Source organism: Ambystoma mexicanum, chromosome 3q (genome assembly GCF_040938575.1).
Source record: "Ambystoma mexicanum isolate Mex_15411 chromosome 3q, UKY_AmexF1_1, whole genome shotgun sequence".
NCBI lineage: Eukaryota > Metazoa > Chordata > Amphibia > Caudata > Ambystomatidae > Ambystoma > Ambystoma mexicanum.
The window spans coordinates 106437932-106510020 of NC_090926.1; positions in this window are offsets into that span (position 1 = coordinate 106437932).

A 72089-nucleotide genomic window follows, 5' to 3' on the forward strand; every position below is an offset into this window, starting at 1 on the left:
AGTGTGCTGTTGGAACAGCAGGAAGAGAAGGAGCCCCCTTCACAGAGGTGGACTTCTTGGTCTTCCGTCTTCTTGCCTTTGGCCTCGCCTTTGACTCGGGTACCTGACTCACATCCAGACCCTGTGTCACCTGTGACCTAATAACTGCAGCAGCAGTCAAGGGGAGACCATCGGAGATCAACCCCAACTCAACTAGATCGTTACCTAACAGAATGTTAGCAGGGACATTGTCCTGAACCAGGACAGGAAGCTTTGCTGTCTTGTCTCCAATCATGAGTGTGACTAAGGCTACAGGTGATAATTTGGGAGGCCCACCAGCTAACCTGGCGGTTCTCACTGGAGCACCTACATGGTCCTCTGGCTGTAGCAGGGTCCTGTCCACCACTGTCATGCTTGCCCCAGTGTCTCTCAAACCAGTAGAAGGCTGGCCATTCAAGAGGACACTTCTCAAAAACCTACGGGTGTTCTGTGGGATAGTCGTCAGTACTTCTGCCTACTGGTTCCAGACCCCAAGGGACACTAAGGAAATCTCTACAGGAGCACCAAATGTGATCCTTGTAGAACAGGGGAGGACAGTGGCCTCCACCTCAGACATGGGGTAAGGGTAGGTCAGGCTGACAGCCTGGACTCCATGTGCCTTACCTTTACACTTGGGGTCACCCCTCTTGTGATCCAGAGCCCCACAGTCCCAACAAGTGCCAGGAATGTGGGGTACGGTACTGGAACCACTGGGAGCCTGCTTTCCGGCAGGTGGACCACTACTCTTATTCCCACCCACAGATGGCTTATCCTCACTAGATGTTTGGGTTTTAGGAGAGGAATGTTTTGGTTTACTCGACTGTGATTGCTTCTGGGACTCCTCAGTTTTCTGAGAGTTCCCCTTTTCTTTGTCCTTGTCCTTCCCACTGGAGTCCTTAGGCGACACCCAGTGGGAGACCCACTTGTCAGCCAACCTAGCCAGCTTAAAGGGATCCAAAATGTTCTGGACAGCAACATACTGATGCAGCTCTGGTGAACAGGCTTCCGAAAAATGCTCAAAAAACAAAAGGTGGGACAATTCAACAAACGTTTTCACTTTGTAACCATCAATCCACCCCATCATGTTCATGTGCGCAGCACTCACCCAGTCAACCCAAGACACATTCTTTCATTTCTTAAAATCCCTGAACGTTTTAAGGTATTGCGTAGGTGTCTTGCCTAACTTGGCAATCAAAGCAGACTTTATGCATTCATACTGACCTCTTTCTTCCACACTCAGTTTCAGAATACAGTCATATCCAGTCTGAGGCACTCTGCTTAACAAACACTTAGCCCAATCTCGCTTATCAACATCATGAATTGCACAAGCCATCTCAAAAGCTTCAATCCACTAGAGGATATCAGAACCCTCCACAAACACACCAACCAAATCTTTCATAAACTTGGTGGCTGGGGACCTGCCACTCTCAACTGGTTTAGCTGACGTCTCCACTCTAGCTTTCTCTAGCTGGATTCTTTGGTGCTCAGTGTCCCTATCTTTGAGTATCACTTGATGTGTCAACTCAGCTTCTGTTGCCAACTTTTTGTATTGATAAGCTAACTGTTCGTGTTGTAGCTCCAATTTTAAAAGTTCAATCTTCAGGGCTTCCCCCTGAAGAGCAGTGCTGCGGTTTGGAACAGAGGCAGCAGGAATGGTGGCATTCCCAGAATCGGATTCAGCAAAAACCCCAGGGGCAGAGTCCTCATAGGTTGCACCCCCCGTTCAAGAGTTTCACCATCAGTCTGGTAGTCCACCAGTGCAGCTATAAGCTCAGCCCTAGACATATCCATAAAGTCTAACTCCCTGGCTTCAAAAGCACTCTGGAGAGCCTCTAAGCTCAGCCTAGTAAATTTACCATTTGCAATAGACTCCATTGCTTGTAATGCAGTTATCTTGTGCACAACTAAACCTCAATTTAACAAAGTGCAGATATTTTGTAAGTGGCACGGTTATACACTGATTCTTAAAACCATAATCATCCCACCGCTGCCACCAGTGTAAAGACTGGAGGGGGGTGTCTGTACTCCTGCTCTCTATATGGCAGAGGAGAGGCACAGAGGACCCCAGCCAAAATTCTCTAGGGTAGCGCTGGTCGAGCAATTGAGGCCTAGCTTCTCAGGAGGTGATGCAGGCTGGTTCTTAAGTACAGTGTAGTCCCCAAACTCCCACAAAGGAATGTCCACACACTGTATTAGTTAAAACACAGTCTTTATATAATTAATATTCAAGGATATGTACACTTTCACAATAACTCACTTTGTGCTCAGAAAATCCACAATGGCAAATATATACAGTTCTAAAGTAGTACCACAATTATTATCAGATCTCATTAAAGTGCATCAACTATACTCTGCTCAAATGTCACACAGATCAAGGTTTAAAAGAAACCAACAATAGATATAGGAAGAAATCAGTTGGTTAGAACAATGGACAGAATATTGACCCCTACCAACTAGGCACAATTCTGTGTGGAGATCCCCCCACCTGGGCAACCTGTAAATTAAAGATATGTCACAAGCCCAGTCCATATAATGTTCTATAAATCTTATTTCCTTCTATAAGGTTTCTACCCTCCCCAATGTACCTGGTAGAGCAGAGTTCTTTGATGAGGCGTCGATAGATCCTTCTTGAGTGACTCCTTTTAAAGCAGGAGCCACGGATCGTCAAGAGGCGTAGAAGAAGGTGAACTTGGCATCGACGGCGTTGATGAAAAGTTTGATGGTGCTGTGACCATGGCGTCGATCCAGGTGGTGCTCGTCTGCCACATCCTGCAAGGATGAGGTGTGCGGGGCACCTCAGTGTTTGATAGTTCAGGACCGCAAAGAGTTTCTGAAGAACTGTGGCCCAGTCTTTGTGGTCTTCAGCTGGTGGGAACCCCACTGGCCGATGCTCCTCAGTGCGTCGACGGCCTGGCCTTCTCCTGCAGGATAAGGCGGGCAGCGGACGACCGTGCCCGTGAATCAAAAGTCTTAGGCAAAGGAGGGTGCGGCTCCGGTCATCGGCGGCACGGCATCAAGCGGTCCGCTTTTCTGCGCGCGGCACCTCAGTGTTTGATAGTTCAGGACCGCAAAGAGTTTCTGAAGAACTGTGGCCCGACAAGCGCGTTGAGTCATCGAAGTCTTTGTGGTCCTCGGGTGGCAGGAAACCCACTGAAGGATGCTCCTCGGCACGTTGACGGCCTGGCCTTTTCCGGCAAAGTCTTAAGCAAAGGAGCGTGCGGCTCTGGTCGTCGGCGGCACGGCGTCAAGCGGTCCGCTCTTCTGGGCAACCTGGCTTGGACGGGCCTCCAGCGGTTATGGCGATACTCCGAACCCTGGTCAACGGCAATGGACTTCGATGTCATCGATGTCCGGGTGCATCACTTCGTTCTCCTCGGTGGTCCCCGTCTCCGGTCGGCAGCCTTTCGAGGGTCTGACTTCCAGGGAGCTTTGGCGAAGGTTAGCGGTGCTTGATGTCCCTCGGAGCACAGGAAGAGGGTCCCTAACCAGGTCCTCTCTCGGATCACTCCTTGATGAACTCGACAGCTTTCGGATTGGGTCGAAACAAATGCAGCAGCAGTTCTTCTTTTTCCAGCTGGGCATCAAGGATAAGCAGTTCCAGTTCAAGTGTCAACTCAGCTTCTGAACAATTTCCAGTGGTGAGAGGTCCCCAGATATACTATTCTGTCTCTCATCCCCACTGCCGGGTCACACTCAACAGCCAATCATACAAAAGGGCATTCATGCAGTCAGTCAGCCAATCAGGCATACAGTGCATTCAGGCCATACTCCTCCTTCTCAGACATCCTTCTCAGACACTCACAACAAGGAATGTGTATAGGGACACGTACCCAGCCATTCAACACTACACACTGCATTCATACCAGTTTCTGGTAGGGCTGTCTCAGTCATTGTGTCATACACCAGAAACCAGATATCCACAACAAGAAGTGCATATTGGTCACACACTCCATTCACCCAGGTCCCACCCACAGGGTGTACCCACAACATACAGTCACTGGGAAGGCTTCAGCCAGTCTGGCCTGGACTTCACAACAACACCATATATGGAACTACCACCTAAGAGCCAGTCAGGTGGAACGGACAGAGTCGGGGCTTCCCAGGACTTTGGCAAAACAAGGTAACCGGCAATAGAAAGCAAGAGGCCACAGGGGCCATCTTGTTTCCTATCACGAATCAACTGATTCCAATGGCAGGGTCTGGATATACCAAAATGGAGGATACTCAGAGCACCTGTCAAATTCAGCATGGAGCTGCCACCAGCCCATAGCCTGCTCTGTGGGCCACACGCAGGTGCCCAAAAACATACACTAGGGGCACAGGGTTGCACCCCCACCCATGGATGCCATAAGGGTATCCCATGGGTCCGTACACCAAACCAAAAACAGGAAGAGCTGCACTGCCATGAGTCCCATATGGACTCCTGGGCAGAAAACAATACAGAACACAAATGAAAAAGGACTACAGGACAAGGACAGGGAGGCCCTGTCCCTCCAATGCATTTCCAGCATCACAGAGGGCATACACTCTGTTTCCCTTGTTAGAAAAAGGAGGAGCAAGACCACAGTATATTCCATGGCTGGTGATGTACAAGGATAATTTAAAGTGTAAGCTCCCGAGTTTCACTTCGGGCGCTGGGAAAAGGATATGCGAATTAGAAAAAATTACAGGAGGAAACATGTTGGCCATAGGGGACATAAAAGGTAACCTGGCAGCTATTCTTGGGGAAAGGGCTGATTACATATCGAGAAGAGCGGGATATTCAAGTGTGACAGCACAGAACACACCGCATGATGGAGCGCCATTTAATAATTGTTAGAGCAGATGTTTGGAGAGCACTCAGGGTACAGTATCCTGACACATCAGACATGGGTGCAATTATGACACGTAAGATGAAGACCATATTGCGTACATTCAAGATATTCAGTAGAAATGGCAACTTGAAACACGCGAGCCATGGGAAAAGACAGTGGCATTAGTTTACCACATTTTGTGTCAGGGATTGCCTGAGCCAGTACAAAAGCAGATGAAAAAACAAGTGGGGATGGAAACAGAGCCATGGCCTGAGATACAGCAGACAATAGTACACCATTGTTGGTTATTACAAGAGAAAAATAAGACGAAAGATGAGAATAGGAAAATCGAGGAAACCAAGTTAGTTCCGAAAAAATTGTCAAAATTTGCCATAGAAGGGGCGGTATTGACAAGCGGAGAGGATTGGGAATGCAGGAAGCAGTGGGTGCATCACAGGCGAGTAATTTGCGCTGATGGATCAAGGTGGACATGGGTTAGTGCCACAAATCCATGGTATAGGCTATAGTAGGAAGAGGATTTCAAAATAATCAAGGTGGATTTCAAGGTATGCAGAATGAGAATCAGAGTACCCAAGGAGGGTTTGTCAGACGGGCACCCCCAGTATGTTGGACTTGTGGGATGACAGGGCACATTGCGCGCATATGTGGGAGCCAAGGGAATGTACAGAAAGACCACTTTTCAAGAGGGGAACAGCTTATCCTCCACCAAATCACACACAAACTAGAGAAGGCTTTGCCCAGGATCACGCATTGTATCAGACACAAGCACCGCGAGTACAGCAGATATAGCAACAAGAACGAGTGCAAATGAATCCATCACAAGGGCAGTTACAACAAGCCCCTATGCAGACACAGCAGTATGCGAACACAGGACAAGTACTGACACCCAGAATAGGAGGTCTTACTGTGGTAGGAGGGAATCCTTTCACTGTGACGTGAATGAGCCTGTACCCACATTAGGACTGCTCACAGGGTGATTTGATGTGTTCAGTACTATCTGTGACACCAAACCCGAAAGGGGAACCGAGGGTCGATGTGACGATTGGAGGCATACTAGAGGGAAAACAGTTTGGCATGCTTAGCCCTTGACTTCAAACACCCATCGTTCACCCATAGAAAGCCGCCAGCTTTCTACTCTAGTAAGGCGGTGCATCAGCTACAATGAAGCTCGAGATCCTTGTACCTCCAATTGTCTCCAACTCCGCCATATCTACCTTTGCGGCTGATTTAACACGTGTAACCCTGGAGCAGCCAATTTAGAAATATGTGCATTATTTCGGTTCGACCCAACCATTCCAAAATGGCCGCTACTGTGCTCGGCATACGTTGCTAAGCAACGCTTTTTCCGCATTTGTAACACGCTTCTATTCGTCCACACTGCCCTCTTTAATCAATCAGGTGTGCCGGCAGCGGAAGCTGGCCCACACCAGAAGGCCCCACTAAAAGGCTAGAGCCTGTATTTGCCTGTCTGGGCCGCCAGAGCCATAGGGCTGGTCATGCTGCCAAAATTGACCTTGCTGCCCGAACAATACTGTTAGCAACTGTGGAGGTAAGGCGTGCCTGACTTATATTCTATGTATCTGGTTCTCCACATCACCCCTGTGCGGCCACCAACCTGTTCAGTAACTCTTAACCATTGCCAATTGTGCTTGCTATAACAGACACCAGTTATCCATGATACCTCCCCTCACCTGTATGCACCTGCGACGTCTGCCTTGCTAACTCAGATACGATGCTTGCCACATTCTTGATACCTGTGTACAGGACGAATCTCCCTGCCTGCACGGCATCATTAGCCTTTACAAAGGGGACTGTTGTGCAATTCATACTAACCATGCCACCGTTTACTATGTTCCTACCGTCAGACCTACCACTGTATACTGCATAGATGTTACCTTGCATGCCTACCCGCCACCTACTGCTAACCTGTTAAACTGTACTTGCTGGCGGATTATTCAAGTTGTATCAGATAACCGTGACCACGGTACCATCACTATTATCATTACCTTTCCCATGTTTGCCTATGTCAGACGACTAAAAATAGATGCCAGACCCCGTCAAGCATGTTACTCCATGATCTTCGATAAGCACCTTTCTTAATATCGCCAGAAGAGACCTATACCAAAATGTTTACACCACTTTCCTTGATAAACTTATTGCCAGGTATTATACTAGCTTTTATACATGCCAATAACCGCAACTTACTAACTGCCAGTTGTATGTGAGCCAGGATATTGAGTGCCCCCTCTTATCTGGCCTTCTTTCCAGCAATTGGGATTGACTTGATGTACATGTCAGTTTGTATGCAGGAATATGCTTCTTTCTTGATGCCTGTATGATTACTCTACATCTGACACTTACGTAATCACATCAGATTCCCCACATGAGGTACTCACCCATAGCCTAAGCTTATCAGTTTTGATAGCAAGTCATGCCTCTGTACAACACTAGACTTCCACGGAATTGGCCTTTTTGACCAAGTGCCACTTTGTCCATACTGACTACGCTGCTCACACTAGTCCTAGCCACCACCCTGGGCATTATGAAGCACACTACCCCCAATACAACCTCTAACCCGGCCATCCCACCCAACAAGAGCAATGTATCTATCTCCATTTCTGCTGCATTACCACGCCCTGACCCTATAGCACCCACATACCTCCTACCACAATGGCCATCACACCTCTCAAATACTTGCACACCATGCCTACTTCAACTATTGATACTAATGCTCTCTCACCTACGCAATGGATCCAACGCTATGCTTCTCTACCAACTCCGAATCAACCGTGCGACTCAGTAACTAGAAACATTAGACTAAGATCAAGATTAATTAGATCTCACATCCATACACCTATCTCCAAAACCTTAAGCAAGGCTAGAACTACTACTACTAAGGTCAAAACTAGGAAGTCCCACACAAACGCTGCTTATAACGGTAGCCCTTCCCTTATGAAAGACACTGCTGGCTACAGTAAGCCTAGCAATTTTATTACGCCCATCAAAGGAGCCCTTATTAACGCTAGGTCATTGATGGCACATGCCTTAGAAGTGGCTGACCTTATCACTGCCAATCAATTAGACTTCTTAGCCATAACAGAGACCTGGCTGCATGCTGTAGCAGGCCCGTCATTGGCATTAGCCATCCCAGTTAACTACACCATCACAAGACATGATGGAGAATTTACCAAAGGTGGTGTTGCTATCATCAGCAAAATTGACCTTGGAATTAGAGCCCTCCCCCACCACCTGTTCCCATCAGCTGAACTCATTTCCATGAAATGTCCTCTATCTGCCTCACATACCCTAAAGATCCATCTTGTCTACAGACCACCTGGACCTATATCCACATTCGAGGAAGATATGCAACAACTCCTTGCCACTGATACCAAACCTGGCTCACAAATGTTACTGCTTGGTTACCTTAACCTATGCTTGCTTGACCCTAAGGACAGCTCAGTCACTTCACTAGCCAATGCAGTTACGGAACTAGGCTTCTCCCACTGTATTATCAAACCCACGCACAACAAAGGCAGAATTCCTGATTGGATCGCTGACCTTAACTGCAAAACCAGCATCCTCGCCAATGCACCTTGTGCATGGACTGACCATCATTCGATCACATTCACCATTCAGACCTGCTCACAACTAAATTCAACTAGCCCCTTGGTTCCCCCTGTGTTAACAGGAAACAACAAGAGGATCACAACTGAAAACATACTACCCTTACTACAACCCATCCTTAACTACTTGAACACTAATACAGACCCTCCACCTTTGTGGACCTCTACAACCATACCCTCCACCAAGCCATAGCTATTATAGCCCCCTTGAAACTACGGAAAGGTAAGCCCCAAGCTCACCTCAACAACTGGTTCACCTCTAGCATTAAAATTGTATGCGATAACAAAAGAAAGTCTGAATCTGTCTGGAAAAACCACCCAAAAGCCCCTAACAGAGATACCGTCTTAAAAGCTGCTAAGGAATATAAGTTAGCCATCCTACAAACGAAAAGTGAAATCTACTATGAAAGAATCTCTAATGCTAAATCTGGTTCGAAAGAACTATTTAAGATCCTTAGAGAGCTTGAATTGCCCACTCCTCCCACTGAAACCTGCTACTTGATAAAATCTTGCAGTTACCAGCTAAAATCAAAAAGAGAAAACTTAACATCAGCTCTGACGCAAGACCTTTCAAAACTCAGCGCCTAGCGGAGAACCCATGCAGCCTCTTCAAATTCACTCCATTATCCACTACAGAAGTGGAAAACATAATCTCTAGCCTTAAACCATCCTGATGCCAGGGCGAAATATGCCCAGCGACCATCATTAAAGAGACAGCCAAAGAACTTGCACCGGCCATCACATCTTTCATAAACTCCTCTTTTGAATCAAGAACAGTTCCTACAAACTTGAAAGATGCCTAAAAAAAAAAAACACCTCGACCTAGACATTCCCACAAACTATAGGCCTATCACCACAGTACTTTTCCTATTGAAAATCCTTGTCAGGGCAGCCTATCTCCAAATACAGACTCACCTGGAAACAATCTCCTGGGCTTGCGACAATCTGGGTTTAGACCCAGACACGGTACTGAAACGGCACTTATAGATCTGAAAACGCAAATGGACGACCAAATGGATGAAGGTAACATAACTCTCCTCCTACTGCTAGATCTATCAGCTGTGTTTGACCATGTCAGTCACAAAGTCTTATGTAATTACCTCACTTCCTCAGCCTACTTCTCTGAAGAAGCTACAGCATGGATACAATCCTTTTTGGATAATAGAACGATGAGAGTGTTCTCTGCTACGTCTTCAGCTGACCCAGCACCGGGGACATGCAGAGTACCACAAGGTTCCTGTGTGTCACCAACGCTCTATAATATATTTACCAAGCCATTGTTTGATGATCTGGACCTCTTGGGTGTCACCTACACTAATTACACAGATGACACCCAACTCCTTATCCCAATTTCTGGCAATCACAACAGCGACTCTAAACTATTGAATAAAATGTACCTCATCGTTCAGGCATGGATGGCCACACATGGCCTCTGCCTCAATGATGAGAAGACCAAATTACTACTAACCGCTCCCAAGCCAAACTAAACAAACTTGACATCACCGTCAACTCCTTTTCCATTGACAGCATTAACATCTGGTCTCCAAAGACGTCAAGACACTAGGCGTCTATCTCGACTCCTCCTTAACTTTGATGAAAAAAGTTAACGCCAAATCCTCGGCGACAGCCTACATTTGTAAATTAATAAATGCCTGCAGATCCTTCCTCTCACCAACAAGATGCTCCACTTTAGCTAGGGAGCTGATCCTATCCAAATTGGATTACTATAACACGCTCTACTTAGTAACAAGCCAAAGAAACCTACTCAAACTACAAGTCTTGCAAAATAATGCTATCAGAGCATCCTTCAACATACCATGATCACACCACATTTCTGAAACCAGATGTAACGTCGGCTGGCTGCCTACAAAAAACAGATTCTCCCTCAAAACCTTGACCCTTACTCACAAGTGTTTAACAAACTCAGCACCTAAATACCTGGTCTGTAGATTCACCAAAAGTCAATCGGCTAGACCAACTAGATCAGCCCAAACACACTGGGCCTCATTACACGGTAGGCGGTAAGGGTTTACCGGTACCGGTAAGGGCACCGGTACCGGTAAACCCTTACCGCCTTACTACGAGGTCCCTTTGCGGGACCTACCTTAACGCCTGGTTTTTCCAGGCGTTAAGGACGGGACCCGCAAAGGGACCTTGGTGCTAATTACGGTACCGCAATTTGCGGTACCGTAATTAGCTCCTTCCCCATTCCCATTATGCCCTATAGGGGCAAAAATGGGAATGGGGAAGTGCGTTGGTGAATGGGGAATTACCGCCGCCGCTCACCTTGGAGTAGGGCGGTAATTCCGCCATCCACCAAGGCGGACACTGTAAAATACCGGCGGCAACCATGGCGCTAATAGCGCCATGGTTACCGCCTACCGTGTAATGAGGCCCACTGTCTCAAAGTCCCTAGGTGTTATGTCTGGAAGACAACGTTGGTCCCTTTGGCGACGATGGAGGCCGATCAATGGGGTTTTCTGTTTACCTCTCAACATGGCGTTTCGGTTTGGGAGTAGGTTTTCAGTCTCTACCTCTGGCGCTCGCCGGGCTCCGCCCTCTGTTCCAGGCAGGAACATTGAAGAGACAGAGACTCCTGCAGGACTATGCATCACTTCTCCCCAGAAACGACACATCGTAAATTCGTTTTCCAGGGAACCCTCTACCCCTCTGATTTAATGTGCTTTTGGCTAATCTATCTTTCCTTGCCTTTATCTAGGCTCTAGCAGTGCATCCGCATTGCTTACCCGTTGCTACAGTAGCTCCAGCTTTCTTTCCTGAGACACTAGGACGTTGCCAGGCAATGGTAGGGATGCCATTCTACTAGCAGCCTCATACACACCAAGCACGCTAATCTGTAATTGCATTCACTCCCTTCTGAACGCATTCTCTTATTTGATTTCTATAGATAGAACGCGGTGTGTTCCAGGAATCTATCGGACACGCTCCACCTCGAGCAAACGTAAAGGCCATTCGATGATTCGCAGTCACGGCGTCTTGGGACTTTGCTACGGTAGTTATCAGTTTCTCTTTCTCTTACGCCTGGTCGAGGCAGAACTATTTCTCTTGATCCCCTCTGTTTATTCTGTTCCTTTAGCCCACGGACGTTAGGAGTCACGTTCTTCTCGATAGCCTTCCCACGATAGGCATATCAGAAGCCGCTTCGAGGTATAAAACTTTGTATTTTCAATCCTCTTTCCACGTTTAGAATAGGGCGCAGCACAGGTTAATCTCTCTTGCCTTCTATGCAATTCTTCAACTTTAGCCTTCGATTCTGCTGCTCATTCAATAACAAATCTCACGGCCTTGGTCTAGGTATTTTGGGGAACACTAAATATTAATTCTTCAGACACTGGAATCCTTCATCATAATAAAACCCTTTCATTATATTCAATAGGTACATCCCAATAGCAGAAACTCCAGCGCGTCTTTCCATGCCACAACCCCAACCTGAACTTCTGAGCTGAAGACAGACGACATCCAGGGTTTTTCCCCCGGAGGGGATCCCTGTGGGTACTGAATTACCCTTCGCTGTCATACAGCGCAGGGGGGTCAAGGGCCTAGGAGGATACTCCTCAAATGCAGCTTATTGTCATCATCTTATCCAGGTTAGTGCAAGCATCGTGTGTTCACTCTGTTGAATGAATCTATCATTACACTAGGTATAACCTCTAGAAATCTGGAGGTGGTAGCTTTCCTGTATTAGCTTCCACACTCTGGAACTCTTTACCCACAGTCCTAAGAACAGTGCCCTCTTTCTCCCAATTCAGGACAAGTGCCAAAAACTGGCTGGCCTCCCTAGAGTCTAATTAACTCACAATATTTTATATGTCCTTACTCTTCTGCTTGCATACAACATTATGTATTATATACTGTTTATGTAACCTGGCAATTATGCAGATATTATTTTATTGTTTATGTGTTTTCTTTTTTTTTAGAATTATAATTTTTTGGGAATTTACAATATTTACAATCAAAGCACAAACCTTCAATCACAAGTTATACACAACTTAACAGAAACCATACATATATACATTAAATAGAAACCCCCAACCCACCCACCCCAGGATTCACATCACACGGATTTAATAAGTACAATTCAAGGAAATTCCCCGAGATATTTTTCAAATAAAGACACATTTTTATCTCTCCGAAATATAACTCTTTCCATTTCTGCCAAATTATGCATTTCCTTAATCCATACATCTACGGTAACAGGATTCGCAATCTTCCAACCTCTAAGTATCAACTTTTTTCCAACCATTGCTCCCCTAAAAATCAATTTTTTCATACATGTAGATATATCCTCCAATAACATATCACTTCCCAATATTAAGGTTTTAAAATCAAAATGAACTAGTTTCTTGAGGACATGTTCGCAAACTACCGTATTCAAACCAAAAACCTCTCACTCTGGCGCAGTTCCATAGCATATGTTCCAATGTGCCAGTATCATGTACGAAAGCCCAGCAATCTGAGTTGTCTGCCATACCTCTTTTTTCTAACTTTTCTGGTGTCCAGTAGACCCTGTTCATGATCTTAATTTGTCATGACTTCTCATTCAAGCACAAAGAACATAGTTTAATGTACGTAACCAATGAACCACATCAATGTCACACTCAATCCTCCTACTCCATTCGTCTCTCAATAGAGCGTTACTTTTATACTCCCCCACAATCAAGCCATATACTCGATTTACCAGTCCACACTCACCCACTTTTGATTTACGCCATAGCAATTCCACATCAAGTTTCTTTTCTAAGTCGATCTCACCAACTGCTTTCTTGATTTTACGGTAATCAGCCAAGCGGAAATTTGGAATATTAAATCTTGATTGAAAATCTCTGACACTCATCCGTATTCCATTTTCACAAAGGTCCCCTAAACCAATGCACACCTGCTAGGAACCACTCAGGTCAAAACAAAGTCTTTCCCTCTAACTTAATACTTGGATTCAACCATATAGAGGCATTAGGATCTCTTAATGTGTCAATTCCCAAATAGTTATTCAAACCTTTCCAGGAATAATATAGACTTCTTGTCAAGAGATCAGTCACCCCTATTACCTTGGTAAAGTCGTCAACAGAGCTCTAGGCAGTAGGGGACCAGCATGACTAGATTCAGCACAACCCCATTCATTTGGATTTGGTTTTGTAAACTCAGTCAAGGTTTGTGTCATAAGGGCCAAATGATACGCTTTATAATTGGGCACCCCCAAACCACCCTTCTCCAAGGGCAGCTGCAGTTTACTTAATTTTAAACGTGGTGGTTTCTGATCCCATAAACAATGTTGAGTAATTCTATCCAGTTCCGACCAGTATTTTCTTTTAATGTCTAGTGGGATCATAACTAGGACATAATTTATCCTTGGTGTAGACACCATTTTCAGTGCATTAACCTTCCCCCACAAGGACAAGTTTAGCATCTTCCACCTCTCTATGTCCATTTTGTATGTGCTGCAGACCACATTCATATTCACTGTAATGAAGTCAGTGATATTTGGTAAAATCCAAACTCCTAGGTATAACAATTTTTCTGCACATCACTTGAAGCCCCATTGCGTTACATAAGTCCTATCACATATCGGTACCAAGGGTAAGACCTCGGATTTAGCCCAATTTATCTTATAACCAGAGTATGACTTAAAGGATGTCAGAATATTCATCAGCAAGGGTAATGACTGCCTCAGATTCTTAAGAACTAATAACAAATCATTGCTGTACAACTATATTTTCTGCTGCAAGCCCCAACAGCTGACATCCTGTAGACCTTCCCCAGCCCTCAATGCAATAGCTAATGGTTCTATTCCAATTACAAACAACAATGGGGACAAAGGGCATCCCTGCCTTGTTCCCCTTTCAAGTTCAAATGATTCTGATCTCAGCCAATTGGTGTTTATATCAGCCGTCGGTTTGGAATAGAGCAATTTAACCCAAGATGGTCTCAAGAACCATGAACATAAATTCCCAATTTACTCTGTCAAAAGCCTTTTCTGCGTCTAATGAAAGAATTGCAGAATGCTCGGTTGAATCAGTCGCCATAGATATGGTACGTAGCAGCTTCCTGATATTACTGGAAGTTCTCCTTTCTTTGACAAAACCAGACTGATCATGATGTATCAATTTCGGCAACAGATCTTCCATTCTCATCTCTAGTGTTTTAGTAAAATTGTATTGTCCACATTTATTAGGTTAATTGGTGTGTAGCTTGAAGCCATAGTCTCATCCTTGCCTTTTTTTTAAACGCAGAGATCATAGCATGCCTAGTGATCAGTGGGAGCAAACCCCTAGAATTGGAAGATATAAATATATTCAACAAAAGAGTCAATGCCGGATTTGGTAACCATTTGTAGAATTCTACCGGCAGCCCATCTGGTCCAGGTGATTTACCAGTATTAAGTTTACCAATTGCTTCCTTCACCTCATGCAATGTTATATCCTTCTCCAGCTTATTTGATTCTTCCTGAGAAATCTTTGAAAGCTGTAATCAATCCAAAAAACCACAATCAGATGCATTTATGTGAGATTCATTTTTATATAGATCTATGTAAAAGGACTTGAAAACTTTATTAATTTCTGTATGCTTGAAAGTAATTTGACCATCCAACCCCTTGATAGAAGTGATTGTGCGTTCAGACTCTCTTATCCGTAGTGTAAAAGCCAGCCACTAATCACATTTTTCTCCTTTTTTCAAAATATGCGCATTTCTGATGAAAATAATTCTTATTCACTCAATCTGAAATCAGATTTCTCAATTCCATTTTCCATTTCTTTAGTTCATGGATTAAAACCGTATTAGCTGGATTAATCACAAAATTCCTAGATATATCTTTATTTTCAATTCCAACTCCAAATGTCTCTTTCCGATTTTTTTCTTCAAACCGCTTGCCAAACTGATAAGCATACCCCTTACTGTACACTTGAAAGCTTCCCAAACCACTTCTGGTCTAACTTCTCCTGTGCAGTTTTCTTTCACAAAGTAGTCAATTTATGTGGAACGTTTATCCATCTCCTTCTTATTGTCCAACACCCAGGTGTTTAATCTCCAAGTGTATTGTTTTTTTAAATGAAAATCCAATTTCATATCCATCGCAACATGGGCATGATCAGTCAATACAATGTTTCCGGTTTTGGTTGTCAAGTAGTTCTCAGATACTCTCCCAGATGTCAGAAGCATATGTAGCCTAGAATGGGTCGCATGTGCACCAGAATAGAATGTAGATTCCCTAGATGTAGGATTTTCCATCCTCCAACTATCTTTTAGATTATGTTCTTCTAGTAAATCCTTCAGTGCTCTATAGTGCATGTCACTATACCTGATATGACCGGAACTAATCCTATCCATAAATCCAAATCTGTATTGAAATCACCGTCCAGAATTATATTTCGTGACCCCATATTTTGGAAAACTTGGGCAACTCTCCTGAAAAAAGTACCGTCATCAACTGTAGGCGCATATATATTACAAAAAACTATTTCTGTGCCTTGAATATTAGCTAGAATTGCCACAACCCTACCGTCACCATCTTTAACCTCATTCAAAACTTTGATTGGGGCATTCTTTCTAATCAAAATTGACACTCCTCTAGATCTCGAGTTAAATGTAGCTCCAAACACTCTTCCAACCTTTCTTCAGATCATCCATTTATTTCTCTACAAGATGTGTTTCTTGAATAAGACACACATCACCTTTTAGATCATCCAAGTAGGGCATGACCTTCTTCCTCTATTGCACATTGTTCAAACCATTAACATTCCATGTCACCACTCTCAAATTATCACCCATGTTCAATCTCACCAGGCAGTTAGTACAAGAACCCTGTTCCTTTATAAAGTAAATAGATGTGAACCCCACCCCAAAACAGATGCAAAACACAAAAAAACAGCATTTGGCATTAACTCGAATACCAAATTCCAAAAGCCCAACATCCTGAGCACCTCTCCCCAATTAACTGAACTCTAAACATTTTAAACCCATAGAAGGTAAATTAAACCCATCATCCCCCAACCCTTTACTTGATAGCCAATGCTGTTCGCACCAAACTCTAACAATACAAATAAGATTCATGAAGTAAAAACACACCCTACAAGTGAATCAATAATAATTGAGATATTAACTCAGGTCTTAGCCTACTTAACATAAGCACCCACTCTATCAACTCTAAATTGCTAACACTCATACCTAAGTTAAATCATAAGTAGCCCTTTTTCTTCTATAACAAACCCTTGGTCTTGACTTTGTTACCTAACTCTGTACTAAAAGACTTGATACCCATATTACATTGTTAGTTCTATAGTTATGAAACATTGAACATTAAGTAGGCCATCCCACAAACCCCAATTCCATGTATGGTTAACATCCATCACTTAAGATATGCTTCGAATTGATCAGATTTTGTGATGTCAACAGAAACCTGTGAGTCGATGCAGATTATTATCGAATGACCTTGGGAACACGGTGGAACACAATAGAGAATATGAGATCAACAACTTGTTATTTGCTTTATGATCAGAACACTTATACTCATCTCATAGTTCTGGAAGGTCATATATTTCAAGATATTTTGAAAACCAAGAAAAGCAACAGTCCGCTAATACAACCGCATTGAGTCAAAGGAGAAATTAACAAAAGCAAGCATCCAATTACATTCACAACCCAGCTTAGATATTAACCTTTGGATAAGATGAATCCCCCTTAATTTGAGATTTCGGTGAACACTTTCTGTCTAGAATTATGACATAAGCAATCAACTTGTCAGAATAAATGAGTAAAACAAATATGAAACAACTTTAAATATGTTAATTCTAAAACCCCAACTGAAGCATTCCCCCCCCCCACCCCGATGCACATTCCATGCAGTGTCCACGTTCCTCCAATCCGGGTACTGACAGTAGAGTCCATGTGAAAATTGTCTGCTTTATTTGCAAGAGGGCACACTCTCATGAGCCAGACCTAAATACTCTCATCCCCCAAAATTCCTTGTTAAGCGGTACATTGGAGGAGAGAGGTGAAATAACATGCTCACAGACAAGGCGGAGAGGAGGATGTTTTTTAATATTATGTATGCTATGTTGTGATACTGGGTCCTAAATAGAGCCGTATCTGCCTTGTGCATGGCTTCTTGACTCCCTAGTGGTTTTAAGTGAGAAGAGCATGTTCGTAGTTGTTAGAAATAGGCCTGAGAATCTTTGAAAGGGAGAAGTTAAGATATATTCAACACCGTGTACAAGACTTAGTGACAATCAAGGTCTTCGTGCATGAGGGTATTCATGTGGGGGAAGTAGGTAGAGTGTCTGGCGAAGTCCATGGAGGTAAACTCCGATGATATTATTGCCTATAGGCACGTTAATTGGGGTCGAAATAGACAAGGCAATCCTTGGCCCTCCAGATGCCCGGACCACCCCCACCAGAATCTCCAGACAGCAAAGACAATGATGCAGGACCATGGGAGTCATAACCCAAAACATCTGCAGAGCCCACTCGCATACCCCTAAGGATATGTATGTAAGTGTTCACCTGGGCCCCCACAGCTGGATCGATAGATGGGTTCCAAAGTTTGTCTGTCAGCACTGCAACAAAGTTATCCTTCCAACATTACCCTTCCACGTGTGGCACCCTCAGGAATGCCGTATTCTCATGGCATCCTGTTCATTTTGCTTGGTATGATAGTCTTTCAGATAAATTACATCCCCCGTAAGTACAAAGGACAATGCAGATTGCCACAATTTGGGACCTGCAACAAGCTGAAGGCAACCAGTGCAGGTCTTGCAATACTGGTAGACAGCCCAGGGTCTAGGAAAGCACGCATGGCCAAAGTAATAGCTTATAACACATATTTAGCTGCATGACCCTGCATTGTAATATCGCCTGTTGAAAATGGTCTAAAGTAAGGCATTGGAAGATTGTGCAGAAATCCTATTGAGATGACACCAGCAGAATCACATACCATGGTTGCGCAAATGTGGAGATAGGGCTGGTGTGCATGAAATTATGGCTCAGTTGTTAAGAGAAACCCAACCTAATAGATGTGCAATTCATTTAAATTGTTGCGGATCTCTAATGACGTAACCGGACCAGTCAAAAGACATATGGACGCGAAGAGATAGAACAAAATAGTCACAATTTTGTTATAGATTGAGGCAAACTGCATGTATCTGACTTGCCTGAAGGTATCCTGCACAGCGTATTTGTATGCCAAAGTGTGCATGGGAGGCAGCCATCAGATGCACACGAGAACCGTATCCACTCGCTCTGACCTCATCTAGGCATATCTCATCCGCAGCACAGCCTAACGAGCAGGGATGCAGCCTGTATGATCCTGCGGCACCACCTGAGCACATCAGTCCGCCATGCCGGTCATAGTAACGCACAACATTTCCCCTGCCGAATAAGTCTGCCGCAACGAGATGCGATGATACGTTCTGGATACATGTCAGCTGACTCCACGCACGCTCTTCCCAGCGTGTAGGGCACATTACTCTAAAATCACTGTGGGGCCGTGTTGTACACGTTTGAAAGTACGGTGAGCATTTTTTAAAGACAAAGGGCCTCATTACACGGATGGCGGTGGACCACTCGCATACCCCTAAGGATATGTATGTAAGTGTTCACCTGGGCCCCCACAGCTGGATCGATAGAGGGGTTCCAAAGTTTGTCTGTCAGCACTGCAACAAAGTTATCCTTCCAACATTACCTTTCCACGTGTGGCACCCTCAGGAATGCCGTATTCTCATGGCATCCTGTTCATTTTGCTTGGTATGATAGTCTTTCAGATAAATTCCATCCCCCGTAAGTACAAAGGACAATGCAGATTGCCACAATTTGGGACCTGCAACAAGCTGAAGGCAACCAGCGCAGGTCTTGCAATACTGGTAGACAGCCCAGGGTCTAGGAAAGCACGCATGGCCAAAGTAATAGCTTATAACACATATTTAGCTGCATGACCCTGCATTGTAATATCACCTGTTGAAACCGGTCTAAAGTAAGGCATTGGAAGATTGTGCAGAAATCCTATTGAGATGACACCAGCAGAATCACATACCATGGTTGCGCAAATGTGGAGATAGGGCTGGTGTGCATGAAATTATGGTTCAGTTGTTAAGAGAAACCCAACCTAATAGATGTGCAATTCATTTAAATTGTTGCGGATCTCTAATGACGTAACCGGACCAGTCAAAAGAGATATGGACGCGAAGAGATAGAACAAAATAGTCGCAATTTTGTTATAGATTGAGGCAAACTGCATGTATCTGACTTGCCTGAAGGTATCCTGCACAGCGTATTTGTATGCCAAAGTGTGCATGGGAGGCAGCCATCAGATGCACACGAGAACCGTATCCACTCGCTCTGACCTCATCTAGGCATATCTCATCCGCAGCACAGCCTAACGAGCAGGGATGCAGCCTGTATGATCCTGCGGCACCACCTGAGCACATCAGTCCGCCATGCCGGTCATAGTAACGCACAACATTTCCCCTGCCGAATAAGTCTGCCGCAACGAGATGCGATGATACGTTCTGGATACATGTCAGCTGACTCCACGCACGCTCTTCCCAGCGTGTAGGGCACATTACTCTAAAATCACTGTGGGGCCGTGTTGTACACGTTTGAAAGTACGGTGAGCATTTTTTAAAGACAAAGGGCCTCATTACACGGATGGCGGTGGACCAAGGTGCTATTAGCACCTTGGTCCATGCCGGTAAAATACCGGCACCGCCTTGGTGGAAAGGGGAATTACCGCCCTATTCCAAGATCGGTGGGGCGGTAATTCCCCCTTCCCCCATTGCCCTTACCCATTCCCATTTTTGCCCCATAGGGCTCTATGGGAATGGGGAAGGCGCTAATTATGGTACCGTAATTAGCTCCCTGGTTCCTTTGCGGGTTGGTTTTTAACGCCTGCAAAAAGCAGGCGTTAAATTCCCCAACCCGCAAAGGGACCTTGTAGTAAGGCGGTAAGGGTTTACCGATACCGGTAAAATACCAGTACCGGTAAACCCTTACCGCCTACCGTGTAATGAGGCCCAAAGAACGTTAAACTGCAGAATTAATCAGCGCCATTTTCTGATCCTTGTTTATGAAATGATAACTTGTATAAAATATACATATTGCCTTAAAAACATGTTATCGGGATGGCACTGGCATATTCTCATTACTCCATTGCAGTAGAGGAATTTCTTGAGGCATTCAACCAACTTATTGCTCGATTGGGATCCGAAGTTGTTTTCTCACCCTCAGGGAACAACAATGTTAGTAGATTCCCCAGAGACCTTGCCAGATCTTTAGATCCCTTGAAAGACTTCCTAGTCTCCAAAACCTCCTTAGGGTAATCCGGGTAAACAAAAATCCTGTTGCCTTTGAAATGATTAATTTCTTTACTCCTTGCCACCTTCAATATATCCTCTTTACTTCTGGTGTTCATAAAAGAAATCATGATCTGTCTCGGTCTAGGGCCCAAATTCTTGCCCACTCTATATGCATTGTCAATGTCTATAGAGGTGATATGATCACATTTGTAGGTGGTCTTCAGTATTTCCAACACCATGCGAGCAAATCCTCATCCTTTGTTTCTTCTACTCCAACAATTCGCAAGTTCTTTCTTCTGAGTTTGAGGTCAATCTCCACAGTCTTCATCCTCCCTTTATGAAAATCATCCTTTAAGTTTTTCTACGCTCTGAAACTGCCTGAGATTTCAGAAGACATAGAAGCAGTACCACTTCCCAAGACAGAAACACGGCTGTCTATCTGTGTGACTTTCAGAGAAAGGTCTTCCATGGATAATTTAACATCGCCCACATCCTGTGCCACCTTCCCCAGGTCCTGTGCCACCTTTAAAAGAAGAGAGTAAATATCCTGAGGGCTTGCTACCTCAGCCATCTCTGTAGTTGAGTTCATTATCTTTTATCATTCATAAGAAAGGAGAAGGTCAGGAGCTGTAGGTTTATACTGCTGCTCTGCTGCCTGCATTCCGGAATCTTTTATACATGTGTTTATGAAACCTGTAACTGTATCCTTGTACAAATGTAACTGAAACAATGTGCCCAGATACCCAGGGGTTTTGCGCGTTGTACAAATACACAATGCAATACAATACTGCTTCAATATTTACGACTATATTCATGCCTGGGATCCAAACGATGGCCAACGCCAAGTGGCTGCAGATTACAAGATGGGAGCTTCTGCAGACAATCAATACCACCATAAAGGGATTCAATGCTATCAAGGAAGAGCTGAGGGCTTTATGACTAACGAACCTGCAAAACAGATATGTCCTTGACATGATCACAGCGATGAAGGAGGAGTTTGTGCCAAAATCGGGCCTTCGTGTTGCACATTCACACCTTCTCATGACGAGAATGGGACCTTGACAGAGGCCAAAACGTTGTTAACAAATCTGCATAACAAGATGAAAGACGAGACAGAGGACATCATGGATGACAATTGGTTTCTATAGTGTCATGTTTCCGCAGTGGTTGGCAGATATATCCAAGATTCTTGGAGCAATATTGGTGATGGTGATGTTTGGATTCTGTGTGATTAAGATAGTGATCGCCCAATGCAAGAAGACAGCTAAGAAGGTGGTAGGAATGAAGTTCATGATCGATGTTGAATAAGGGTTTGGACACAAGGAATTGATGGATGAAGATGTGAGAAAATACATAGAGGCCATTATCGTAGCACCCAAAGGAACAAAGTTCCTGTACCCAAACAATCATAAGAAGTATGTGGGACGATGGGTCTATTCTAATCCAAATGGACAGTGCAACTAAATGACCTGGAGTGTAGATGAGCATGGTAAATCAGCTGGCACCCTGTTGGGGGTGATAAAGATCTGGACTCCGAAAAAGCACTTCTTCAAGAGGAATTATCAAGATGTGGAAACAATTGAAGAGGTGGTCGAGGACTCGACCAGAGGGGGGAATGTGGAGGAGCAGCTGCACGCCTCTGCAGGAAATCCCGCCCCCCTACCTCCTATATGTTGGAAGTCTGAGACTATGCCATGTTTGACACCAGCAGTTGTGGAAATACCACAGCAAATATTTGAATAAAGGTATCCACTGAGAGAACCCTATCAAATGTATCTCGAAGAGACAATCTGAGGGAGGAACTCCCTGAAGGAATATGAAAAGGAGCAAAAGAAAGGAGCTAGTGATGTCACATGAGAGAAGCTTGATGTCCTGATAATACTGGCTGAAAAGAATGTTTGGATCTTCTAGAAACTGATGACAGAGTTAAGAATCGAGCAAACTTTCGCATGCAGAAAGAAGATTGCACATGTGCAAAGTGCTGCAGAAAATCAACCGTTCAATAATTGTACAAACGCTGAAACTCAAGTAGACTAAGTCATCATAGAAGCTAGCTATACGTAGTGAATAGACTGCAGGCGAAGCCACCATTGTATAGGAGCTGAACATCGGTGTCATGAATTTAGTAAGCCAGGACCCACGTGCGAAGGATGAATCATCCCTAATTAAGGGGCAAAGAAAGAACACCAAGAGTGCCAAGTGGCATTCATGTAAGACATTTAAATGCTGCAGAATGGACCAAATCATGGTATCCTGTCACGTGAGCCAAGGATGGAAATAGAGTTGAGCTTGGTTCCTAGAACAATGATAGTGAGATTCTGCACTCCCATATATTCCCACAGACAAGGATACTTTGCAAGTCCAAGTTCAAAGACAATCTTCATGGCAGAAGGATTGGGTGATGAGAGATGTTGGCCTAATTGGGTGGGGAGGTAAAGTCAAGTCACCTCCTGGCACCTGGATCTGAGTTTACGTGCTGCTAAGTGAAACAAATGTTCCAGACATGGCATGAGCATGCCAACCAATTGTAGAGGGCTCTATACCGTAGGACCTTCTAATTTGGAGATCAATGATAAACCGTGTACTTAATATTGTTAAAGATTACATGTTTTAGAGGTAGGCATAAGTTGTTCACTTGACAGTAGGGCAGCCAATCACAATCCTAGTTCTTATAGAAAGTATACTTAAATGTTCTCTTTGAACCAATTATAAATGTTTGTAGGTTTTTCTTATTTGCCACATAGTATGACTTTACCTCTGATGAATTTTTAGTATAAAGTCAATGTTTAATTAGAAAATTGCTAAGAGCTGAACGAACGTCCATTGATGTCCGTTGTAACCTCCCTGTTTTAGATAATTGTTAATAAAACAGCAACCTTTGCTATCTTCCTGAGTTGGTTCGATTACTTGGAGTCAGAGTTATTCTGCAACCCCATCCATTGCATACGCATAACTAAAGAACCATAAGTTCATAACCACCTCATGGGGTGATAGATGATGATCCTTACAGGGCTGTGTGTGCATACTGAAAAGGGCAAGTGGCAAGCAGTGTCAGCCAATTCTTTTTAAGAGTTCTGCAAAGCCTAGAGAGTTTACTTTTAAGAAGGCTGTTTAATAATTACACAACTCTGTTGGCCTGGGGGTGGTAAATCATGCACATCCGATGTTTGATACCCAATAGAGCTCTCATTTCCTTAAAAAGCTCATTTAAAAAAGTGTGTGCCGTTGCTGTTTGGTCACATGGGATGGATGATGCAGCTGGTCGAAAGTGACCTGCAGCAAGTCTTGTGGCATGACTGCTTTGCCAGATGTGTCTTGTCGCCACAACAAATCTGTAGGAGACTGCTTGCATCACCTCTTTAACCACAGATCTTTTTCGTCCTGTTCCCGTAGTTCAATCAGTTGGACAATAGGCAAATAAATGTATGATCCAGGCAGTTCTGTGCTCTGCACTACCACTGGATATTCAGAGATACTTGGGCTCGTGGATATGCTGCTTGTTTGACCGCCGCATCCGCAGCAGTGTTACTGAGTGACACCTCATCGGTATAGTGAGTGTGGGCGGTGCATTTCACCACCTCTGTAAGGGAGGTCTGCGAGAGTGCATCAATCAGTCTATCTAGCAGTGCAACCATCCGCTCTCCTGAATTCCCTTCTTTTCCACCGCAATAGACCCGCATGCACCATAACGGTGACGTAGGTGGAGTCAAAATAAATGGTGATGCTGCACCCCTGAGATACAAGAAGCACCTCAATGGGTGCTATAAGTTATGCTGTTGGGGGCAAATAGTGTGTAGGTAATCTCTCATATTCCCCTTCTACTAGGTGGACCACTGCTGCTCCCATATACCTCAAACCTGTGCTCTGGTCAATAGTTGCTGACCCATCAATGAAAAGAACACCCTCCCCCCGAGTGAGCTGTCTCTGGTCTTCAGAATGTCATCTTCCTCTCCCTCAAATATTACACAATCGTGTGCCACAAGATCTTTCTCAGTGTATGGTTCAGTCAAGTATGTGACAGGATTCACAGTTTTACACCTTAGAATGTGGATGTTTGGGCTGGACAAAAATATCTCATATGCCGACACCCACTGTGTGGTCAAAATTGATTTTGGACTGCTCTAAGATGGCGAACACTGCGTGTTCCACCTACAATCTTACCAAGCACCCCATATCAATTGTGGAGCTCTTCTCAATTGTAAGGGCAGCCGCAGCAAGTGATTGCTCATAAGTGATCTGGCCTTGTATCACAGAATCTTACAGTCCACTGTAATAGGCCAATGGCTTGTGGCCCATTGTGCTTTTTTTGTGTTAGTACTGCGGTCATCAGTTGGCTGTTGGAATAGGAAAATAGGTACAACTCCTGTGTGTAATGAGGTGTTGCTAACACTGGGGCAGTAGAAAATCACTTCTTTCAGGGCAGTGAGGTTGGTGAGCTTGTCCTCCATCCATGTAATCTTGTGGTCATTCTTTTGAGCAACCTTGTGTATGTCACGTGGTTTAAACTTCATGCTCTACGGTAATTGGCCAACCTTAGGAATTTCTGCATGTCCTTTACAGTTCTGGGCTGGGGGGTTGCTGCGCACTGATGTGGCATGATCAGGGATGATTTTCTTCATGTGGACAGATATTAACTGATCCAAATAGGGCACTTCTTAAAGGCAATTTTGTAATTTTTGCCTTCCCAACCTTGTACCCCTATATGCCTGCAGCTGCAGGAGGATGATGGAGTCCTTCTGGCACTTCTGTTCACTGTCGCTAACCACCAACAGCTTGTCAACATATTGGATGATGGTAATGGACACTTGAATGTTCCCTAGGTCTGCGTGCAATATTCTGTTGAAGATGCTAGGGGACTCACAGTAACCTTGAGGCAATCTTTTGTGCTCGAAAATCATGCCCCCATGCGTAAACGCAGTGAGGTACTGCGAATCGGGGTGCAAAGGTATGGAAAAGAAGGCATTTTGAGGTCTACCATGGTGAAATGGATGGCCTCTTTGGGAATGCTACACAAGATCATTGCGGGGTTCAGAACCACAGGAAATTCTGCCTGAACAGTAAGGGTCAGAGGGCCTGGATCATCCTGAAAACTTCCCCCTTTTGCCTGTTTGATTGGATAGATAGCTGTGTTACGTGTAGAGGTGGAAACAACTATTATGCCCTGATTTAGAAGGGCCATGATGGTGTCCCATATGCCCTCCTCCGTCTCTTTAGATAGTCGATATTGCTTCACCCGCAGCAACACTGTGCCTGGCCTGAGTGTTACTCGTAATGGGTCTTCACCTCTCAAAAGTCACACATTGTGGGCATTAGTCATCCATAATCTCCCTGGGACCTGCTCTAGGTCTGTGTCTGTGAAGTGGGTGGAGCTATCAGAACCATCAAAGTACAATGCACCTTGCGATACTGCATCATAATCTCACAGGGGTATGCAAATTGCTAACAAAATCTCCCCCTCGTCATCCATGTCTTCAAATCATTCGGCATCTGTCACTTCTCTGAGGGGCACCGTTGGAATGATGCACAGCATCATCTGCCACTCACACCCATGGGTGTCTGTCCCCACCACAACAATTCTCTTTACTGACATGATCAAACCCTCCAAATCTAAGGATATTATTGTACCTGCTACAAGCTCCAGTGTTACAACTGGGTGGAAGATGAAATCAGAAGGTATCCGCCAACACGCCTCACCATTTTAGGGCACAGCATTAAGCAACACTGTTATTCCATAGACAAACATGTCTGGGTCGACAGGAATTCCACGTACCACCACCTCTCCTCCTGAATGATATCCATTGCCCTTAGGGCAGACATACCTGGGGTGGTACATACCACTCTGCGGTCCGTAAAGCAAATGGTCATGTTCAGCTTGCTTGGCAGATCCCGCCCCAGAAAATTTATCGGGGAGGCCTCTGAATACAGTAAGGGTGCACGCACCACTTTCCCTCCTATTTTAATAGCAACCTCTTCTGTGTATGGAACCGTCGTTACAGCCCCAGAGAATCCTTGCATGTCGAGAGTTTCACCCGATATCGGTAAATTTCCTTCATTAGTGCATGATTTAGTGACACCTGTGCCGACCATAAAGATGAATTGCGTATTACCTATCTCAGCGCCCACCAAAGGTTCCTCATCAGGGTGGGTAGTCATGGACAGGACTGGGCACACAAGAGTTCTCTGTGGGCCCGCCTAATCAGGGTTGGTGTTGGTACCCGGTGTACTCAGGAGACCCCCCGGCTGGCCCGTAGAACCGAGGTTTGCTCTGAAGTACATTAAGACGAGATAGCTGCACCTTGAGATGGATGGGGGTGCAGATTTATTACTCCAATGCCAATCAATAAGGACAACTCAATGGTTTGGCAAAGGGAGTTCATTTAATGACAAGTGTTAGGAAAGATTTCATATGTGTATGTCATTTTCCCTCCATGTGTCAACCCCCAAACCTTTTGGTGCTGTTTAGACACAACTGACTGACTTTGCCAGAGAAGCACAGCCTTCAGCTATACTCCTCTGGGCTTTCACTCACTTTGTATGGGGAAACTGACATGCTCTTAAGACAGTCAGTACTGGGAGACTTTGTTTCTCTTAGTCCTTTTCTCATGTTGCAACTTTTGTGCAACATGTAACAAGTGTGCAATGTATCTTACCATACAGCACACTTGGGTCTATCGTCGGCCCTAGATACTCTTGCTGGACTTTTTATGAACTGTGCAGATGTGTCATGGAAAGGACTGGTGGCAGCTATTCGTTTCACATTATTTTTAACCCTTTCCTGCCATGTTAATCGCGTTAACCGCGTTTGGCACGAATAGGTGGCCTGGCTCCAAAATGGCCATGCCACGAGGTTCTTTGTCCTGTCATTTGGCCATCTTGCCCCTTCACCTTCCCCAGGTCGAGCCGATCCGGACCAGTCCTTATTTGGTCATGCATTTTCCCGTGAATCCCAATGCTTTCGCTGACTTCTGCATGCCTTGTGTGTGTGCGGAGTTCTCACTGAACAAGGGATAGGATCCAAATTTCCTGCAACTATGAAGCTGAGTCGAGGAACCACTGGTGACCCGCTGGAAGGTTTGGCACCCTGACCCCGCTATCGTCCCGTGGAACCCCTCTGCATCTGGTCATCCTAGAAGGTCTGCAAAGACGCTTTGACCCATTGGAATAGTGGGACCAACTATTCTCGGCACCTTCACCAAAACCTGCAAGTAAGCTTTCTCAGAAGTGTCCCTGGGCCAACCAATGGGCTGACCAGCTTATGCAGGTCTTTTGGTCTATGTCCGCTGTTGTTCGAGGAGGCCCTCGAAACTTGGTATACTGCTAGCTCTGTTTCCACGGCACCCTCGCACCGAATTTCGTATTCTTGGCATTCCCAGGTCTGAAGCGAGACGAGTGCGCACGGACTGCAGTAAGGACTGGAGTAAACCCGGTTACCCTGTTGCCCTGCTGCGGCGAAGTCCTTTGCAAGTCCACTGCGTTTGCGACCCTTTTGCCCCTGAAGCCTGCTGCAGTGAAACTGGGGTGATTCATCCCCCCAGAGTGGTGAAATCGCCACTGTCCCATTTGGAAATCCTCGCTGGATCTCAGGAACAAACAGGTGCCGAGACGTCCTTTTTGCCGCGGTAGAACCTGCAACCGAATTGGACTAACCTGCCGAAGTTTGGGTCTCCTTGCCTCAGGGACTGGTGAGTAATGATTACCCCAACCGGTGGCACCTAGTGCCAGAGCCCAACTTTACGCATGAGTGGCCCCAGGGGGCCCCTCTCCTGTCCACTCCTATTGCAAAATAGCGACTCGATCCCGAACTCTTGAACTGCCTCTACCTTCAAGTGGAGGTCCTTCTGAAATAGTGGGAATGTATTCTTCATCGCCTTATCCACCTTCCCAAGCTGCTAGAGGCCCCTAAAGAGACCCTGCTTTGTCCATTGGAACAACCGCGTGCCTTGGGCCACATGTACTATTGAGCACAAGGCTCCACTCTTCTTAGGGCTTGGACTGCCTCTTAGTTAGGTGAATAACTGATGTTGAATTGGGTCTAAAGATTACATGCACTGCCTGTGTTCGTCCCCTCTAGGTCTTGTATATATATTGTATTGAGTGTGATGTATTGGTTTACTTAGTGTTACTGTGATTCTTTGCTATAGTCTGTGTTACAAAGTCCTTGTAATAAATGTGTCTATATTTTTAATATAACACCTATCTGGAGTAATTTGTAAGTGTCCTTGCTCTGTGTGCTCATTGAGGTCCTTCAGTCACCCTCACCCCTCCTGACACTTAGTCTTGACCGCCTGCCATAGCTACTCTGATTGGTCTGGCTTGTCCAGAGGTTACCCTGTTCCAAGAAACTAGGTTGGCCTTCTGAACCTCTGCCCCTCCTGGATAGAGTTCAGAAATCCTTCTTAACAACAAGTACAAAAAACGGGGAGTCATGGCAATCAGCAGTGATGTGATAGTCCATCTCGCTTCAACTGCAACGAACTTCATACAAACAGTGACATTTATACTCAAAACTCGTCATAATGATGTGTTACACTTAAAAGTTAACATGCTAGGAAAAGGTAACTTTAATATAGGTAGTATATCTGTATATGGTAACGAGGTGAGGGTATTGAGTAAATACTGTCCGGTGGGCGTCTAAACCCTTCCTTCAAAAATGACTACTGTAGACGTCACTAAAAGTACGACGTCCCATTGGTTCTACTAACTATAGGACCCTAGATTATTTGGTCCATTGTGATTGGATTGGCACCAACCCCATGCATACATTTCCACTTTACTTAGCAGCACTCAGAATGGTCAGCCAGGTGCAAGGTGCCCCCTCAGTTACCCGGCCTTGCTCCAATTAAGGTTACAATCAATCATCACTTGAACAACTATGTGTCAATTATGTTACTGTGGTTGGCCTCGAAACTGCATCTTCTGTCTGAAAAAGTTCCGATATCTCTTCCTGGGTGGATGCCAAGCGTAGGTGTGAACTTGTGCTTCTCCTCGCTCGGATGGTCACGTAATGCAGACACCGCAAATTTGTCTAGCTTCTCTGAATTTGTGCATTTAATTCTTATTTGGCTTGCCACCTGCCTAGGCTTCCTTATCTTGACCTTTCAAAGACAGGATATTCTGTTCTTAAGTTTCAATTAGATGTACCTACTGTTCGTTCCTTCTATTGTTATGACCTTGGCTCTCCTGGCATGAGTTGCATCTGCTGAGTTTCGATTTAGCCGTCTCTTCTCATTATGCTAGAATATGAATCTTGTCTTGTTTGGCCTCTAGTAACCTGAGTTGATTCTGCTTTTCGTGCAAAGTGGAATCACACTTATAATAATGTGCTTCATTGTGAGGTAGATTATGTATAATGGCGCTTACTGCGCTCTTCTTCTACTTAGCATAGCAAGCTGCACTGTTTTCTGAGCTCTCTTGCATTTCCAAGCATATGTACAGGTGTAAACTGATCGACTGTATTAATTTTGCTTACAGCTTAACTCTCTTACGCTTTCTATCACTTTAAGCTCACAATCTCTTTTCTAAGGGCGTTTCATCTCTTTGTATCATTCTTAGTTCGTCATTTGTTCTATCTGTGAGTCTGTCCGGGCTCTCGTGACATCACCATTCGTCTTCTATTAAGGACTTCTTGGTTTCTTCCGGGACGGTACTTAGGCAATCTTCATTTTCTCTCATTTGTTGGTAGGGTTTTCTCAATGGATACCTTACTGTCCATGGTTGTCTGGGTATTGGTACTTCAATAGGTGTTGCTCTTCTGATGGGTACTGGGCAGAGACCTACTCCGGCTCTCTGCTGGTTTATTTGCTCATCAACATCACATTTTCTGGTTTGAACGTTCCTGGTACTTCAAAATGGGCGATGGGAGTGCAGGCTTTATTTAGGACCTCCTCTACACCGGGAATGTGAAAGGGTTCTGCCCATGACGCTGACCCCTCGTAAGCCACCACTGTTCCTGTTCGTTTGATGTGGGCATTTGTCCCTCATATGCTGTATTCTGCTGGACCGCCTGTGGATGGGCATTAGGCAGTGCTTGTGCTGGCATGTGTGGGGGTTTTGGTGGTAACTGGGTATAGGCCTGGTGTATTTCGAAGGGTATGGAGGTGAACATCGGGGGCTGAGGTGTAGCTGGCTATGACGGTGTAGGGATGTGTTGGTTCTATGGGTTGTATCCTCCCCCCTGCTTGCTCCTGCATTCTCACTCAAAATACCCCCACTTCCTGCATCTGCAACACTGAGAAGGTCCCATGCCACCCCAAGTCCCATCCCACTGTAGCTCCCCCGCTCGCCCTGCCCCATTGCAACCCTTCCCCGCTGCTGAACTACTTGGTACCATTCCAAATATTGTAGCTGTGGTCCACCAACCCATTGCCCCTGTCCTCTGCCTGGCCAAAATGCTGCTATCCTTACATCTGTATGCTCAACAGTCTGCTCTGTCGTGGCGGTCTCTGCATTTGCTGTCATTGTCCCTTCAAGTGCTATTTTATCTCGTTTTTTCTGTACCAGTTATGCTTCCTCAGCTTGCAATGTCTGAGCTTTTTCCTTCTCTTGTTGCTTAATTCTTTTACAATGGTGTAGAATAATTGCCTGAATTTCGCCCCACCCCTTCGCCTGTATGCCCACTATCTTGTCAAGTGCTTTCTGAACTTCCCTGGTCAATCCCCTTTTAATAACAAAATAGAAAAGAGGAACTGATTGGTCCCACTGGTCATCCGTCTCTGTGCGCCACATCTCCTGCACTTTTAAAATGTACTGGGCATGGTCCTCATCGTCCTCCATTGTGTAATGCATAATTGATTTTAAATCTGGGATGTCGGGATGTGCACGCCACAGAGAATCCCATACTTGTCTCCTGATATTGTGAAAAGGCGCTCTGTCATGTGCGTCATCATCTAGTTTTACTCCTGGATACCCTGCCTTCACCCACATATCCCCAGCCTGATACCCCACAATTGTGACAAGTAAGCTTTTCATATTGCCTACTGCCAGGGGTACCCCAGCAGTTTGCTTCTCAAATGCATATATCCATTTGCCCAGTCCAGCAGCGAGGGGCGGGAGCATCTTAATTAGATTATTGTTGTCCATCTATGCCCATGGCACATAGTGCAACCTTCCTGGCCCCTTGTGAAAAAGGGCATTTGCTTGCCCACTTCTCATCCAGCCCTTTGTTCACTGCTTCCTTTTTTCCTTGCTACTCGCCTAAGTCTATTCCTCAATCGGGGTCATCATAAGCTTTCAAGTCGGGGCAACATTTCCAGCGCTACTTGGGAGTCTTCCTCCTCATCCTCCAGTTCATCCACAGTATCCCATTCCCATTCCCTTATTTCTCTGTCCACATCCCCATCCAATCTTACTGTCCTGTATCCGACACTTTCCGCCCATCAATTGCCTCTCCTTCCCTTTTCCATGTGCACATCCTTCATTGCGGTGCTATCCAATCTAAACACAATGTCCCCCACCCTCCACTCACCCAAGCCCCATTGTTGTTTACATTACCCTTCCTTTATTGCCCTCAAGCGGGCCAGCTCTGCCTGTGTCATTTCTAGTGCCTCCTCTAACTCCTTTTGTGTTTTACAGCCTGTGGCACAACGCTGTTTGGTGTCATCACATATCGGGGCGGGGCAGTGGCCGACGCGGGCACACATATTGGATTAGTCTACCGAGTGGCTGGCCAGGAAGTAAGTGGGTATATCCCTTCCCTTGGCACCTTTACCAATGCTGTTACACACACCATGCTTGAAGCAGTACACCCTCACGCCGGGATGTACCCCCAACTGTGTCCTCTGCGTCCTCCACCATTTTCCATAAGTCTAGAATCTCTTTCCTTTTCTGCAATTATCTGCCTTTATATTTGGCTACTAAAAACATACTCATATGCTCTAATATCTCTTTGTGATTAGTCCCTTGCTCCGGCCAAGGGCAGGACATCCCCCATTGACTCTGTCACCCACTGATGATGGTACTTCTCTATTTTATCTTTGTACAATGGTAAAGCACTATACATGTACTCCAGCGGAGTCATCCCCCCATAACGACAATTTGATCCTCACAAAAGCATTTTAAGTCGCATTGCACACAATACTTGTATAACCGTCTCTACTGGTCCTCCAAGCCCCCCCCCTCCCTGTTGCCTCCTGTTTTACTCTCCCCTCCTTCGCATCCTTCCACGCTCCTCACTCTACACACTCACAACACTCCCCCAGGCCCTCCTTTGGCCTTCACCAAAACTGCACTAATAATCCAATATACTAAAGCAATAAACTAAAATAACAAGCCAAAAAAACCACTACTTTTCCATTTTCCACAGGAATCCGAGCTCTCTAATAATACAGAGTTCCTGATTTTATATCCTCTTTATCACAATAAAAAAATGGCATCACTTTCTCCCCTCACCCGGGGAGGCTCCCACACTCCTGTTATCCTCTGGCTTCCCTCCTCAATAATAAATGTAATAAAACCCCAAAATCTTGCCACGTGGCCTTCACCCATTCTCTCCACGCACATATACTACACACTACCAATCACTCCCTTACCCTGTTGTTGTCGGTCGCAAGAAGCGCACTTACATTTGCGTGTTCACCCAAGCTCCTCAGTCACAAGGTCCCAATAATGGCCTGAAGACTCCTAGGAGCCGATCAGCAGGCAGAAATTCTGTGAAAACGGCTCCTGTACACCACTGCAGATTGCGTGCTCGGGACTGGTCACTGTAGGTGGGTGCGGCCCCTCCAGAGGTGCAGCCTGGAAGCATCCATCTTCGCGGGGTTCACTAGGATCATGTTGGTGTTCACCAAAAATGTAGAGAAACCCCTCACGCTCACACCAAAATAAATACAAACCACTAGGGGAAAAGGCCCGCACACATCTGGCAAGGGGAACAAAGTTGTATTTCCACAAAAATAGAACGTATGCCAACTAGCACTCTGCTGACATGGAATGTTCTGGCAAAACTAGCACAAACAAGACATTATAAAGGCACACATAATCATCAGTGACGCAATTACATAAGTACAATCCACATGGCTGGTTGGTCGAGCCCCTATACATAGATACCTGGTCCATAGGGGATGCCAGGTCATTGGTCCCAACCTCTTCTGTCCATCTTCTTCCACGGGGGCTTTTCTTCACGCATCACAGGATACAGTGTCTAATTGGCAATTATGTTCAGAAAAACAATACTAGTTCTATCTCTTTCCTAACATGCACCTGGTACTGCAGACAAGGGCTAAGGGGGTAGTTTGAGGTCATCGCTTCTGACAAATTGTGGCTTGATTCCAGACACTTTGGCGCCCCACCAAGGCTCCCCACCCTCGTTTTAGCTATCTGGTTGCATCCCTCCTAGCACCTCGCAGCACAAATCACGTGACCTGCGGTGAAGGAAACTGATTTTTACGTTCAGATCTTTTTTGATCAATTGGGGGTTTAACAGCTTTATGGTCAGAGGTCTGGGACTGACCGTACCTTTGAATGCTGGGGTCTTGGCATAATGGCCGTTGAATGCTATTACTTAGAACTGGGACGTGACAGTCAAAGGCTTGTGTCCTCCTTCTTGTGGGATCGCTTTTTACAGAGAGCTCTCAACCTCTTCGTGGCCTTGCAGGGCACATTCTTTCTGGTATACGAACACTGGCAACATGAGGCAATGCAAGGAATCTCTGCAGCTCTGGCATTTCTCACTGGTGCCCATACTACGACCTGTCATTCCATTCATTCATCTGCTTCCCCATGTGTGCCTTGGGCCTGTGGTCCTAACTGCAGTGCAACGCTAGGCCTCAATTTTAATATGGCTTCTGTTATCCAAGATGGCATTTAGTTACCCATGTTAATCAGAATGCAAAATACACTTCCCCTCCCTGCATAACGGTCCCTATCATCTCCCACCCCCGTATCCTCTCTGAGCACCACCTGCACAGACCCAGGCCTATGCCTCATTCGAAAGTGCTGGGGGGCATGGGGCGAGTGTCCCTCCTTCCCAACAACAGCTTAAAGGAGTTGACAGCCCAGTGTTTACTTCTTAGCGCCATGGTGTCCCTGGCTCCGTGGTGTACGCCCCTCTCGACATTTAGTATAATGAAGGAACGATGTACCAAGCGTTCCTCTTGTTGCGGTTGCCAGCGAGCACTATGGTTCATTCATGTTGTTACCAAATTTCCCAGCAAGTAATACGCAGTGTGAGTGCTTACAATTATGGGTATTGAATGCATGTAAAACCTATAGCTAGTCTTCTTGACTCTGACTATTTATATTATTTTTAGAAGTCAGAAGATGCAAGTGGGTGCATAAACCTTTGAGTTCACAAAGGCAGAAGGTGCTTTTGGTATGTTCAGCCGAGCATTTTGGTGTTTACGTGGGAATCTGTCTGGGATAACCAGCTTTTTGAGTAAGAGCTCCTCTATAACCTGGTTGTTCCTTTCTTTCTTTCTGTCTCCCCTAGCAGACACCCTCCATTATTGCTCTATACAACATGTGAGCTATGGATGTGGTCTTCAGCCCCATTACCGTGATGTGTGAACATGATGTACCCTGAAACAAATAACACAGTGGGGCTAGATTCCTCCTGGGTGTTTGTTTTAATCAGAGGCAGCCCTTGTTATTCTTGAATAGGTAGTATTATATGTGTCTTGATACTTATACACACTTCCTGCTCTGCTCTTTTATGCAGGGTCCTTCCTCATTATTGGCCCTGAAGAAGGTGGGCTAACAAAACCATCGTCGAAACGTCTATTACAAGTCGGCATGTCTTCACACAACCTTCCTTGTAAACATGCAGCCACCCTCGACTTGTTGACGTAGAACTGTGATAGTTATATATGTGTCACCTAATTACATAGTGGTTCCTTCATTGCAGCTCAGAGTAGTACAACTCTGATGGAGGGGCTCATTAAATAGGCCGTTTGTGATTTTTTCACAGGACTCACCTTGGATATTTGTAAATGTGTCACTCTAGAAAATAGTGATCACACCAGTGTAGCTCAGAGTAGTACAACTCTGTTAGAGGGGCGCATTAAGTAGCCCATTAGCGATTTCTGCACTGGTCTTATGTTTACACATTGACACTTCAAGCACCTTTAGTATAATTTGTACATTGTGAACCTGAACAATTGTAAATGTGTCGATTAATAAAAGGTTGGTCTGTAACACAGAGTAGAACAACTCTGTTAGAGGGGCCTACTAGGTAGCCCAATTGCGAATATTGCACAGGCTCTTTAAGCAGTTTTTTGCGTATTTTGTACATTATTGGAGTATTATCACGTATGTCTTTGTTTCTGTCTCTCAGTTATTGCATTGTTATATACATTGTATGTTTTTTAAATATGCACATATATCATGTCATGTCAAATCAAAAGAAATTGAAATACGTTTTAATAGTAACTATCAGACGATGTATTTGCTTTTCACATTTTTTGAATGATAATACCAAATCGTTTCAGGATTGCCATAAAAATTGAGCAATGTGTTACATGCAATCCAATTGTTAAACTTGCACAACTTTCGTTCCTTGCTAGTAACATTTATGTGTGATATTTTGTCCACGATGTGGCAACAGCCTGCTCTCCTATTTTTGCCTTACTCATTTATTTTGCTACCTCTATTGACCCACCACCACCTGGTCTTTTCAACAGTTCCCTGTTTCTGTCTTCACTGTACTGGCATCTCCTTTTGTGCACCATTGCTCTAGTTGCTCCTTCACTCCCTCTCACCGTGAGGCATATATCTGCCAAGCTATCTTATAAATAAGGAGGAAAGGGTACGCCAGCCCTGTCATGGGATTCAGACTTGCTAAGTGCAGGCAGCCCTTATGCCAGAGCTTTACCCATGACCTATCCTCCCGGATCCAACGGGACACCCATGCATGTCTACCTGCGCTGCTGCGGGAAAACCCACTCTCTTTGCTTCCTACAAGGAATCATTTCTTGCTCTCAGTGTGGCTCTGGACTTGGCCAAATTCAACTACTATACAAACCTCAATTCCTCTCTCTGGTTGTCCTCCGTCAACTATGTTTCACACTATGCACAAATCAAAAAAGTCCATGCGTAAGCTGCATATATTTATTTAATTGATTGCAGGTCAGCTTGACACGTGTTTCGAGCTCTAAGATCTTCTTCTAAGGCTTGTGAAATCCTGGTATCAATCTATGTCACAATTGTCAATTGACTAGACTCCCTGTTTGTGCAATCCTTAACTATATATACGGCTGTTGCAGGATTCCATTAGCTTGTTTGTATTATTTACCAGCCTTTCAGCGTTAGAACCATTCTGAAGCAATACCAGGATTTCACAAGCCTCAGAAGAAGAACCTAGAGCTCGAAACACGTGTCAGGCTGACCGGCAATCAATTTAATATGTGCAACTTACGCATGGACTTTTTTGATTTGTGCGCAGTGTGACTGCAACCTTTGCACTTGTACTTTCCAATTGTGGCGAGCTTGGCAGGCGACCCACGCTTTGCACTCACTCGCAGCCGAATCCATATCTAACTAGTACAAGCGCTGGAGTTTCCTTACCGCTCCCTCTGCCACATCTTTTCAGTCTGTTTCACACTATACACCTACTCCCTCTGCAAATGTACCTAGTTTTTTGGCTTCCCAATTCATCCGTCCACCAGTGATACACAAATGTTCCTTTCTTCAGCCCCATGCCAGACTCTCACATCCCTGATTGCCGCCCTGCTTTCCCTCAATTTATGGCCTGATGCTTAACTCCTCTAAAACTACAGAAATCGTAATTGTTCCCCCACTTCCAGTGTCACACACCTCGCCCACTCCAATTCCCTTTACTCTTGACTCCCTTAATCCCCTCCCTAATGCACACCATCTGCGGGTTCTCTTTGCTATGGCTCACAGGCTTAATCTCCTTCTGTCAAATCTATACTCATATCAGTGTTTAACTCTATCAAGCACTTACTGCCATCCCGGTCCTCAGTAGGCTTGGCTGCCCCCCCCCCCGCCACCCCCCAGCCTCCTCATGGGACTCCCACGCTTCTCTTTTGGTCATCACAACAAGCTTTTGGGCTTTTCTCCATGTACCCTCTAAAAACCTCCCACAACCCTCACCCACCACTGTGTTCCAAAGTATTGCTGGGTGGCTAGTCATGTAAAATCATTCTCTATTCCAAGTCATCCTTTTGTTGCAATCTATGTGTGGTAGCCCCCTCCCCTCAAATGGTTAGTACTCCCCCTTATACTCTTTGCTCCCAAGCTCCAATCAACCTAAGCACCTGCACCCACCACCCCATCCACTAAGAACAATTCAACAGTGACATGTTTCAAGATTTACCTTAAGAACACCTTCTCTGAGCCAGAAACTGAGATTGTAATAACCTCCCCGCCCCCGACACTCACACCTCCTCCATGATCCCTTGACCTCTGCAGCCACTGGATTGCGTACCTGTAAATGTATTTATGTATTTATGTTCTGTTTTTTATAGGGTTGAAACTTGCTGTTCAGCAATGGAGCACTGTGCAACAAGGGGATACAGTGAGAGGGTACAATTATATAGATGCACAAGGAAGGATACACTAACCAGGGTACAATCAGCAGGTCATGGAGAGAAGGGATACAGAGGGCTACAGAAAGAGGATACAGGTTAGGGTGGTGGGAAAGGCGGGCCTGTTTGTGATTGATTTGCTGGTAGATCTACAACTATGCTCCTGCTGAAGATGCATTTAAAGTGTGCCTGGTGACGTCACCATATACCATTTTCTGCACCTGTAACAAGTAGATCATTATTTTTAAAGGACCCAGCATTGGACTGCTCCAGCCATCAGTGGCCTCTTGCACATTGATTCTTTGCAAAGTGTGGTACCTTCCGGAGATACGCTCGGAGCCAGGGGTAGGATTTAAATTCTTTTATTCTTGTGCCAACAACCCTGCGCTCCCTCTGCCATCCCACATCAACCATCCTTCTCACCACGAGCCACCTCCACACCTCATCATGTCACACACCCACATTCCACATCACACGCACTTCACATTCTAACACCACGCTCACACCGGAGCGGAGCACAGGTAACTGAGGAAACACACTACACCCCACTCCCCATTCCCAACCTAACAATATAAAGAACAAAACTTTAGAACAAGCTTATTAACAATACACAAAATAACATGTAATTAATTTTTAAACCTAATAGAGTCAATTCTTCACCAATACTCCATGAAATAGTCTTTTGACCACGCCAGGGGTCTCCTGATTCTTCGTCTAGAGACACCTATCTCCCCAGTTACATTATTCCCCTCTTGTTCACTAGAACTATTACAAATCTCTACTCTTCTCCTCCATCACTCTTCCATCACGTCCTCATAAAAAACTCATTACCATTGCGCTTTACTTCCTCACCATCCTCAACACCCATGCTCACTCCTTGCCATCTCCATCTACTCACTCGATCCAAATTCCACATGGATCCATCTTGAATCCGGACAGCATTTTTGAAAACCTCTTTAACTCACAGGCTTGCTGTACTTCGATTCCCTCTTTCTCACCACTCTTCCTTTCTTTATCCTGACAAAATCACCAGGTGCCACTCGTACTTGCAACGGATGGGCAGCCCTCATACACTCCAACTCTCTACCACATTCAACCCTTGGTTTCCTTCGATTCACCCACTGTGTTGGGTTCTCTGCCTCTCATCAACTCAAACTGAGACTTCCCCAAATCAGCTCTAACAGATGTCCTCCAACTCCACAACACTACCCCTAAAGCCTTTTCAATAGACATATTGTTTCTAATGGCTTATTCCACAGCTTCTACAATCACCCTATTGCACCTCTCCACTAACCCATTGGTTTGTGGATGATAATTAGTCAAAGGTGTCCATTCAATAACTACCGACCCGGCATACTTCATCATCTCATTATTCCTGAACTGTACACTATTGTCACCAATGATCACCTTGGGATAACCTTTGCTTCTAAACACATGTTGCATGAACCTAATGACCTCATGAGTCCCTACACGACGCCCATTTTAATCTCAATCCACCTCATACAATAATCCGCCATGTCAGAATGCACACAATAATGGAAGAGAGCAATCAACACTCTCCCCCGAACCACAGAAGCCGAACGAATCGACCCTCCCACCGTGGTTGGCACAGGCACCTGATTTGAGTACACAGGACACCACATGGCAGCCAATGGGGGGGGGGAGAGGGGTTAGGGAGAGGTTGTGGATAGGGTTGGGGAAATTAGGAAAACCGGATAGAGGTTTAGGGAACACCTAAATTGGATAGGGAGAGGGGAAACACTGGGAAAAAACCCTGCTTAACTCTAACCTGCCTAATGAGTAATCTGACACTTACTGTAACCTACCCAATCCTGACCAAACCCTAACATATCTCAACACACCTTAATACGTGTGCACATGTAGCAGACATACACATAGAGCAAGCAATTAAGAACATATAACAATGGAGTTAATTTCCATAGATGAAAAACAAAACACATGGCCCATTGGGTGAGCTGAAGCAACACATAACACACATCAAAGTTTCATGCCCCCCCATGAATGGTGCACACTTGTAGGAGTACTTAAATGGTTAGAGACCCTGTCCTCTATAGAAGACTCTGTAACACACTTTTCCCCTCGTGCCTGCTGGTGAAACCACACTGCTGTTTTGACACACTTCTAACAAGAATAATGTTTGTTTGATTTGTAGCCTTGTTAAAGTCGACTTGAGCCCAAGCCATAGTACCATCCGTGATACGGTAAACAGTTTTGTCAGCGTTCATACTGTTCAAAGAAAACACAGAAAACACTTATCTGAGCTCCGAGAGGCCCCGCGGGACCTCTCAGAGGTAACATAGACCGCCGAACACTGTCTGCCTGTGTGCCTGCACGCTCCTCCTCGCACACCGCGTTCATCGGGGAAAGGATATATCAGCCGTCCATGCTGGCTGTGGTTTCCTACCGCGTCCCACTCACACCGCATCCGAAATGCAAAATAAGCCACACCTCTGTGTGTGCCGTTGCCTACATATGTTGCCCATATTCAACTGCTGCTGGCAACGTGCGCCTCAAGGACTACATTTCTTCCCACAGCATGATGGGATTTGTAGTCTTTGTCTCTTCTCCGTGCAGTCCAGCTATACAGTGAACCTTGTCACGCCGTTATTCCTAACATTACCTCCTCTCCCAGGCTTCTTCCCAGGACCAGGTTTTGTCGGATGTCTCAAATCAAAGAGTTTCGCTAACCTGGGAGCATGCACTGCCTCTGCCGGTTCCCATGAACAATCTTCCGGTCCATAACCTACCCATTTGATCAAGTACCATAACCTTTGATGCTTCTTCTTGACATCCAAAATCCTTTTCACCTCATATTCCTCTTGTCCATCTTTCACAATAGGTGGTGGCCGTTTGGTTTTTATGCCGGGAGCTGCAGGTTTAAGTAAAGACACATGAAATACCGGATGTACAGGTAAAGTCTTTGGTAAATGCAATTTCATCGCGGTATCTGATACACATTTACATATTTCGTAAGGACCAATAAATCTAGGCATAAATTTACGGGATCCTACCAGTGATAAATTTCTGGTTGACAACCAAACTCCATCCCCAATGTGATACCGAGGACTCTCTTGTCGATGTTTATCAGCCTGTTTCTTGTATGCTTTCTTTGCTCTTTCCAAATTTCCATGTGCTCTCTGCCGGACGTCCAAAAGCAACTGTTTACGCTCTTGTAACACCGGCATAGTGTCCATATCTGGTAATTGTTCGGGTATCATGTTTTGGTCATGCAAAACAAACATTCATTAGGTTCCATTCCCAAGGAACTGTGATAGGTATTATTGTATGTAAACTCTGCCAACCACATTTCCTGCACCCACGAATCTCTGCCATCTCCCAGATAACCCCTCAGGTATTGTTCCAAAGCCTGGTTCACTCTTTCCATCTGTCCATCAGTTTGGGGGTAATAACTAGTGGACAGGGCACAGTTGATTCCCAACATCCGATAGAAGGCACGCCAAAACCTCGATGTAAACTGAGAGCCCCTATCAGAGACGATACTCTTTGGCAAACCATGCAATCAAACCACATGTTGTAAAAATAACTCTGCCAACTTGCCTGCCCCTGGGATTCCCGCACATGGGATAAAATGAGCTTTTTGGACAGGAAATCCACCACTACCCAGATGGTATCAAACTGATTATCCGGCGGCAAATCAGTAATAAAATCCATGGTACGGTGAGTCTATGCTCTTTCAGGAGTGGGCAATGGCTGTAATAACCCTCTCTTTTTTGGTGAAATAGGGATCCACACGGTGGGAGGTTCGCATCTCATATCATTGTATGCCGATGACATACTGTTGTACCTGCGCTCAGTGCTTTAAGTGGGGTAAGAAATTGAGGGGGGGCCCTCGTTTGGGGGCGTGGCTTCCATTGTGGGAGTGGCCTAAAAGTGCACAAATCATAGTAAGGTGCGCAAACAAATATATAAATGTATTTGAGCATTTATATATTTGTTTGCGTACTACTATGGTTTGTGACTTTTCAAGCCTTCTTTTATATACATAGCAATGTTACATATTTCTATGTTTATAAAAGGTGGCTTGTAAGTGCACAAAGCATAGTAAATTACGCACACTTGTGTGCTTACCTTACTATGGTCTGTGTACTTTTCAAGCTGCCTTTTATAAACATAGACATTTGTAACATATGTCTATGTTTATAAAAGACGGCTTGAAAAGTAGGCATCTTTTATAAAGCGTTGAGGATGGACAAAACCCAAGGTGGCTTTGTCCGTCGACAAAGCTTTATAAAAGATGCCTTGAATTGTGTACGATTCAAGCAGTCTGTTATAAACATAGACATATTTCTACGTTTATAAAAGATGGCTTAAACGTACACAGTTGAAGGCATCTTTTATAAAGCCTTGCCAAAGGAGAAAGGCGCCTCGAGCTCAGTGATCTCTGCTCTGAGCAGAGATCACAGACCCTGAGGCGTCTTTCACCCTCTGCGAACCCGCGGGCTCCGTGATCTAATCTGCATATTTGATCATGGAGCCCGCGGGTTCGCTGAGGGTCAGTGACCTGGCGAGGGAAAACTAAAGGACTCTAGCTTCCTCTGATGGCCCCTCAGATGAGGGGTCATCAGAGAAAGTTACAGTGACTGACGGAAGTGCCAGCCAGGCACAGCAACGGTGTGCCTGGCTGGCACTTCTGTCAGCTTGCCTGACGTTAAAGTGGTGGGCGCATCTCCCGTCGCGGCTGCGGCCGCGGCGGGATAATGCGTCCTGCCATGGCGTGATGAGGTCGGGGGGCCCCGGCAGGGCCCCCGGCTCAGCCCCACTTTTTGGAGACTGCCGGGGCCCGGCCCCGGCAGGCCCCGGCCCACTTAAAGCACTGCCTGCGCTTCCCAGAGGAAAACCTACAATATGTCCTGGAGATGATGAAACGATACGCCACCCTTTCGGGCATAGCTGTAAATCCCAAGAAATCTAGCATGTTCCCCCTGGGGAGGTAAAGACATGCCCCACTGGGAAGCCTACTGGTCTTGCCAATACCCTGGCAAACTGAGACGTTCCGATACTTACGTATTGATATATACCACACGACAGGAGAGAACACAAACACAATACGGAAAAGGCAGTTGAAGGTATCAAGAATAGTATGGGATTTTGGTCCAGATTGGCACTGGCCATGATGGGTAGAACGGCTCTGATTAGGATGGTGGTCCTGCCTAGACTGTGACACTTTTTTGCAAACACCCCGTATGTGATCCCCAAACGCTTTTTTGTTAAACTCCACAGCATGTGCAGGGGGTTCATATGGCACAATTTCAGGAACAGGGTGGCCCTCTGGAAACTACAGAACTCGTGTGACAGGGGGGGTATAAACCTGCCGAATTTTGAGTTATACTAGCTGGCGGGAGAGCTGCAATACGTGGCCAGGTGGTTGTCTGAAGAGGAAACGGCAGAAGCCAGGCTGTTGTGTAAGGACCCTGCTCCCTTCTTTCTCCAGGAAATAGTGTGGTTACCTAAACTAAAGGTACTAGGAATGGCGAGTCTGTTGGTGCTCGGCTGGGAAATGTGGTTCAGAGCATGGCAAATCATAGGAAACTCAGTACCGTTCTCCCTGCAGGTACCGCTAGTGGTGCTGTGCGGGGAGGACTCCCAAATGATGAAAGGGGTCCGTAGATACTGGGAACCAATGGGCCTGGTGTTACGCTCACCTGGCTCCCACAGGGGCGTCGATCTGAACTGGACAGCTGCGGTCTCCACCAATGTGATGCGTAGTGCCGGGATGACAGACTGGACTGGCCCACCTATCTTCGTTTGCTTGGCCCGTAGGAGTATTCTTCTGCAAATGGAGAAAGGGAATTAACCACCCATGGAGTTGAGCGTTAACCCCCACCCCCGCTGTTTTCCCCACTGATCACCTATAATGTTCCCTCTTATAGTCTCACCTGATGGTTTGGAAAGATGAGCTCTCCATCCTGCATTGAGTGCAGGGGCGCATAGATAACCTGTTGCTTCACTGGTTCGAAGGAATAGGTGAGTTCCAGAACAATATTGACTCTGAGATTTCCGGCAAGACGCCGTAGGTATATAGTTTGTAAGAGTTCAAATGTCTGACTTTCACTCTTGTCCGATTCCTTGCAGGTTGCAGCTTGACCCTAGCGAAGAGTTCCTCGTGGCAACTGGTAACATTCAGGTAAGGATTTGTATTATCCAACACAGTTCGATAAAATAATGTCAGTATGTAACCTGTTGCTTTCTCCCTTATTCAGATGCTGAGAGAAATTATGAATTCTCGGGGAATAATGCCTCCGGTGGTAAAATTAGGTAAATCTATTGTGGTGAGGAGGATTCCCCTTGTTTGTCCCTTTGTTTCACCTTGCTGTCCTTTTGTTTCCCCTCAGGGGCCGGGGTACGGCGAAGATGCAGTGGAGGCTGCGCCGACCCTTGAAGAGGAATAGTACCCCCGATGGTAAAATCAGGTAAGTCTATGTGGGGTAACTAATATTGCCTCTGTTTATTCCCTTGGCTCACCTTGCTGTTCTTGTGTTCCCCTTAGGTGCTGGAGTGCAGTGGGAACATGTAGAAGGTTGCAGTGAATAGTGAAGATGCTGCGAAGGCTGGTGAGTTCAGCGCGGCGCTGCAGCAGGTAAGGTGACACGCATAAAATAACTTCTTTCTTCCAGCTCGAAGGCGCGGTAGATCGGGAATTCAGGTAAGGATCAAAGGTATTGTTCTTGTTCTAACCTTTTCTCCTTCTTTCTCCCTTTTTCTAGGAGCTCCAGACTCGAGGCGGGCGTGGCAGAAGACTGGATGCAGACTTGCAGGCACGGTGAGCGTTACGCTGCTGGATGCAGAATAACGCGAAGCGTGTGCTGCTCTTCGGGCGTGGTTTAAGTAGCCTCCAAAGTAGTCCCAGGTAAGTATTCCTCCCCGACCCCACCCGAGTAAAAAATAGTCTCTAGGTAAAGTAGTCCCTTCCAAGCCTCTTTTGGCTTGGAGCTCTGCAGCATGGTCTGCATCAGGTAAGTTTGCAGCATGGTCTGCATCAGGTAAGTTTTAATCTATGAGCCTGGTGCCTATGGCGCCAGGACTGACTCTCCATATGAGCCTGGCACCATAGACGCCAGGACGGCACCCAAATGGCCCCTAGCAGGGGTTGTTGGGCTTGCTTGGAATAACGTGATGCCTGCTTCCGGGGCTGCTGGACTTGATCTGGATCCCCGGGGGTAGGCATCATGACAGCTGGCTACCCTTGGCGATACATGGCAAGATAGGGTGGCAGTGGACTTTCAGAGGCTAATAGGGGACACCGGGGTGCACAAAGGTCAATACATCACTTACTCCAGAATTATCAAATGGGTGCGACAAAGGTGGCCTGAGGCGGTGCTGGCGGAACAACCCGATGCAACCATAGAGACAATGTATGATATCTCGGAGGGTGGGCACAAGATCCCTCGCCTATATGAGCTGCTGGGGACTAGGGTAGGAAAGGAGCTGCTGCAACTAAGGCGAGATTGGGAAGAGGAGGTGGGAGAACCCATGTCGGAGGGGCAATGGGATAGAACCCAAAGATATCACAAGAAGGTGTCCTGAAATGCGAGGCTCCAGCAGATACAGTTTTATGTCACTCACAGAGCATATATGACCCCCGGTAGAATCGCCAGGTTTGGAGGCCCAAGGGTTCAATAATGCCCTCTGTGTGGGGAGGAGAATGTTGGGATGCTACACATGTTTTGGGCTTGCCCAGAGGTGGGAAGCTTTTGGACAGAGATAAAGATACGCTTAGTGGAAAAGGGGATTATGCTGGAGGTGGAGTCAGCTTGGGCATGCATGCTGGGGGGTTTACCAGACCACACAACCTGAAGCACATTAGTAAACTGAAGGACCTGGCCTACATCCTGGCTAAACTGAGAATTTCAATGGGCTGGAAAGCAGCCCAACGGCCTACAATCGAATTGTGGTGGGCGGACCTCATGAAGTCGGCGGAAGCAGAAACGGCAGCCTGGTATGAAGCAGTCAGTAGGGGGGGAGGAGGAGGTGGGACCCCTAATAGCATGCAGGCAATTGGTGGCCTTGATGGTGGGACCCCCACAGGCAGACCATAATGATAATGACATAAGTAGAATAATGGAAATAGACACGCCTGAAGAGAAGCAGGATGATGACATGGAAGAAGGGGCTTGAGTTAAAGGGGTCGGAGGGGGGAGGACCGAACTGCCTAATTTATAATGTAACGTTGCAAAACTGTAAAACAGAAGTCCTCACTGTTTGTAATGTTTGGAGTGTTGCTTATAAAATAATAAGCATTTTTTTAAAAATAAACCCTCTCTTTTTAACATGGTCAGCCTTGTTCTGCGCACAATTTTCACATTGTAACAAATACCTCTCCACATCCTGTCTCAAATTTGGCCACCAAAAGTATTTCTCCAACATAATTTGCATTTTCCTCTGGCCTGCATGTCCTGCCAAAGGGGACTTATGACACCAAAATAAAGCCTTTTCCTGTAACTCTTTAGTGGGTAGATACAAATGACCCTGCTGATAAGGCAACCCGTCGCGCACCGTTCTTGTGGGATGACTATCCTTCCACTTCTGAAGCTGACTGGGTGAGAGGACTTTTTTTATTTTTTCAATTAAGTTTTTAGTAACTGCTCCAATGACCTTTTCAGGAGAAATAATGGTGTTGACTTTCCTTACCACATTGTCAGTATTTTGTTGCCGAGATAACGCATCAGCCTTCCCATTTTTTCTACCAGGCTGGAAGGGTTACCACCAAATCAAATTCATTAAAATACTGGTCCCAACACAATTGTATTTGACTCAGGGTTTGGGCATTCTTGAAATATTGCAAGTTCTTATGATCTGTTACCACTACAACCTGATATCTTGCCCCCAGTAAATAATGTCTGGACTCTAGAAAGGCTGATCTAATGGCCAATAGTTCTTTGTCCGTGATGGAATAATTCTGCTCGCATCCTGTTAATTTTCTTGAGAAAAATGCCACTGGATGCCATACTCCCTCCTCATCTTTCTGTGATAATATGGCTCCTATCGCAACATTGCTCGCATCAGTCTCCACCTGAAAAACTTTCTCAGTTTTGTGATGTCTTAACACAGGAGCTGTAGTGAAGGCTCCTTTCAATTCCTTAAAAGCTTTTTCTGCCTCAGGACTCCAGACAAATTTGCTTGATTTTCGAAGTAATTGTGTGATGGGAGTGACTATGTTAGAAAAATTAACAATGTATCACTGATAAAAATTGGCGAACGCCAGAAAGGATAGGATATCTTTGATACACTGTGGAGATAGCCATTCCATCACAGCCTGTACCTTATTGGGATCCATAACAACCCATGTTGGTGTCAGGATAAATCCCAAAAACTCAACCTGCTTCACATTGAATGCACACTTCTCCAGTTTTACACACAATTTATATTCTTGTAGACGTTGCAACACTGCCCTTACATGTATTACATGCTGATCTGGGGAATTTGAATAAATCAAAATGTCGTCAATGTAGACTATAACAAAAATGTCAATAAATTCTCTCAAATCCTCTTTCATAAAGAACTGAAAAGCCGCAGGGGCGTTACATAAACCAAACGGCATTACAAGATACTCAAACAACCCAAACTTAGTCCGAAAAGCCATTTTCCATTCATCCCCCTCTTTCACTCTTATCAAATGATAGGCATCTCTCAAATCCAACTTCGTTTAAATCTGTGCAGACCGCACTTGATCTAACAGTACTGAAATCAAAGGTAAAGGAAATCTATTCTTGACCATAACCTTATTTAAAGCACGATAGTCAATGCATGTTCGTAAAGTGCCTTCCTTCTTAGGAACAAAAAATAAAGGTGAAGAAACTGGGGAAGTGGAATGTCTGATAAAACCTTTAGCCAACATCTCGTCCAGATATTCTCTTAGATATTTGTTTTCAGTTTCTGTGAGTGCATAGATGCGACTGCAAGGCAACTTCGCCCCTTCCTCTAAGTCAATCACACAGTCATAGGGTCAATGAGGGGGTAATTTTTCAGCTCCTCCCTTGTCAAATACCTTTGCAAATTCCATATACTGAGCGGGGATTCCTGATTCCACCACTCCCACTACGCGGTCTACTAACCTCCTTTTGGCCAACCGCGCTGCAGGCCCTACTTCAGTAAACATGTGTTCCTGACACTTTGGTTCCTCAAACCATAATGTCTGTTTCTCCCAATCAATTCTCGGATTATGCTTTCTTAGCCAGGGCATTCCCAAAATCAAACCAAACTGAGGTGCTGCTATTAAGTCGAAAGTGATTTCTTCCTTATGACCAGATATGCATACCATCTCCTATTTCTCTGTTTGCTTCCGAATGGGCCCAGACACTAACGGGGATCCATCCACAGACTGTACTCCTTCCACCCTCTCCTTGTCTTGTATTGGTAACTCTAACTGTTCAGCCAAAGCAATGTCTACAAAATTGCCCGTAGCCCCTGAAGCAACCATCGCCAATACCTCCTCTTACACAAGGCAAAACACAATGGGCCTCATTACAAATCGCCCCGGTATGGAAACAACGGTGGCGGTAAACCCTGCAGGCGGGAGGTGATGTTCCCGCCAGGTCTGAACTGGCGGGTTTAACACTGTCCACCTGCAGGCGGACGAGGAAACACCGGCAGCATTACGAGATGCTGCCGGTGTTTCCATGATCCCCATTCCCATTGAGTCCTGTAGGACTCAATGGTAATGGGGATTAACACCATTCCGCCTCCGTGATTCCCGGGAAACCGGGGTTGTAATGCCCCGGTAATTCCTGGAATCACGGAGGCGGAATGGTAATACGAGTCCAGCGTTAACCAGGCGGTTTTACCGCTGCGGTTACCGCTGGACTCGTAATGAGGTCCAATGTCACCAATATATGCAAAAGGGAGGTTCTACTTCCAAACCGTATTTGATACCCATCTGGGGAACCTCAATTCACTCAGGCCCGTCACCTGTGTTCCCCCTACGGCCGGCCCAACTCTTTTCCCGCTTCCTTCTTGCCCTTGTCCCCACAACCCCCTCTCTGAAGAGTATTAGGGCACGTCCATATAAAATGTCCTGCCTGTCCACAATACAAACACAAATTTTTACTTTTACACTGCTCCTTTTCTGCTGCTGATAATGGCCCTCTGATGCTACCAATTTGCATGGGTTCCACCTTGCATGTCCTCCCTGCTCTACTCTTATCTAATCTCACAAACGGGCCCACTTCCGGTCTTTTCCTGTCCCCTTTTCTCTCATTCATTCTGTGGTCCAAGCGTAATGCTAAATCTATCATAGCCGTACATGTCCTCGGTTGCGGCTCCTCCTGAGCAATGGTGTCCTTTAATTCTTCCTTTAACCCTTGATAGAATAACACTGTTTGTTTATTCTCTGGCCATTCTGTTTCTATCACCAATCTATTAAATTGGGTCACATACGTTACTAAGTCTCTGTGCCCTGCTCTAACCCTAACAATTCCTTATCCTGTGCCAATGACACCTCCCGTCGGTCAAACAGTCTACCAAATTCCGCCAAGAACCCATCCCAATTATAGAGTAATGGATCATCCTTTTGAACCAGTGGTATTACCCAGGCTGCTGCATCCCCTGTCAAATATGATATCACAAACATTGTTCTAGCCTGTATGGTCTCAAAAGCTGTGGGTTTACACAAGAAATGTAATCTACATTGCGTAAGAAATGTCATATACTTCCGAGGATCACCCGTAAAACATTCAGGCGCTGCTAACGGTAAACTGCTGCGAGGTTGAACGATTACTGTAGTGTTTTGACTAGTGGCGTTTTCTCTTGTCTGAGACCCACTAGCCCCTTCCAAAGGGGTTAGTTGAGCTACCAAGCCTTGTACTTGTGCCTTCAAATTATCTGACTCTTGGTGAGCATGTACTAATTCTCGCTAAATATCTTGAAGTGCCTTTAGCACATCGGCCAAAGGCAGAGGAGTCAAATCCATTTGGCTTGGGTGGTTATAAGTATCCCAATATGGGGGTGGCTTATTATGTCAGAATGCACACAATAATGGAGGAGAGCAATCAACACTCTCCCCTGAACCACAGAAGCTGAATGAATTGACCCTCCCACCGTGGTTGGCACAGGTGCCTGATTTGAGTACACAGGACACCACGTGGCAGCCAATGGGGGGGAAGAGGGGTTAGGGAGAGTTTGTGGATAGGGTTGGGGAAATTAGGAAAACCGGATAGAGGTTTAGGGAACACCTAAGTTGGATAGGGAGAGGGGAAACACCGGGAAAAAACCCTGCTTAACTCTAACCTGCCTAATGAGTAATCTGACACTTACTGTAACCTACACAATCCTGACCAAACCCTAACATATCTCAACACACCTTAATACATGTGCACATGTAGCAGACATACACATAGAGCAAGCAATTATGAACACATAACAATGGAGTTAATTTCCAAAGATGAAAAACAAAACACATGGCCCATTGGGCGAGCTGAAGCAACACATAACACACATCAAAGTTTCATGCCCCCCCCATGAATGGTGCACACTTGTAGGAGTACTTAAATGGTTAGAGACACTGCTGTTTTGACACACTTCTAACAAGAATAATGTTCGTTTGATTTGTAGCCTTGTTAAAGTTGACTTGAGCCCAAAGCATAGTACCGTCCGTGATACGGTAAACATTTTTGTCAGCGTTCATACTGTTCAAAGAAAACACAGCAAACACTTATCTGAGCTCCGAGTGGCCCCGCGGGACCTTTCGGAGGTAACGTAGACCGCCGTACACTGTCTGCCTGTGTGCCTGCACGCTCCTCCTTGCACACCGGTTTCATCGGGGAAAAGATATATCAGCCGTCCATGCTGGCCGTGGATTCCTTCCGCGTCCCACTCACACCGCACCCGAAATGCAAAATAAGCCACACCTGCATGTGTGCCGTTGCCTACTTATGCTGCCCATAATCAACTGCAGCTGGCAACGCACACGTAAAGGACTACATTTCTTCCCACAGCATGATGGGATTTGTAGTCTTTGTCTCCTCTCCGTGCAATCCAGCTATACAGTGAACCTTGTCACGCCCTTATTCCTAACACACCATGACAATTAAAAATCTTTTTCCCTTGGCCAAACTACCATATGGACCCACAACATCAATTCCAATTTGTTCCCATGGTTGTTTTGGCTTACGCATGGCAATCGGTACAGCTGTCACCACCTTACAACTCTTGTGTGAATTCTGACAAGGCCAACACCATCTCAAGAACCTTTCTGCCATAAGATCCACACCAGGCCACCAATATTTGGACCAAACATTGCGTTTGGTTCCAGTGGATCCCGGATGCCCTTGATGCACCCTCTAGATTAACCCTTCCCTGAGACTCTGGGGTGGTGTCCCCCCTCAGCAAAAACTCATCCTCAATAGAACACTCATCCTTAACCTGCCAAAATGGAAGAAATCACTCATCTATCAATCTCTAATTAGGCCAATCCTTCATTGTATACTCCATGACCTTGCACAGAACTTCATCATCTTGTATCTCCTGAATCCACTTTTCCCTAGGAATCACATCCAAAACTACAGCAATGGCCTCCACCTCTTCAACTTCCTCAACACTAAGAGGCAATCTTGAAAGAAAATCGGCAACCAGATTCTTCTTCCCATGGACATATTTAACCTCAAGATCATAATCTTGTAATCTCAAACTCAACCTAGCAAGTCTGGGAGTTGCTCTGCACATACCTCACACAGACAAAACCTCTACCAAGGGTTTATGATCGGTACAGACAATAAACTTATTTCCCTGCACATATTTCCTGAAGTCGTTTACTGTCCAAACACAAGCCAACAATTCCCTCTCAATTACAGAGTATCTACTCTCTACTTCAGTCACTGCCCTAGACGCATGGCAGATGATTTTCTCACTCCCATTCTCCATCACTTGTGATAATACTGCTCCCAATCCAACCCCACTTGCATCAACAGTGAGTTTGGTTTGGTTTCCAAACACAAATCCTCCCAGATTCATTGACTCACACAAGCTCTTCCTGATGAATTCTGCAGATTTTATGCACTCTGCATCCCACTCAAATTTGACCTCTTTTTTGAGCAACTTCCTCATAGGTTCTGTTAAACTTGCAAAATTCGGTACAAACTTGTTATAAAATTCACAAAGGCCCAAAAATGATCTAAGCTCTTCTTTACTCGTGGGATGCGGTGTGTTTTTGATGGCTCTCATGGCATTGGGTCTATAACCCTTCCCACTGACCACATGGCCTAAGTATTCCACTCTTTAAACTTACACTTACTCTTTTCCACCTTCAAACCCTTCTCATACAATCTCAACAACACATTCTGCAATATTTCATCATGTTCACACTCCTCCTTAACAAATACAATAATATCCTGGTAAATTAATGTCCCCTTTAGTCCTTTCAGAACTTGGGTCATGACCCTTTGGAATACTGCAGCCGCAGAAGCTAAACTGAATGGCATCCTCTTGTAGCGGTACAAACCAAACGGTGTAATAAAGGCCGTTAAATCTCTGCAGTCTTCTGTAAGACTGATCTGATGGTATGCATTTGATAAATCTAGCATGATAAATGTGTCCACTCCTTCAATGCAGTTCCATATCTCCGATATTGTAGGTAACAGATATTTGTCCACCAATATATTCTTATTTAAATCCCTGAGATCTACACAAACGGTCAACTTTCCATTCTTCGTTACAGCAACGACAATGGGGCTCACCCATTGAGACAATTCAGTCCTTTCTATGACTTCTTCCTTCTCAAGTCTATTTAATTCTTGTTCAACTTGTTCACCAGGGCGAACGGAATCGGTCTGGCCATGCTATGCACAATTGAACTTGCTCCAGGTTTCAAGACAATCTTCTGAGCATAATTCTTTAACAACCCTAAATGTTTTTGAAATCCCTCACCAGTTTTCTTTTGCAAACTCGTTTCCTTACAAGGACTAATGCTCTTCACCAACAGCACTGGTTCCTCTTCGCACAGATCCAATCTTATCCTTAGCGCAGCGTGATCCCTGCAGCCAAGAACATTTACACCATTCCCTGTGATGTAAACTTTGATTTCTGCTTGACGACCTTTTGAACTGCACAACATTTTTGAACCAACCTGTGATGTGAATCCTAGAGCCCTCGAATCCTCCAGGGTTCTTAATGTCCAGTGGCTGAACCTTTACTTTCAAGCCTTCATATCTTAACTTCTCCCATGTCTTGGCTGTAATTATAGTGTATGGGGAGCAACTATCCACCATGACTGATAGCCTCCAATTCTCTATTAAAATGTCACTTCTGGGGCACTTCAATTCTCCACCAGCTGGTTCACGAGCCACTACCACATGTTCCTCCTCTGAATCTGCATTATTTTGTATCACTGACACCCTTTTCTTATTCCTCCAGACTGTTACAAAATGCCCTCTAATGCTACAAATTGCACACGTCTGTTTAATGGCCAGTTTCTTGAATTGGCATAATGTCCTGCTCTGCTGCACTTATAGCAAGCACTTATCTTTATCTCTGCCTTCATTTTTAACTAAGTTTTCTTCATGCCCCCTTGTTTTCTCTGTGATCCTGATGTTTCAGCTTATAAAATCTTCCACGTGCTTCATCAGCCTCCTCTGCATCTCTTTTACTCCTCACTACATTCATGGTGGAATGTTCTCCAGACTCTTGAGCTGGCTTGGTCTGACTCTGACCAACATTCTGAGCTTACATAACTTCCATCTTTTTACTCTTAATCTCCTTCGAACAGAGGTGCGTGTGTTCAACCCTCTTCGCAATTGCCACAGCTTCTGACAATGAGGGGTTACATACCATCCACAACCTGTCTTGAATCAAGGGGTCTTTGGTGTGGATGATAATCTGATCTCTAACCAGTTCATCCAGCACGATGCCTGTACCAAAATGGCAAGTTTGAGATTGTTTCTTTAGGGCTGATACATACTCTTTGATCACTTCATCCTCCTTTTGCGACCTAGTGTAGAAGTTGTATCTATTTATTGCAACATTCACTTCTGGGGCATAATATTTATCCAATTGCCTTAAAGCTTCTTCATATTCATCTACGTCACCAGCTTCATCTCCTGACAATTCGGTAAATTCCCTATATTTGCGTTGGCCTTCGAGCCCCAACGACATACAATAACAGTAGCTTCTTCTTCTGTGGAGACGTGGAGACAAACCATCTTGTTCAACAGTCTTTATATAGTTTTTCCAATATTCCCTCCATTCTGGCCACAAAACACTAGGCTGAACAGGATTCCGCAAACAACTTTCTGGAGGATGGACTTTCATTCCTTGCATTTTTTCTTTTTTTTTTTATACCACATGTTCTCCAAGACAATTTCCTCATGAGAAGTTATTTTAGTTTTGTCTTTACTTCCTTTGTGGCAAACTGCATGCATGCTGATCTCTGCCTAGCCCCTGCATGAATGCTGATCTCTGCCTAGCCCCTGCATGAATGCTGATCTCTGCCTAGCCCCTGCATGCATGCTGATCTCTGCCTCGCCTCTGCATGAATGCTGATCTCTGCCTCGCCCCTGCATGCATGCTGATCTCTGCCTAGCCCCTGCATGAATGCTGATCTCTGCCTAGCCCCTGCATGCATGCTGATCTCTGCCTAGCCCCTGCATGAATGCTGATCTCTGCCTAGCCCCTGCATGCATGCTGATCTCTGCCTCGCCTCTGCATGAATGCTGATCTCTGCCTAGCCCCTGCATGCATGCTGATCTCTGCCTAGCCCCTGCATGAATGCTGATCTCTGCCTAGCCCCTGCATGAATGCTGATCTCTGCCTAGCCCCTGCATGAATGCTGATCTCTGCCTAGCCCCTGCCGTAATGTATTCAAAATGGGGGCACTTTTAATGACATTTTTAGCTCCTTTCCTTTAATCTCCTCTTGAACGTCGTGGCTGAGCTTCAATAGATACACTTCCCATGCACCCCCAGCGATTATTTAAAAAAAAAAAAATATATATATGTATATATCTAATTGCTACTGCGCTAGGTCGCATGACGCTGCGCCTTTCTTGGGCTCTGCTTGTCCCAGGATCAGCTCGGAGGGAGCATCAACTCACGCCAGCCTGCTGAGCCTGCAGTACTCTAAGCGCGGGTCCAGTGGCGGTCATTGGCCCCGTCTCCAAATTGTTGTAATTACCGGAGATACGCTCGGAGGCAGAGGTAGGATTTACACTCTTTTATTCTTGTGCCAATGACCCTGTGCTCCCTCGGCCATCCGACGTCAACCGTCCTTCTCACCACGAGCCACCTCCACACCTCATCACGTGACACACTCACATGGCACATCACACACACTTCACATTCCAACACCACACTCACACCGGAGCAGAGCGCAGGTAACTGAGGAAAGACACTACACAAAGTACTTTTCATTTCACAAAATAAAGGCAAACACAAATGTGCAGTTTTCTCCCTAGTGAAATCCAACACTCGCTAGCGTGTGTGCTTGCGGGGCTGGAGAGGGCACACTAAAACAGTAGGCTGAAAATTTGACGCAATCACAATATGTTTTTCGAAAATAAAATGCAGGTGCTACTAATACAATGTGTTGCGTTTAAGGTGCATTAAAACTGAGTTTAACTACCGCTTCCCCCTTTGCTAAAAGGGGAATAAAATAAAGTGCTACCATTCCCTACATGAACAGCAGAGGACAGCATTGGACAAGGAAACAGTACTGGAAAAACGCCAACGCTGTTAAAAGTTTCAGGGCCAAAGCTGCTGTCAGAATGAATGGACGCACAAGTTTAATATTTAATAGTGGGTTAGGAGTATCTCGCTCCTTAGCCACACCTTTCATCCCATAAGCCCTTTACTGCGGCGCGTGCTTTTGAGCGGTGATTGCAGCAGATTGTGGACTACTGCTACGCATTGATTTCATAACGAGATCCTTATAGTCCGCGAATATAAATTGTACATCACTTGCTGCCAGACGTGTGGTTCTCTTAGGCTCAAAATAACAGGTACAAGTGGGGGAACAAGAGAATTACTGGGTAGAGCCGATGCAGGGACCTGTCACGCCCCTGTAAGCCTAACAAGAGGCACACTGGCAAAAGAATGGTGTCCTGCCATGCTGCCCCCCGCCCCTCACAACAAAAGATCCATACCTGGCAACATCTTTCCCCACTCCCACAGCACAAAACCCAGACCTGGCATCCCACCACCCCACCCCCACAGCCAGGGACGTTATTTCATCAAAATGCCAGGGGTAGCGGAAGGGACATCACACGACCCTTGATCCCTAATTACATCACCGGAAGTGATGTCATTTGACCCCACCCCAAAGTGATATTGCGGGAAGCGATGGAACATGACCTTTCACTCGTTGACAAAACAGGAAGTGTCATCACATAGCATTGTACACTACGAAAAATATGCTTACGATATCACTATAATGTGATGTATATTTCATACAAGAATGGATCGCCATGTGTAGCGTTAAAATCAGTGTGTACAGGCCCATATTACCAAATTACTGTGAATGGAAGCAGACATACATGACCAAATGATAATGATGTGTTATTATATAGCACTTACTATTATTTATATAGAAAAAATATACACCCAATATCACCAAACCTCTGTTGGTACTCATTTATCGACCTCAGAAGGATGAAAGGCTGAGTTGAAGCGTTTAAGAACAGACTAAATCAGTGACTCACCCCCTGAAGTGTGCCTGAAATAAACCTTTAATGAGTCTAGCAATTATTGTATAGAATTCCAGAAAGACACATTATTTGGTATTCCTATTCTTTCTTATTTAGGGTCAGTGCTGAAAGTGTTAAACTTGTGGCACTCCTGTTCTTATTTTTCTTCTTTTTTAAGGGGCCTGAACCAGAAAGCCAGCCACTCCAGAAGTAAAGAGCCACATGGTGGACCTTGCATTAACAATGCATTTTTTAAACGTGTTTATTTTTTTTTATTTTTTGTTAAAGGTCACTTTTAGAGGTCGCAAGGGAGACCCGAGAGGTCGCAAAAGAGACCACAGAGGGTGCAGTTGCGACTTCTGGTGACCCCTAAATGACATCCCTGCCTACAGCACAAGATGTATACCTGGAGTCCTGATTCCCCACCCCTACACATCCAGAGCTGCACCTGGTAACCTGTGGAAGCCTCAACGCTGAGAATCGGCAGTGGCATGGATAATGGGGGCCAGTGACAGCATTGACACTGGCGTACAGGCATCCCTGCCACAGCAGTGCATGGGTAGGTGACGATGGAGGAGTTTGCAGCATGACAAAGCCTGGGGAGAGAGGAAACTACTACCGAACAATTCCTGGGTTTCACAGGCCTGGCGCTGACTGGTTGACCTCCTTGCTCTTCAACCGGCCTTCCCAGGTTCAACTTGGCTTTTTTATCTCCCCTATTACACTCTCCACCTGTGGCGTCCCTCAAGGCTCTATTCCCTCACTGTAGCTTTTCAACAACTACCTTGCCCCTTTGGCCCACTTGATCTCTTCCTTCTCTCCTCACTTCCAGTGTTATTCAGACGACACGCAGCTCTCCTTCAAGCTTTCCTCCTTTTCCTCCTCTTTCTCCTCTCTCATCCCTGACTGTCTGACTGCTATTCAGTCATGGTGCGCTGCCAATGATTGCTGCCTTAACGCCAGTAAGACTGAGATCCTTTACATTGGGACCCCAGCTCACACTTTCCCTTTCTCTCTCTTGCCATCCTTTATGGGTCCCTGCCCCCTCACCCTCTTGTGAAGCAAAAAACCTTGGTGTCATCTTTAATTCCTCTCTCTCCTTCTCTCCTCACATCGCAGACCTTGCCAAGAAGGCCCACTATCAGCCGCACCTCCTCAGAGGCATTCTCCCTTTCGTCACCTTCCCCCAGAAACTGAATGTCTCCAGAGCTGTGGTCCTGTAACAGCGTCTTCCTCAGTCTTCCTTCTTCTTCCCTTCGTCCCCTTCAACTAATCCAGAACAGGACTGCAAGACTTATCCTTGGTCTCAAGCCCAGGGAACGCATCTCTCTAGGACTGAAATCTCTCCACTGGCTCCTGGTTGCTGCTAGGATCAAATTCAAGACCCTCTGCATCATCCACAAGGTTTTCTGGGGCCTGGGACACCGCTACATCCAACTCTCTCTCCTTTTTATTAAATACCCCCCCCCCACCTCCCGCTAGAGCGCTTCAGTCTGCTAGCTCCAACTCTCTGCGAATCAGATGCGTCACTAAGCAAAGAGTGGGAGGAGGGGGTAGATGTGTCTCCTCCGCAGGAGCCTCCCTCTGGAATGTTCTCCCTGCCCCTCTCAGGCTTGAGCCGAATCTCCTTAAATTCCAGAAGCTCCTCAAGGCCCCCCTTTTCTCCTCCTCCTTAACTCTTTCCCTCCCCTGCTAACACCTTCTTCTGCCTCATTGACTGGCTGCCTGGGTCCCTCTGAGTAGTACATGGCTCCAGCTCCCCCCGCCCTGTGCCCTATTCCCTGCACTTACCTGCATTTCCTGGCACTTACCTGCAGGCCCCCACTTAGCACTTGCACCTCGCCTCTTCACCCTTTTCCCTTACCACTTAGCGCAGACAGGCACTTGAACCCTTCCACACCCCCTCACACTTCTTTTCCTGCACTTGCACGTCCTGAATGTCTCAAGGCCTAGTAGGGCTGTTATTGTATCTTTCTCCCCTTCCGCCTCCCCATTTTTCTCATCGTGTGGCTCCTTGAAACACCATTTGTTGTATAGGCGCCTTACCCATATCCAATTTAAAAAAAAAAAAGCCTGCAGACGCATTGCTGCCCGGATTGCAGCGTCTGCATACATGTTGCATGAAGATCTCTGGGGATCTACAGATTGGTGCTGCTGCCGCCCCCGGGGGATGAGCCCACGTTGTCTTCTCTTCTGATGCTCATCAGCAATCAACAGGCAAAGTAAGTGCTCAAAGGGAACCTTCTAATGCATGCTTCTTATATTGATGCATACAAACCGTTGCACGTGCTCCTCACATAACATCAGTACATCATTGCTGGTTGTTTCTTAGATGGTGTCCTGTAAGTCCTGGTGTTTTAGTGCATGTCATGTTGCATTCCTGAACACATTATAAAGGCTAGTGTGCAAGCACCGGAATGCAGCATGTGCCCTGAGCCTAAACACCAGTGACAGGCCGAACAGTAATGCATGCAAGCGGGCAGGCCAGCAGCACATCTTTTCAAATGTGAAGGTCACCTGTGAGAATAAGGGGAGCTGCACATTTCTGGAATGGAGGCACGTGGGAAAAGAGCATCCTGCGTGCATTTTTGCGTTCATTTTGCGGATATAAATCGGGTAGCGAGGTACGGAATCATGGTGCAGAGCGAATACCTTCCTGGTGTGCAGTGTTAGCAAATCAGTTCACAAGTTCCCAGTGAATCCATTGTAAGTGCCTCCGCTGGCCAGAGGGGCCACGAGTGCTCACATTCACGCCTCGGAGGGAGAAGACTTGGGGTGTCCCCGCTCTCGAGCTGTAGGAAAAGAAGCGTAGACAGATGGGGCAGATGTGGAGGAAAGACTCACATCGCGGTGGGAGGGCCTGGGGGGGAGCAAGGGGAGGGGGTGACTAACCGCATATATGTAGACATTGCGCTCATTAATTCAAAAACTCGTTCGGGCAAAGAGGAAATATTAGCTCAGCCCAAATCTACCCCGCAAACTGTTTAACGTTCTTTGAGAGCTTTGATAGTCAAAGGTTCTTCACAATTATTTTGTTTCATCACAGTCTCTTTGTGAGAAGTTGTGTGAGATATTTTATGGGCAAAACTGCTAGGATCCAGCCAGGGCTGAGTGAAGATGAGCTGGACACGGATGTCCGGGTGCCCTGGCTTCCAGAGCAGAAGCCTGGATTCCGCTAAGAACTTTCATATCTTTCCAGTGCCTTGCTCATTCCACCTTATTGAGTCACGTGGGGATCTGCATTTCATAGCTTTGTATGCTTATTGTTGTGTGTGTTGGAGCGTGGAGTGTAGTGTATAGGTGCGAGTACAATGAGTTGGTGCACGTGTGGGGTCGCGTGTTTATGACTGCATTGGAGTCCTTAGTGCCTGGTCCTAGTGCCAGGGTAGGTTGCTATGTCTGTGTGTGAGGGCGTGTGTTGGAGCAGTTAGAGTGTAGGTGTTGTCTTTTCCCATAGTGCCCGGTTCTAATGCTGGGGTATGTCGCTATGTGTATTGGTCTGTGGGTTGAGTTGGATTGCCCGTTTGTGTGTTCAGAGTGTGTTTGGTGTGCCTGTTCCCATAATGTTGTTCTGTTTACGTAGTGCCTGGTCTAGTGCCGGGGTAGGTCACTATGTTTGTGGTGTATCACAGGGCAGTGTTTTTCTGTTGTTCCATAGTTCCTGGTTTGGCGCCGGGGTAGGTGCTATGGTGTTTTTGTATCTCAGTCGTGCCTGATTCCTGAGTGTTGTGGTTGGAGTTGATGTAGTGTTGTTCTGTGTCATAGTGTCTGGTGCAAAATCAGGGCAGGTCGCTATGGGTGTTGTTCTCAGGGCAGTGTTGTGCTATTGTGCTTCATAGTGTTTGGTTTAAGTCCACTTTGGTTGCTATGACTGAGTATGTATTTGAATTTCTTGCTGTTCCGTAGCGCTTAGTCTAGGGGCCTAGGTAGGTCGCTATGGTTGAGGGTTTATTCGGGTTTGCCAGTGTTTCCATAGTACCTGGTTTTGGACTTGGGTAGGTTACTATGTTGGATCTGAGGCTGTGCAGTTTCCTTCCTGATTCCTAGTTTGGTAGATCAGGTTGTCTTACTGGTGTGTCTGGAGGTGGTGTAGCATAAGAGAGAGAATATGGCCAATGGTTAGTGGTACTGGAGCAGGATCGTGAGTGTGGTTTCTTTGTGGTACTGTAGTCAGTTGTGCTTTGTGGGTCCCTCGGTTGCTGTTGGGCATTTGTTGTTGCTCCGTTTAGGGGGCAGTTGGTTTGTGATCAGAGAAGCAGCTCTGAGACTCTGGGGGGCAGACGGGAGTGGAAGGTGCTTGGTGCGTAGGTGGGTAAGTTGGTTAGGTAGTTATGTTAGTGTTATCTAACAATAGTCTGTCTAAGGGTGGCAGCCCTAGGTTCTGAGGGGCTGCTCAGGACAGGTGTAAGTGCACAGTTTATTGTTTTTAGTCCTCGAGGGTGAGAGTCGAGCGACATGGGGAGTTGGTGTCGAAGGTCATGGCAGGTTGTTGTCATGGGAGTTAGTGTGCCGTTGGCATTTTCTATGTGGTCCGTTTGGCCTGTGAATGGTTGCCTATGCGTGTGGTTCCTTATATGTTTTGGGTTGCCTGGGGTTCTGGGCATAGGCGGCCGCTGTGTGCGGGATTTCTGGTACCGTGTTAGTGTTTGGATGATTGGGGTCTGGTGCTGGTTGCTTTACTTTTTTTCATTCTGTTGTGTTTCCCTAGGGAGGGAGAGGTGTTGTAATGAGGCTTGCAGTAGCAGTGTTGTGATGTCATGAGCTGGTGGAATGTGAGGGTCGGAGTGTTCCATTTGGTGACCGTTGGACTGAGAGAGATAGCTGAGAGCTGAGAAGTATGGGTGTGGGGGTGAGCCCGGTGTTTCCCTTTTGATGTCGTGTCATCTATTTCCCCTACCATCCCTGTGTTTAACTGATGGAGTACAGGACCAGGACAATAAATCACCATAAACTTACTTTTGGTGTCCCGGATATCCACTCTGTTACAGGATCCTCCAAATCAAAACAAAAATACATTAGAGTAATGGATGCCCCACCGCATGATACCGCTCAGGGAATCCTATAGTCTTAAAAAAAAAGAAAACGTCAACCACAGCATGAGCACAGCGCCCTAAAACTGTAGGAAGCCGATCTGGCACTGCTCACATCGCCCTCAAAGTGTGGTGATACGCTGCAAAGGGGGGGAGGGGCAATGCCCCCAACCGCTGCCGTCTCCAAGCACTTCTGCCACTGCTGCTTCTCGTGTGGTGATACGCTGCAAAGTGGAGGAGTGCTTCTATTGAAAAAATTGTACGGTATTACAAAAATCTCACCTGTGCTTTAATGCACTAAAATGTTGTACATAAATAACAATAATCATAATTAAACTGTATTAACTTTGACCACTGATTTACCTGGCTACCCTCTGATCTCGGGCCCAGGACCCCCTACCCCCATTTGCACACCTGCACTGCCCCCCTGGCAACACTTGCACTCGGGGACTGCTAGCACTTGTCACCTGATGTCTGTACTTACCCTTGCACTTGACACCAGCTGGCTGCACTTTTCTTTATGGTCTTCATTTATTTACTGTCATCCTATGTACTGCACTGCCCCTGCCCCCCTCCTGCACTTTTCCCCTTCTCCCTTCCCCTGCATTTGCGCGATCCCAATGTCACCTGGCCTAGTAGGATCGTTGTCTGTCTTCCCTCTGTTCCCCCTCCCTTGCCTCGTCGCGCCTTGAAACACTTGTGTATGGGCGCGTTATAAATGCCATATCATATCACACCATTCTATATTTCACACCACCAAGAAATGTGCCTCTTGTACAAACTATTTGTAATCTAATTCTGCCAATCAGATGGACAGTATTTAGGAGAGGGTGTATAGGGACTCATATCCTTTTTTTACATTTTTCATTTGTATATTGTTCTACAATGAACCTTTACAAAGAAGAAACAAAATCTCAAAAAGAGATCACAAGTTATACAACCCAAAGGAAACAAACATAACAGAAATCGATCGACCTAAAAAGAGAAAAATTACATTTTTCCACAATGCATAAATTAATCTAAAATAAGCTATCATTTCACCATTTACCTGTTGCTAGTACGAAGAGCATTATTCCATTATTTTAAAGAGTTTTAGAGCTCGAACAACCGATGTTGTTAGGGCAACATTATAACCAGAAACCAGATAGTCCCAAAAATACTCTTCTATAATCGCTAATAATATAAAGGGACTCATATTCAGAGAAGTCTATCTTTGTGGGCACTCCATGTGCTTAGTTGAGGGTTAAATTGGCAGACTCCTGGAAAGCCAAAGACCCAAGCTCTTTGATTGGGTTGGAATGATGCCAGGATCTTAAAGACAGAACATTTCATTACAGGGTGTGGTTGCGGGGGGGGGGGGGTGGGGAGGTCTGCTCTGGACCCAGTCTAGTTGAAGACAACTTGAGGCCATCTTGTTTTCTCCTGCATTCAGGTTAAGCAGCAACAGTGTTTGCATGGCTGTAAGGCTGACATGCGGCTGGACCACATCAGCCTACGTGCATCAGCTGACCCTGGTGATCCGATGATGTGTGATAGCTGTCAGCAGTAAGTGCCAAATACGGCCAGGAATGCGAGAACCCTGCTGGCAACCACACCTCATTTCGGAGACCTGGAGAAAGCTGAAAGAGAGGTCAAGAAACCTTTTTATTTTTATTAGGCACCAGCAGCAAAGCTCCTGATTCCTATTTTATGATTTCCACTCTTTTCTTCTCGCAGCTGTGGAAAACCTCCTAGCCATAGAATTCAATAGAAAATCACAGCAACTATTCAGTCCTATGGGCGAAGGGATAGCATGTATGTGGAGGCAGTGTAAAGGCTGAGGAGACATATTTTTATCACTTTTTATTTTATTTGCATTTTTAAAGCACACAAACTGCCCTCAGGCATCGAGGCGCTGTTACAGAATACTCAAGTGACATAGGTACAATATTGGTACAATATTGAGGATGCAGTTAAGAGATTCGTTACAGACATTGCTCATGTTCCAAGGTTACAGGGGAGCAGTGGGCAGGTGAATGTTTACTTGAATAAGGTGGTTTTCAAAGCCTTTCTGATGGCCGTGAGGGATGTTTCAGATCTCAATTTAGGTGGCAGTGAGTTCCAGGATTTCGGTGATAGTGCTTCAAAACTCGACCCGCCAGCTTTGGTTCTGTTGAAGTCAGGAATTGAGAGTTGGTGTGTGTACAGGTCATGTTTAGGTCTGAGTGTCTGCACTTGGTGTATTCGTTCTGTTAGATAGGTGGGAGCGGATTGGGATAGGCATCTATGGGTGATAGTGAGAGTCTTGAACAAGATGCGCTCTTTGACCGGGAGCCAGTGGGCCTTTTGTCTTGCTTGGGAGATGTGCTCCCTCCTGGGGATACTAAGAGCTGCTCTCAGGGCGTTGTTCTGTGTAATTTGTAATCTGCTGATGTTTTTGGAAGAGATGTCCATTAGGAGGACGTTGCAGTAGTCCAGTTTTGCACCTATGGTGGCCCTGGCAATGTTGAGGCAGTTTTCAGTGGAAAGGTGGGGTTTTACAGCATTGATAACTTTAGTTGTGAATGGAAGCCTCTGTGTCCTGGACATGCACGTAGAGATTACTAAGGAGATCGGTGGTGATGAAGGTCACGTAAAACGGTCACATGTTTTTAAGCATTCAGCGTTGTTTGCCATAGTTCATGAGCCTTATTTAAGTACTCTTTGTCAAATGACAACGCGTTTTCAGATGGTGATGCTGCCATCTCAAAAAGTGACTTCTGCGCATTGCGGCGGGAAAAGGTATTTCTTCTATGTCTTTGCTTAATGTAGTAGATTGCACATTCGTACATGGACAAATGCTGGCATGTTTGGAAAAAGTAATTTCAGGTATGCTATTACAGGGGCAATTGCAGGTATGTTGATGCAAATCCAGCACAGGTGTGTCCTTGCAGTGGCAAATGCTGAGTTGTCGGTGCAAAGTCATCACAAGTGCATCCTTAGTGGGGGAAATGATGGCATATTGGGGCAAATCAGTCAAATGAGTGTCTGTAAAGGGGAAGATGTTAAAATGTTGCGGCAAAACAATCACAGTTGTTTCCTTAGCCTAGAAGGGCAAATGCTAGTGGTATTTAGGATGCAGTCCTCACAGGCATGTCCTTAAAGGGTTAAATGTTGGCATTTTGGGGCAGAGCCATCACAGTTGTGTCCCTACAGGGGCATGTGATGGTAATATTTAGACAAAGCTGTCACAGGTTGTTCTTTAGAGTGGCATATGCTGTCAACATTTGAACAAAGCAATCACAGGTGTGTCCTTACAGGGCCACACACTGGTGATATTAGGGAAAAGCCACCACAGGTGTGTCCTTACAGGGCCACACACTGTTAATATTAGGGAAACATCACCATGGTGTGTCCTTACAGGGCCACGTGCTGGTGATATTAGGGAAAAGTCACCACAGCTGTGTCCTTACACGGCCACACGCTGGTAACATTAGGGAAACGTCACCACAGGTGTGTCCTTACAGGGCCACGTGCTGGTGATATTAGGGAAAAGTCACTAGAGGTATGTCCTTACAGGGCCTCGCGCAGGTGATATTAGGGAAACGTCACCACAGCGGTGTCCTTACAGGGCCACACGCTGGTAATATTAGGGAAAAGTCACCACAGCTGTGTCCTTACAGGGCCACACACTGGTAATATTAGGGAAACGTCACCACAGGTGTGTCCTTACAGGGCCACCCACTGGTGATATTAGGGAAAAGTCACCACAGGTGTGTCCTTACAGGACCACGTGCTGGTGATATTAGGGAAAAGTCACAACAGGTGTGTCCTTCCAGGGCCACGCGCTGGTGATATTAGGGAAAAGTCACCACAGCGGTGTCCTTACAGGGCCACACGCTGGTAATATTATGGAAAAGTCACCACAGGTGTGTCCTTACAGGGCCATGCAATGGTGATATTAGGGAAAAGTCACCACAGCAGTGTCCTTACAGGGCCACACGCTGGTAATATTAGGGAAACGTCACCACATGTGTGTCCTTTCAGGGCCACACGCTGGTGATATTTGGGAAAAGTCACCACAGCTGTGTCCTTACACGGCCACACGCTGGTAATATTAGGGAAACGTCACTAGAGGTATGTCCTTACATGGCCTCGCGCAGGTGATATTAGGGAAACGTCACCACAGCGGTGTCCTTACAGGGCCACACGCTGGTAATATTAGGGAAACATCACCATGGTGTGTCCTTACAGGGCCACATGCTGGTGATATTAGGGAAACATCACCATTGTGTGTCCTTACAGGGCCACGCGCTGGTAATATTAGGGAAAAGTCACCATACCTGTGTCCTTACAGGGCCATGCGATGGTGATATTAGAGAAACGTCACCACAGGTGTGTCCTTACAGGGCCACACGCTGGTAATATCAGGGAAACGTCACCACAGGTGTGTCTTTACAGGGCCACATGCTGGTGATATTAGATAAAGGTCAACACAGGTGTGTCCTTACAGGGCCACTCGCTGGTAATATTAGGGAAACGTCACCATGGTGTGTCCTTACAGGGCCACGAGCTGGTGATATTAGGGAAAAGTCACCACAGCTGTGTCCTTACAGGGCCACACACTGGTAATATTAGGGAAACGTCACCACAGGTGTGTCCTTACAGGGCCACCCACTGGTGATATTAGGGAAAAGTCACCACAGGTGTGTCCTTACAGGGCCACGTGCTGGTGATATTAGGGAAAAGTCACAACAGGTGTGTCCTTCCAGGGCCACACGCTGGTGATATTAGGGAAAAGTCACCACAGCGGTGTCCTTACAGGGCCACACGCTGGTAATATTATGGAAAAGTCACCACAGGTGTGTCCTTACAGGGCCATGCAATGGTGATATTAGGGAAATGTCACCACGGGTGTGTCCTTACAGGGCCATGCAATGGTGATATTAGGGAAACATCACCATGGTGTGTCCTTACAGGGCCACACGCTGGTAACCTTAGGAAAACGTCACCACATGTGTGTCCTTTCAGGGCCACACGCTGGTGATATTAGGGAAAAGTCACCACAGGTGTGTCCTTACAGGGCCACGCAATGGTAATATTAGGGAAACGTCACTCAGGTGTGTCCGTACAGTGCTACACGCTGGTGATATTAGGGAAAAGTCACCACAGGTCTGTCCTTACAGGGCCACACGCTGGTGATATTAGGGAAAAGTCACCACAGCTGTGTCCTTACAGGGCCACACGCTGGTGATATTAGGGAAAAGTCACCACAGGTCTGTCCTTACAGGGCCACACGCTGGTGATATTAGGGAAACATCACCATGGTGTTACCTTACAGGGCCACATGCTTGTGATATTATGGAAAAGTCACCACAGGTGTGTCCTTACAGGGCCACGCGCTGATAATATTAGGGAAAAATTACCACAGCTGTGTCCTTACAGGGCCCCACACTGGGGATATTATAGAGACGTCACCACAGGTGTGTCCTTAGAGGGACTAATGCTGGGATGTTGAGGAAAAGCCATCAGAGGTGTATCCTTAGAAGGGCAAATCTTGGCATGTTGGGGCAAAGTCATCACATCTGTCTCTTTAAAGGGCCAAAGCTGGCATTTTGGGGCAAAACCATCACATTTGTGTCCATATAAGAGCAACAATTTTTCTGGTAATATTTGTGGCACAGTCATCACAGGTGTGTTCTTGGAGGGGTAATGCCGGCATAATTGTTCCTGTCTATAGTGTATATCCACGAAACATTGCAAAAACAAGCATTGCCAATGCCAACAGTTTGGGCTTTTGTGTGGGCATTGTAAAGGCACTTGCCAGGCACTGCCGTAGTGGTATTAACTGGCCATTTATGGTAGAGGGTGAGAAAATGGTGCGAGTACCTAGGCATCTAACAGTAGTGCTTGGCAAATGCCCAATACTTATACACAAGCCAACTCTGTTGGCTTTACCAATGTGAATGACATGCATAGTGTTATAAATCGAGCTGCTGAAGGCAGACCTGTTTAAGACTTTTTTATTACACCATTAGCGTGTTTACAGCTCCAATTAAGTCATTTTCTCTTAGAAGGCGCCACTCGAAGTACCTGCCAGTGTTTTTTCAAAGCCAAGTTTGATGGAAAGGCTTGATGAAAGCAAGCTCAAACAGTTCCCATGAGGTGTTTTCGGGTGGGTGTGGGAACAGGAACTGGGTGTGAAGGACCATTGGGATTACCACGACCATGGGCAGTCAATGGTGGGCAAATAACCAAAGAGCACCTACAAGCTTTGTGTCCCTCCTGAATGTTATTTCTCCCTAACGGTACTCTAATGCAATAGTTTTGACTTATAGTGCGACCCAATATCCTAAACTAAACAGCCTGGCATATATTTGTTTTTCTGCACATGTTCTGCATGTTTACTCTTGTGTGGGGTCACACAGGAAGGAGTTGTGTTGTGTGGAAGGCGTTGTGTGGAGTTGTTTCTATTTGCCCTTGTTTTTTGCGCTGGCATACTCTCCGATGGAAGTCATTGCGCCTGTCAATGATCGGTGATGATAAACAACTAGCAATTAACACAAATATTGATGAATTAGACCACTTGGGACCTTCTAGTGGCATGGCCACTTTGATTTTCTTTGCTGATTTATGAAACAATTTCAAATGTATATCAAAGAAATAAAAGGGGAAAAACACCCACTGTTATTTGAAGCAGGCAATGGTAATGAAAACATACATCCTTATTTCTTAATTTCAGATCCAACGGACACGTGCAGCACCTGCAACACGTGCCGCACGTTTTAATTGAGTGGCCGCAGCTCTGTGTCTCTTGCTTTGCTGGGCTCTCTGGCCCAAGACAACAGGATGCTTTGTGTCCGGTGATGCCCACTAGAGGGCGTGGTGCAGTGGTGGTGCCAGGGGAGGGCGGTCAATCGACCTGTTCCCCTCTGGTGCCCAGTGCACCACCAGCCTCCCGCTGGCACCCTATGATCCACCCCCTTGGCACAAAAAGCTGCCTCCTTAAAGCCCTAGTCCTCACCTCACTGTCCTCTGGGTAAGTACTACACGTGGACATTGGATTTCGGGGGCTGAGAAGCGGCTGGCAGGGGTGTTGCTAGGTCAGGAAAAGATCCGGGGCTGTGCTAATGTCAGGACTGTCAGGACTTGGGGCTAGCTAGCCTTTTGGTTGTAACCCCTGGGCTTTTTTCTGGTGATACAACTCCCCTGCCCCCCCCGCCACCCCCCGCAACGCCGGCTGGGAATGCACTTCAAAAGTTTCCAGGGTTTGGAGGGCCATTATCACGGTAGTGTGATGTTCCCACCTGCTGACACTCACTGTTACCTCAAGCAGAGCAAGCACAGAAGGGACTCACTAAGAACCCTGCTTTGACTTGTATGCTTAAACCACCGTATTCTAACGTATCCAAACAAACAGACTAAGGGGGGCGGCCATGCTACTGAGAGGAATACTGGTGCTCGCACCGTGGAGGGACTTCCTGATGTAAGTATGCATATTTTTACCTCCACCTCAAAGGTGAGGGAAGCATTCTAAAAGGGACCGCAAACAATACACCCCTCGCTAAAGGGCCCCCCTCGCACCTCAGACACCCTCTAGCGACGCCTCTGGTACAGAAGTTAGGTGAAGGTACTGCCATTCAATATAGCACAGAAATGTGTGTAGAGTAGGCACTGGTAAGGGTTGAAAAGGTTGATATCTCTGATGCCCTCTCTCGCCACCTTACCCATGCAATGTCTCCAAAGGCCTGTGTTGACCCTTTTCTACATTACTAAAAAATGTACAATATGGATTTTAATCACTACTGTACATTATCTTTTTCAAATGGACAGAATTGTTTTTTAAAATAACTTCAGAGGTTGCTAGTGGTGGAGGAGGTATGCCTGGAATACCACCATAGGTATCACCTCTGTCATTGGTAGGCCCTGTATATGGCAGATTTTCAGAAATACCACTGGCAGAGGCGGTGATGTCCTCTGGTGGTATTTCTAAATGAAAATCTGCGCAACTCTAAATGAGGCATGAAGTTAAAGACATTTGCTAAAACGAACCTACTGTATGATTCGTTTTTCTGGACTGCACCTTGTATTCACGTCATCCATATAAAACCACATTGCTGTTTGAAATACTGACTAAGAGCAGGTGAAAATGTCACACATGCATCTAAAAGCCATCTGAAGTTGGCCAATGCGAGATACTCTTTGAGTCCTAGGTTTTGGGCTCTAAACAGATTGCATTCTAACACATGTTTCCCTGTATTTTATACTGCCACAATAAAATGCAAAAACGGTACACAAATACAGAATGATGCGAGCTAAAAAGATAGAACTTGCCAAACAACCTTCCTTTTCCTAAGGCAACTAAAGACGCAACAGGAAAATGTGCAGTGTGACATGCACATGTTTGCAAACTGTGCATCCAGAACACCTAGGCTTCCCTGTTTGGCCAATCAATTTTGCTAAGTATATCTTATTTTCTTTGGCTGCCAAAATTACAATCCCCTAGAAAGGATTCTGTGCATTGTGAACTACACATATAGCCCCACTCGTACATTGTTTAATAATAGTCCACAGTGTTCGCTCCGTGTACAATAATAGTATAATGTATATAGTTCACATCACATTCTGAATTATCCATTTGCTTGATACTTGCTCATGGTACCATCACTTGTATGCCAGGGTACCCTCTAAAACAAAAGTAAAATACGTTAAGAGCCATAATGTTTGGTAGGTGAGGAGGCTTGTGTGTGAGTTCACTTTGCTAGGGGTCCGTCAGCCCGATATTACTGTTAGCATCTCCGAACAGCCTGGGGCCTGTGGGCACGGGGGTCTCTATTCGCTACAGAGTTTGTGATTGGGGTGGTGGAGTAGAAGAAACTCACTTTAGGGACTGGGACTGCGTCAGAATTCCATCTGCCAAAGTTAAATAGCCCACGCTTTTTTAATGTTTAGCCATAAAATGATGTGGGTAATTCTGATTCTGAAAGGGAGGCCTTCTAACTAGAGACCCTTTTCATCCTGCTCCATGCAAAGAACCTAGTGAATCCATGTAACTTTGCTGTGACTGTCTCATAACACCTCCAGCAACTGCCCTGCAGTCGCAGCAGGGCATGTGCAAAGGTTGCATGTGCATTCCTGAACAGCTGCTGGAACACAAAGTTCCAACAGGCAGAGGTGGCTTTTTAATCATATGTACCCCTGGTTCAAAATATTATACATTGTGTACCTCAGCAGCCTGGTGTCATGTCATTAACTAAAAATAAGTCATGTCTATTTATGACATGGTTGCTGCAGAGGTTACACAATTACACAGCCACACGCATGTGGTTGCCATATTATCATCAGCTTCTCGAGGTGACCTGTGCATTTCAGGGCTGGGTGTGTTAGCTGTCTAACCTGAGTGTACCAAAAACAACCTTGCGTGACCTGGCCTAGTAGGCTTCCCCTTTGATTCTCCGGAGGAGGGGCGACACCTTACCCCAGAGAAGGGGGCGCTTTGAAACACACTTCTTGCTGTATAAGCACCTTACAAATGCCCAATAAAATACATAAAATAAACAGGCACCATCCCTGGGAGGTCCCAACACAACCAGTGCTTCAAAGAAAGTCCTGACATGACAATGGCCCTTTCACACCTGAGTGCTAATTACTGGAGTCCTTTTGAAGTAGACAGACAGAGGAAGGGCTGGATTTAGAGTAGCCCAGAGGGGAAGATCAGGCCAGAGAGGGGTTCCTGCGTCTGTGCTTTGTTGGGGATCCTTACACTTTCTGCCATCTCCCCATTTCCTGCAGACAAGGCACTCTGGGTACGACATCAGCAGTCAAAGAACCTATATTACAGCAGCTGGCTAAGACTCTCAACAACAGGCTTGGTGTGGACCAATCCACTGTATTATTGTGCCTCCATGAGGGGGTGTACCTATGACGGGTGAGCACCCTTTAGAGGATTTATCTATGGACTGCAAAACAAGCAGGATTCACCTGGAACTCTTTTGAGGATGTACAGTATTCCAAAGTCCTCTGCTTTAGAGGTGAAGACAGAAGAGGAAATCTCTTTTCCCTACCCATCCCGAAGGGAGCATTGGGGTGAAACGGCTGTGTGGGTAAGGCCTACTGCAACTGAGGCACCGGTACCTAGGACCCTGCCACTTGAGTTGACAGAACACCTACAAGTGTCCTCTACAAAACTTCCTTGTAGGGAAGGTCAAAAGCGGGTAC